Genomic DNA, 66,244 nt, shown 5'->3' on the forward strand with positions numbered 1-66,244 from the left:
GGATTCCAGACTTAGGATTTTTAAGCATCCGGGGCGACTTGACTGGTTTACCTCACTTTGACCGGGATTTTGCACAAGCTCGGGTCTGATTTGGATCTGGGTCAGTGTAACAAAGTTGGAACACTCTTGAGGTACTACAACTTCTATTAAGGCTCTGACTCGAGTTTAGATAGAAAAACGGGAGATGAAAGCTTGCAAAGATGGAGGAAAACTCGAATTTCAGGACTTAAGAGATTTTTAGGGTCCTTTAGGAAAGCCGGCTTTGGTTGTTCTTTTTGACTTCCTTTCACTCCGAAAGGGTCAAAGTGCCTTTAACAAAAGTTGTTGGAATTTAAAAGTTTTACAACTCTTATTTGGGCAGAAACTTAAGTTTGTATATAGAATTTCAAGCTTTAAACCAAACTCCAAAAGAGAGCTTCTTAGGTTTATAAAGGTCATTTCACTTCTTAACTTAGAGATTTGATTTGTCACTGGTTTAGAGTTAAAAGCACTTAATTTAGGTAGAGTTGTTACAGCCTACCCCCCTTAAAGGAATCTCGCCCCGAGATTCAAGTGCAGAAAGAACTAGTGTGGCTGGTGCAACGTACCTCCTTGACCGAAAAGAAAACCGCGGAAGTTAGCGTTGAGATATTCTTCCGTATCCCATGTCGCTTCGTCTTCCGTATGGTGACTCCATTGAATTTTGTACATCTTGACCATTTGCCGACGAGTGTGTCTTTCCTTCCGATCGAGGATCTTAACTGGATACTCCTTATACGATAAATCGGGTTCAATCTCCAATTCTTCCGGGGTAATGATCTCAGTTGGAATCCTGATGCACTTCTTGAGTTGCGAGACATGGAAAACATCGTGTATCGCTGCAATCTTCTCTGGAAGTTTTACTCGGTACGCTACGGGTCCACACTCCTCTACGATCTCGTAGGGACCAATATAGCGCGGGGCTAACTTTCCCTTTACTCCAAAACGTTGTACGCCTTTGGTTGGTGAAACCCGTAGGTATACAAAATCTCCAACCTTAAATTGGATGGGTCTTCTTCTTTGATCGGAATAGCTCTTCTGTCGAGATTGGGCGGCCTTGAGATTTTCGCGGATGACTCTCTCTTTTTCTTCGGCCTATATGACCAGGTCAGGTCCATACACCGTTCTCTCTCCGGATTGCGACCAGCTCAGAGGGGTTCGGCATCTACGTCCATACAAGGCCTCGAAAGGTGCCATTTTCAGGCTAGCTTGGTAACTGTTGTTGTAGGAGAATTCCGCTAATGGCAAAAACTTATCCCAGTTCTTGTCATAATGAATAGCACAGGCGCGCAACATATCTTCCAAAATTTGATTAACCCTTTCAGTTTGCCCATCGGTCTGAGGGTGATATGTGGAACTGCGGATCAATTTCGTGCCAAGTGAAAACTGCAACTGTTCCCAAAAGCGTGCTACAAACTGACTACCTCGATCAGAGATGATCGTTTTAGGTACACCATGCAAGGAAACAATCCGATCAAGGTACAGTTCTGCATATTTCTGTATGGTGTGGGTGGTGTGTACTAGAAGGAAATGTGCCGTTTTGGTTAGTCGGTCTACTATAACCCATATGGAGTCATGCTTGCGGGAGGTATTGGGTAGTCCAACTATAAAGTCCATGCTTATGTCTTCCCATTTCCACGAGGGAATAGGCAGCGGCTGCAAGGGGCCAGCTACCCTCAAGTGGCTTGCCTTAACTCGCTGACAGGTATCACACTCTGAAACATATCGAGCAATGTCGGGTTTCATCCCACTCCACCAGAAATTTTGTCGGAGATCGTGATACATCTTGGTACTGCCGGGGTGAATCGAGAACTTGGACAGGTGTGCTTCGTCCAGAATTTGTTTCTTAAGCTCGGGATCATTTGGAACTACAAGTCGAGTTTCATAAAGTACCACTCCTTTCCAATCCCATCAGAAACGTTTATATCCTTCGTCCTCTTGTGCAAGTTTCGCTTTGATAAGGTTTATCTCTTTTTCTTCTAGCTGTGCTAGAATTATTTGGTCAAGCAGGGTGGGCTCCAGAGAAATATGACTTAAGGTGCCGTGTGGAACAATTTCCAAGTTGAGCTTAGCCATTTCGTGACACAGGGTCTCAGCATAATTAACCGCCGATAAGCAGTTACAATGGACCTTGCGGCTGAGTGCATCTGCAACTACGTTGGCCTTTCCTGGGTGATAATGCACTTCTAGGTCATAATCCTTGATTAATTCTAACCATCTCCGTTGACGCATGTTGAGGTCTGCTTGAGTGAATATATATTTAAGACTCTTGTGGTCTGTATAGATGTTGCATCGGGTTCCCATGAGATAATGCCTCCACATTTTCAGAGCATGAACGATTGCCGCTAACTCAAGATCATGAGTAGGGTAGTTCAACTCATGTGGCCGTAACGCTCGCGAGGCATAGGCAATGACTTGGCTGTCTTGCATAAGAACACAACCAAGTCCAGTGCCAGAGGCATCGCAATACACATCAAATGGCCTAGTGGTGTCGGGCTGAGCTAAAACTGGCGCAGAAGTCAATAATTGCCTCAAGGTGTGGAACGCTTCTTCACATTTGTCACTCCACACAAACTTACTCCCTTTCCTTAGCAGTTCCGTCATTGGCTTAGCTATTTTTGAGAAGTTAGGGATGAAGCGACGGTAGTAACCGGCTAAACCAAGAAAACTTCGAATCTGAGGAACTGAAGTGGGCGGCTTCCAGTCCATTACTTCTTGCACCTTGCTTGGGTCTACTACTATACCGTCTCTGGATATCGTGTGTCCCAAGAATTTAACACTGTCCAGCCAAAAGTCACACTTAGAGAACTTGGCATAGAGTTGGTGGTCTCTTAAGCGTTGGAGTACAGTATGTAGGTGCTCTGCATGTTCTTGTTCATTCTTCGAGTACACCAAGATGTCGTCAATGAATACCACGACGAATTTGTCGAGTTCGGGCATAAACACCGAATTCATGAGGTACATGAAATAAGCTGGTGCATTAGTAAGCCCAAACGACATGACTAAGTACTCGTAGAGTCCATATCGTGTAGAGAAGGCAGTCTTTGGAATGTCGCATGGGCGGATCTTGATTTGATGGTAGCCAGAATGAAGGTCAATTTTGGAAAACACTCTAGCTCCAGCTAATTGGTCGAACAGAACATCAATGCGGGGTAGAGGGTACTTGTTCTTTATCGTCACCGCATTGAGAGGTCGGTAGTCCACACACATTCGCAGACTATCGTCCTTCTTTTTCACAAACAAGGCGGGGCAACCCCAAGGTGATGTACTTGGGCGAATAAAACCCTTTTCCAACAAATCATGCAACTGAGTTTTCATTTCTGCCAGTTCGGCTGGGGGCATCCGATATGGTCTCTTTGAGATTGGGGCAGTACCTGGTTGCAACTCAATGGCAAACTCGATGTCTCTCTCAGGCGGCATACCCGGCAAATCATCTGGAAACACATTCGGGTACTCGCACACTACTGGGATATCTTCCAAATGGGCTTCAGACACGGGATAGGCACAAGAAGTTTGGCACTCTCGGGGAGGTAAGTGTATAGTGGAGCTACCATACTTGGGTGAATTTATATGGATTGCCCTAGCAGGGATATCTAGGGTCACTCGGTGTCGGGTCATCCAATCCATACCCAAGATAACATCTATTCCTTCTATCCCAAGGGTAAGCAGGTCTTCCTTAAGGAGGGTTCTCCCTAACTGGATAGGTACTTTGCAGCTCACTTGGTGTGAAGCTACCTTTCCACCAGGGGTAGAGATTATGTAGGTACCTTTGGTGTGACAGAAATCTAACCCACACTTAGCACTGATTTTTGTCCCAATGAAACTATGGGATGCTCCTGAATCAAACAGAATAAGGACGGGTTGATCACAGATAGAAAAGGTACCCGTCATCACTGGTGCGCCCTCTGGAAGTTCAGCAAGGGTGGTGAAGTTCAGCCTGCCTTGTCGGACCTGCACCTTTGGCTTCTTCCCCTTGTTGCCCGATGTATTGTTCTAACCGGGTCGTTGATTCTGGTTGCGGGGGCAGTCCTTGGCGAAGTGACCTGAGTTCCCGCAAGTGAAACAGTGGTTTCCAGTGACCGGGCGCAGTGGCATCGGGAGAGCAGGGCGGGGCCCTTGCGGCTGGAACCCGGGGAAACGAGGTGCTGCCTGCGGTGGAGGTCGAGCAACCCATCTCCCAGGCTGTGCAGGCCTGCGAGGCGCTTGTGGGGGAACCATTCTGTACTTCTGGGCAAGCGGGCTAGGTGCCGGCATTGGGGCCTTCCTCTTCATGTCGGCCTTGAGAGCCTTCATGCAATCTTCCTGGGAAATTGCCAGGTTCACTAGTTCATTGTAGGAACCCACTTTGATGGGGTTCAGCCTTTCCTTGAGCTCCAAACTCAAGCCTCTACGGAAGCGGTCCCTCTTCTTTTCATCGGAGTCCGCATGATAGCCTGCATAGCGACACAGGTCGTTGAAAGCCTGCGCATAGTGCAGGACATCGCGGCCTCCCTGGGTGAGAGCCAGAAACTCGTTGAGCTTGCGCTCCAGAAGACCCTCAGGGATGTGATGGCCCCTGAACGCCGTCTTGAATTCCTCCCAGCCGACGACGTGGTCGGCCGGCTGCATGGCGTGGTGGTGTTCCCACCACAGGAGAGCAGAACCACGCAACTGCTGCGCGGCGAACCGAACCTTGTTCTCATCCGGGCAATATGCGGTGAGAAGGGAGAACTTGGACTTGATAGCGCGAATCCAGGCATCGGCATCAAGTGGGTCCTCCGTCTTGTGAAACAGAGGAGGCTGGGTCCCCAGAAAATCCTCATAGCGAGCAACATGTGGCTGATGATGGGCCCTTCCTCCTTGGGGCTGCTGCTGCTGCCCCTGAGCGATGTGCCTCAACAGCTCGGTCTGGGCTGCCAAGATCGACTCGAGGGTGGTTGGAGGCGGAGGTGGGGGAGGCACCTCGCTGCCACTAGGAACGGAGCCGGAGCGTGTGCGATGCGCCATCTGCAAGATTCACCTTTCCATTAGTTCCATAACCTCAGAAGTATCCCAAATAAAATGTGGGAATGTATGCGTTAATTCGGCAAATGCAACTTTTGCAGCACAACACATATCCTTATAAAGAGGTGCACATATCTTAGCTAGCAACTAGCCCGTTTCTGCAACGTCATTTTATCCTTGTTACCGATCGAAAAGGTATTTGGATCCACGTTTTGTAGGGTCCACAAGATCCGGTGTCTCCCTGGTTGGTCTGCACACACCCTTGGGCGAGCCAAAACCTTATCCTCGAGGTCCCACTAATTTCCAACCTCTGGTGCCGGGGTCGGGCGATACGGAGCTTCTCAACACGGGGTCGGACGAGGCGGAGACCTTCCAACATGGGATCGGACGAAACGGAGCCTCTCATCCCGGGGTTGGGCGGGGCGGAGACGTGCCGCGAGGGGTCGGGCGGGTCCGACCTCACGACTCGGGGTCGGTCAGCTTTGGACAGGCCCACAGGAGACGGGTGTGTGGTCACAGCACTAAAACCCACACAACTTGGCATCTACGGCGTGTCGCAAGGGTCAGAAATAGAGTCAAGAGTGAAAGAAAAACAGGAACTGCTTTCACCAAGATCATTTCACTGCTGGTCTTAACATACAGGAGGAGTACTCAACTCAAGGCTAACCTATTACATCACTGGCCAAAAATATAGGTCGCCGAGGAGTACAAACAAAAACAAAATAGAACCGCTCAACCTAGTTTGTCATATCTAGAAGTCGTCGAGGTTGCCCACGGAGGCAAAGCTAAGGACCGGTGAGTGAGCGTCACCAACTGGAGGCTGCGGTGAGGCATCCTCATAGTCCATGCTCAAAAAGCCTTCGATCTCCTCAGGCTCCTCCTCCTGGGCCATTTGCTCATCCATCTGTACCTCTAAGGCGTGGATGGCATTAAGCTCATCGTGATGCTCCTGCAACTGCTCATTGGCGTTCGCCAGCTCCATGTTCACATCATAGAACTGGTCAGCCAAGATCTCCATATCGTGCTCCATGTCCATGATCTCTTCCTCCAAACGAGTAATCTTGTCCTGCATCTCAGCAATCTGAACATCCTTCTGTACCAGCTCGAGCGACTGGTCCACCATGCCACTCTGCACGGTAGACAAAGCAACCTGGTTGGCCACTGCCATCCCAATCATCGTAGCCATCGCTCGGCTCTGCAGCTCAACCATCCTGTAGAACACATTCAGGCAACGAGCTGAAACGAAAATCGTGCGCTGAGGATCCATAAGCCCGAGCAAGTCCATATGCTCCATACGATCCAACCAGTCCGGGTCCCTCGTATCCCGGGCAGGGAACAACCCGATCGGGTCTAGCACGATCTCAAGAGGGTGTGCCCGGCAGAACTGGGTCAAGGTCTGCAATGCTGCGAACTCCCAGACGTCATGGAGCGTATGTCCCTCAGCCACTACCTCCAACAGCGGCCACTGTGGCTGATCCGGAGGTGGGGATACCCGTACGTGTACGCGGCTCCGCGAAATCCCGTGGTCCTGGTACGCACGGCCCGCATAAACCGGCGGCAACTGATACCCGAAAGAGCACAGAGTGTCCCACAACATAGCTGGAAAACCCTCGTAGTGAAGGCACCGTGAGTAGGTGATGCCATCCGTGCCGACTGCAACGTGCACGGGCTGCGCCATCTGTAACCAAAGGTCAAGTGAGAAACGGAGCTAACACTTGGAAATCAAATAGATTTCTGGCAGTTTAGAGAAAAGCTCATAACTCAGCAAGTATTCCTCCAAAACTTCTCAAATTTTACCCGCATGTTCTTTAGATAGTGTGTAACAAGTTTGGTATTCAAAGGTAGGGCTAGAACAGAACCTAACAAGGTGATAATCTCAGATTCCCATTAAGTGTACCCGTTGGAATTTTCCAGACCGAGTCAAGATAAACTGAACACAACTTCCAAACCAGAGACTTAACAAAGCTGAAACTCTACCAGTAAGTCCTTTACTAAGTTCTGAAAAACTTTGCTTAAAAGACTCCTCACAGAAAAGGTCCTTAAGGCAGTCGAAACAGCAAAAACTCCGCTGGTGTGCACTTTGGGCTAACAGCCAACAGGGGGTCACCAAACTGATCACAACTCTTAACCCAAATGGTAGTACCTTGTGGCAGTTTTACTTGGGAGTTTTAGCACAACTTTCTTATACAAATATTTTGGAGTTATCAGGGTGGAAAAAGGACAGCTAGACAATCCTTGACGCGGTGCATTACTTTTTACGACGTACTCGAGTTTGTTTTTATTTCTGAATGCATGCACGTCCTAGTCGTCCTCTCAACCAAAAATAATTGCCAAAAATCTTTGGAATTACGTGGTTAGTGCCAGTGGAAAGGCAACAATACGGCCCTCACTATAATAACTAGTCGAGTTACTAGGCATCGTTTCGAACGCAACGTTTGTTAGTGTACCTGCAGAAAAACACAACACAGCTTGAACCTTCCGTGCCAGCACTCACGAAAGCGTCCACAATCATTACCGTTCACTATAAAAACGGCACCCATGCGTTTAACGCTGCATGGACAGCGCAACAACCATGGAAATAGGTTCCTTTGAATAGAATCTTATAACCCTTCGCATTCTCGTGATGCGGAACCATGCACACGTGTAACAAACGTGGGCGAACAACCGTGACGATAGGCTCGTTGGAATCAAACCATACCATCCTTCGCATGTATTAACATACGGAACCTGCGCACGTATAATAGATGTGGGTGAAACAACCATGATGGTAGGCTCATTGGAATCGAATTCCCATCACCCTTCGCATACTCGCGATGCGGATTTCGGCACACGTATGATAGACGTGTCAAAAAGTGCTGGAAGTTAGAAGATAACCATTAACTATTAGCCACCTTAAAAACAACTCCAAAATCCCCTAGGGCTCCTCGAACTAAACTCATCCTTAGCGAACTTACGAACTTCTCGATTTTACTTCTTGCAAATTTTAGTTAGAAAAAAGAGTTTTAAGGTTTGTTGTTCTCCGTACTGTGCTTCGAGCTCTGATGCCAGCTGTGGCGGAACCGCCCAAATTAACCTGACTAAAATGCATTGAAGTCGCCTGACACGCGATTATGCACTTTAAGCAAGTCAACTTGGTCGACTGTCAGATTTCCTCCGATAAACCACATAACAGGATCGAGAAGCATCGCTCACGCGAAGGTGAGTAGCACAGAGATTACAACATTCCATCATGACAACATAGTTCAACAATTTATTACATCAGAGTTTTTGGAAATTCAAACCGAAATTTTGCATGGTTCTAAGTCAAAGGAAAACTAGCGGAAGCTAAATGTCGATACATGACATCATGATGGAGCCGATCATGACATCAAAAACTCCTTCCTTCGCCATCCGAGGAAGGATCCCACTCGACGGTCCAGCCTGGAGGAAGCTAGGTCGGCCAAGTGGTACCAACACCCAAGCTATTGGCATTACCTGAAAAAGATTAGCCACAACAAGGCTGAGCAACTAGTACTCAGCAAGACTGACCCGTCAGAAAGACACGACCGAGACCTAGACATGCAAGGCTTTCTGGCTCTGGGGTTTTCATGCCAAAAGCGTCTAAAGTCAGTCCTTACTTTCAACCTTTTAGCTCATGTTCTATGTTCTTTATTCATTCTAGATTAGCAACTTATACTAAACAAACATGGTTTCCAAGCAATTACTTAACAAACATCAAGACTAAAATCATCATCATGTTCCCTCTTTACTCAGTGCAGAATAGCGATCAAGTAGTCCCAATCTGTGAGAGGCAGACGAATCGATTCGAATTTTATTAACCACGCATGGCAAACCTAATCTCACGACATCCGCGCACCACGAAGGGTCGCTTCATTTGTCAGCCGTCCCCATCGATCCCTTAGGCACGTGTCAGGGCCAACTTCCTTTGGCATGCAATGCTCCACAGTCCCGGCCTATTGCTGCACTGTGACCGCACTTGCACCCACATGATGCACCATGGGAACGACGTTCCAAGGACAGCTGGAAGGTATGCCACGCCCCAGTTCAATCAGGTACTAGGCTTCCCCATCCCATACTAGGTATGAGATTAGTACTTTCAAACACTTGATCACGAACACCGACACGTTTCGACATTAGTTCAGTTTCATTTAGACAGACGGGGCAATCCACCAAGCATCGAACACTAGCCTGACCCCATCCGTCGTCCTTATAGTTGCGACACTCTGAAACATTCAACTCCTATAACTCGTGAGTGACAGGAGATCACTCGACTTTTACCGAAACCTATTAAGCAATGCAACTACTCGGTCTTAGCAACTAGTATTCAAAAACAAGGTACTAAGTTATGCATCTAAGGTTCCATTACAACTCCTCGAAACGTAAATGCGCAATCAAGTAATCAATAAGTGGCATGAAAGTAAAACAGGGAGTTCATGCACCGGGGCTTGCCTTCAGAAAAAGCTTGCGGGTCCTCTGGGTCTTGTGCTGGTTCAGGCTCTCCTTCGAAGGGGTGCAGTTCCTCGGCGGGGTCTTCTTCCGGTGCTGGATGAAGCTTGTACGTTCCGTCGGCGTGATTCAACTCTACACGGAAATGCAATGCAGGGGTTAAACATTTTAGATGGTTATTTCACACACTCATGCTTTAACACGGACACTGGTAGCAAGGCTACAGAAAAAGTGGGGGAGTTCGACTTCTGTTGGTGGAGAGCAGGATGAGAGGGTCGGAATTGGGAAAACTTAGGGTCTGACCCTCAGGTTTTAAGGAAAACCGTACCGAGGTCCTAACACTTAACACAGAGGAATCCCCGAAAACATTTCACCGATACCCTCGTGTCAAGGAAAAAGTTACAACCGAGCCCTCGGGCGAGGCGGAGAAAGGGTCAGCGAACTTGGCAGGGTCGGGCGAGGCGAACAGGAAAAGGTCGGGCGAGACAAAAAGAAAAGGGGTCGGGCAAACCGAAACAAAGGGTCGGGCGAAACGAAAAAGGACAGGGGTCGGGCAAAACGAAAAGGATAGGTATCAGACGAACCGAACAGAAAGGGGTCGAACGAACCGAACGGAAAGGGGTCGGACGAACCGAACAGAAAGGGGTCGGACTAAGTGAAAAAGGACAGGGGTCGGGCGAGACGGAAAAGACAGGGAGGTTAAGTAGCTTACCTCCAGGTCTACCGGCGAAGCCTTGGGGCCGAGCAGGAGCAGGCTGGGGCGGGAAGGTTGTACGCACGAAGGCTTGGGCGGCGGCAAGACTTCGATGGTGGTCCGGCGGCGGCGTGCTTCTGGTGGACACAAGCAAGCTCTAGTACCGCGCGGAGGACCGGGCGGCTGGTGTGTTGGAAGAAGCGGCTTGAGGGTGGCGGCGAAGTCGCCGGAGTGTGGGGTGGCGCAAGGGGGTGAGCTCCACGGAAGCTCAGCGGCGGCGCGGGAAGAAAGCGGTGGCTCAGAGGAGAAAGCAGGGCGCAGAGGAGAAAGCGGCGGCGCGGTGCGGGCGGTGGCAAAGGGGTGGCATTGCCAGTGAGGGGGTTCCCTTTTATAGGGCCGGGGTGGCGCGGAGGGTCGAGGCGAGGCTCCGGTGGGGAAAGGATAAGGCCGGGAGCGGCGAGTGCTCGGGCGAGGCAGCCATTGGCCGATGACGCCATTTGGCAGAGGAGGCGGAGCTCCGGGTGGTCTTCGGCGGCGATTGGCCTTGGGCGACGCGCGTTTGGGGCTTCCGGTCTGTCAGGCGGGCGAGGCGGAAGGCTACCATGGGGGTTGGGCGAGCGGGCGGAGAAGTGGGACGTCGGGGCATCTCAGCTTTCTCAGCGAACGGACGGAACAGGGTTGGCGGAGCAGAGCTGTGGCAGGCGGAAGGCGACCTGCGCGCGGCCGGCGATTGGCTCGCCCTGCGCTCGCTCTGTCCTGTCGCGGGTGCGGGTTGGGCGCCGTGGCTCTCGTCCTGTCGCTGTCGCGCTGGTGATAGGGCGCCGGCGAGCTGCCGGTGGCCGGCGGCCACACGGCGCGCGAGCGAACATGCTCGGGCGCGCGGGCGTCGAGGCTCCCTTCGGGCAGCAAGCCCGACCAGCTTTGGAGCGATCCTTCTCCAAATCTTTGAACACAACTCCCGAAACTCCCTTAAACAATCTTGCCCAACTCTGATCGTTCTTCAAACTTTGTTTAAGGTGTCGGTTTTGATTGTGAGAGGATTCAACAATATTTCCGGCCAAAGTTAGCCAAAAATCTGGGATTCCAGACTTAGGATTTTTAAGCATCCGGGGCGAGTTGACTGGTTTACCTCACTTTGACCGGGATTTTGCACAAGCTCGGGTCTGATTTGGATCTGGGTCAGTGTAACAAAGTTGGAACACTCTTGAGGTACTACAACTTCTATTAAGGCTCTGACTCGAGTTTAGATAGAAAAACGGGAGATGAAAGCTTGCAAAGATGGAGGAAAACTCGAATTTCAGGACTTAAGAGATTTTCAGGGTCCTTTAGGAAAGCCGGCTTTGGTTGTTCTTTTTGACTTCCTTTCACTCCGAAAGGGTCAAAGTGCCTTTAACAAAAGTTGTTGGAATTTAAATGTTTTACAACTCTTATTTGGGCAGAAACTTAAGTTTGTATATAGAATTTCAAGCTTTAAACCAAACTCCAAAAGAGAGCTTCTTAGGTTTATAAAGGTCATTTCACTTCTTAACTTAGGGATTTGATTTGTCACTCGTTTAGAGTTAAAAGCACTTAATTTAGGTAGAGTTGTTACAGGCTCGAAAAACGACAGGAGTACTACAATTACAACTTGGGGAAGCAAATCTGCAATGCAGTCGTGTCGGATCATCAATATTATTACTTTTTTCTCGTTTGCGAACCGTATCTAAACTGTGTGGCCGAAGCGTCTCGCTCCGACATGTACTGCTGGGAATCCGTAGCACCGGCTACGCAACTAAAACGGTTAAATAATCAGTACTAAAGGGAGCCTTTAGTACGGTTGTTTATATCAAGCAGTACTAAATTTGTTGTCATATTACGCATGGTGGAGGCTAATTTAGTACCAATTGGTATAAACAACTAGTACTAAAGGTCTTTTTTCTTTTCTTTTTTTTTCTTATTTTCTTTTCTATTTCTTTATTCTATATTAGTATTTACATATACTAGTTCTAATACACTAATATATATAAAGTTGTATTTATCTATAATATTACATTTGCGATAATATTATATATATATATATAGACATATTGTGCATACACATATATGAATAATATTATATTGCATCAACTTTTCAAGTTCAACATTTTGGATAACTATTCTGAACCCGAGTCCTGACGATGATACAGATTTGATCTATCATTATGGAACTCCCCCACTGGATTTACTACCTCATCAAGAAGAAATCCACTGAGTTATTCTTGAATTGCCCTGATTTTATCCATCTCGAGGAGTGCTTCCTTCATGTCTCTCATTTGTGTCATTGGCAAAGATTATTATATAGTAGATCAATGGGTCTACACAATTAGAATAAATTTATTGTTAAGAACTTGTATACGTACTCTGAATTCGTGGTCGGTTATATATGGCAAAATAAGTTATGAAATATTTGTTGTGTTCAAGAAAGTGTCACGAGATGTGGAAATTCAACACATACCGGGAATTCAGACTTGAAATCAAGTTCCTCCTTGAATTCACCTGCGTGATGTTGATGGAAGCGAGCCCATGCCTTGTTAAGAATGTCTATGAAGTTTTTGTATTGATCTCTTGATTTCCTCAAAGAGTCCATGATATAGACTACGCTTTGAATAACAAGGAGTATCCAGTGGAAGCTGTACATATATGCATAGCCAAAGTTAGTTAGTCATATGTTTAACTGCTAGTTCAAAAAATAAAATAGATCGGAAAAACGCTCACTTGAAGTTGTACGGTAGAAGTATGTACTTCTTGTAATGTTGGTTTTCTAGGAACTTATATATGTTCTTCAAGGTCCGATTTGGTCTATCTCTTACAGCTGACTCGTTTATAATATACGAGTCCATGAAGCCGATGTCATAGTATCTTTTCCTCTAGCAAGTTTGAATCTCTATCCTACATGATACAAAATCGAATAGGAGTTAAGACATCGCACAGTGACTAGAGCAGGGATTTTGAAGTTAGAGCAAATTAAAGACTCACAGAACCCAAGAACTGATGAGTGACTTATCAAGTGTGTCTTGATTGTAAAGGAAATAGAGTTCCTCTAGCGGCACATTTATAATGGCATCACCACGGAAATAATGTTGATCTCCAATCTAAACTTCGAGCATGAGTAAACCGTTCGCTAAAGCCTCCATGTATCATTGGTGCAATTTGTACATCTTCGTTGGAAGACAGTCCACCAACTACAACCACACAAGCGGTTTCCCGAACTCAAATTTCCATTTAGTAGCCCCAAGGTGCTTTGGGAGATCCTCCCCTCGAAGTTGAGCTGGGGTGACATTTGTATCTTTGGCAAACAGAAGCAGATTCTTATCAAACTCCCAAAGCACCTGGAGCGAGGCAATCGATTGGTTGGACTGGGTTCTGAGCTGTGGAATATACTTGATCCACTTTTCTTCTTCTTTTGAAAAGCCTTTGTTATTGAGTGGTCGTAGTCAGATAGTGGTAGTTTCTCTACCTTTTTCTCCATGCTTCTAATGAAAGCCCAAAATTTAACCTTATCAAGTGGTGGATCTTTTTTCACAGGAGGCTTTGGTGTGAAGTGAGCTTTAACCTGAGCATCCACTACTGCGTGGAGTTCCACATCAGTCATATCATAAGGTTTTTTGGGCTCTGGTTGCTTCTTCTTCAGCTTATTCTGCTTCTTCTTTGTAGTCGCAGTAGGCAGAACTGAAGGCATCTTTCACCGTGTAGCCTTGCTCATAACAGGGGGAGGTGCACTCATGCTAGGATCCCTATCAGCTGGTGAAGAGACTGGATTCATGCTTGGATCCCTGTCAGCTGGTGGACTCATGCTAGGATCCCTGTCTGGTAGTGGAGAGGATGCCTTGCCAGATGGCATAGGTGATCTTTCTTTTGGGCCTTAAGGAGATGATCCCAAGGTCGAGGGATTCGGCTGCGTAATTCCTATGTAGTGCTTGGACCATAGAATCCAACTGTGGATGGCTTCTCCTAGATTCTTTTCCCCATCACCTCCAAGGATCTCCAGTTCCAGGTCATCCCAACCATCAACCACTTGGTCCACCCCAACTTTGGCATAACTCCGAGCTGGAATCTCCACGCCATGAATTGTTTAGCCTTGTGTCGGTTGTTCAGCCACACCATAAGCCACCATGATGAGCTTGTTTTTCATGGGAGTAACAAGCTCACAAGGGGCCCTCCTAGTGATGTCGTCCACGGGGTGGCATTGGTTGTCCCCAAATATGTCAGAAGATCCTCCAGCTGGGGCTTCCGTGGAAGCGACACTGCTTCGACATTCAGAGAGGTTTATGTCGACATTAGCTCCTGATGATGCAGCTGTTTGTTCACTTGCTTGTTTTCTAAGATCTAGAGCCACATGCCAGTCGATTGCTTCCTCCATTCTTGCCTCTGTCAAAGCTACGTGTTCTTGCAACTCTCGCAGTAGTCGTGAGTGTTCAGTCTTACTTCTTTAGCGACTTCTGTAGGAATCAATGTGCTTACGAAAGGAAAATTTCCATAGAATTACTCCTTTGCCAAGGCAACGTCCAGGGTGTTCTGGATTACCTAGTGCCATAGTCAGCTCGTCCTTCTCTCAATCAGGCACGAAAGATCCTTTAGCCGTTGCCTTTATTAACTCAACAAGTCTGGTAGCCGCTTCTCTTAATTCTTGGCCGAGCACAAATGATCCATCTTCGGGATTGAGCATGGCACCATGAGTATAATACTAATGCTTTTCTTGCTTCAGCCATTCGAGAGTCTGCGGCATTATTCCCTTAGCAATTATGTCATCTTTCATCCTCAGCCATTTCATGATCCCCTTGTTGTAACCTCCTGGTCCAAGATGATGAAAGTATTTCTTCTTCTGAGCATTGTCGGTGTTGGTTTTAGTTGCCTTAGTGCTCTTTTCCGACTGCTTGAACTGCACAAACGAATCTCAGTGATCTCTTAATTTCGGGTGCTTCGTGAAATCTGGTGTAAGGCCCTTCTTTATGTAGTCTTTGTTCAGGTTCTTCTTGTACGTTTGAAAAGCAATTGCACCCTTTTGAAAGCTCTAATCTTTCACTTTTGGTTCATCTACACCTTCGAACGTGAAGTTTTCTTTTATCTATTCCCATATCATTTCCTTCTCTCACTAAGGGACCATGCTTATGGGGACCGTGCTTGTGGAAGCGATGCTCTCATTGATTTCAGTGCTTTTCTAATTTTGAAAGCTTATTGGGATGTCATATCTAACAAGAAATCCAATTTGATTCACCAATTTGGTCTTAGCATTGTGTGGAGCAATTGGTTCACCACCTTCATCAATTTTCGTGATGATGATATGGCCCTCTAACTTTTTCTTCTTGCCTCGTTTTCGTTTAAACTTGTTGCTTGATCCAGATGGCTAAAAAATGAAAGAACTATTAATCCCAATAATCTTGATAAGTAGAGAATTCAAATCATGTTTACATATAATAATTGCTATACCTCGCCTTGTTGCCCATCATTGCCTTCCTCAGCAATTGGTTCCTCCTCATTGCCATCACCAGACATGTTGAGGTAGATGTCATTCTTGATGTGATTGACCTCTTCGTTTCGTTGATCGTTCGTGCCACCTTGAGCAATCAAGTCCAATAGGTATTCCTCGTCCAATTGGGCCTGCTCGTCCTCTGGTCGTGCCATTGTAACCAATATAATATAAAAGGAATTATACTAAGAAATAGTAGGCATCAACAATAAAAAGAATGACTAAAATAAGAATTAAATACTTGTACAATTTGTTACGGTGAATTGCTCATCATTCACAACCATCATCAAATTTTTTGCAACTAATATAATATAAAAAGAATGACTACAAAAATGAATGACTAATAGTTATACATTTTGTAACAATAAATGACTAAAAAAAGAATGAAAGAATTATACAATTTGTTACAATAAATGACTAAAAAATAATGAAACAACTATACAATTTGTTACAAAATGGCTAAAAAAATATTTATAGTGAATTGCTAGTCATTCACAACCATCATAAAATTTCTTGTAACTAATATAATATCAAAAGAATTATTCTAAAAATTAGTAGGCTTCAACAAATTTCTAATATTTTATGCACATTTCTAGCACTACTTATGAACTGTGTAACAACAACTGACTAAGGCAATTTCTAGCAATAAAAAACAAATGACTAAGGCAATTTGACAAAAAATGACTAAGATCATTGTAACTAATATAATATAAAAAGAATTATTCTAAAAAGTAGTAGGAATTTTACAATTTCTAGCACTATTATATATATTTTCTAGTAATATTCCATTTCTTGCGCTAATAAAACAATGCATGGCAATAATGTACATTTCCTAGCACTATTTATAAATTTTCTAATTTTTACAACGAATTGCTAATCATTCACAACCATCATCAAATATCTAAGAAATAATGTAAAAAGAATTATTCAAAGAATTTATATTAGGCATCAACAAATTTCTAATATTCTAACATTTTTTCTATTAGTTCTAGCTATTTGAAACTTATTTATATAATTTCTAGCTATTTTAACATATTCCAAAAAGAAAAAAGAAAAATGCTGACGACATCCGACTGCGGGCTTATGTCAACATAGACGAAGTTCGCGGCCGACGTGGTGGGGGATGGGTGACAAAGGTCGGGGGAGCGCTGGGGGCAGGGAGGGGGAGGTGTCGATGTCGGGGAGGGCGACGGCGGTGACAAGGTGGATGTTGGTGGCGGCGGTGGAGGAGGAGCGGCAGAGTGGGGAAGGCGCCAGCGGCCGGGTCGGGGGTGGCGCCGGTGTCGGGCGGGAGGGGCGACAGCGGTCGACGGGGGTGATGGGGGTGACGGCAGCGACGGGGGCAACGTGGGCGATGGCGGCGACGAGGGCGACAGGGGGCGCGCGTCGTCGGAGAAGGCGCCAGGGGTGCGACACAATACAGTGAGAAGGACGACGATCATGGCTAAGTGTTGGGGAGGAAGGAAATGGGTTTTTATCCACCCTCTCCCCAGTACCGGGCCTCACCACTACCCGATACTAATGCCCTTTAGTACTGGGTGGTAGCTACACCCGGTGATGAGGACATCAATACCACCGATACCTCCATGCCGACACAAGTATCAATTGCTGGTCCTACACAAGTACTAATTTCTGGTCCTACACGTGCTCATCAACTTAATCATTAGGTGAGTTCATTCTTGAGTTCATGTCCATCATATTCAGACCGTGGAGACGTGTGCACTCTTGTTTTGCTTAGGAACCAGCGAGAAGGCCGAAAGGGAAAAGGATTCGCACAGGCTGGATTCAGACTGCAGAACAGCACCAACTTGTGACGGTTACCACAGTCACATACCGACTCGGATTGGGGCGTTCAATCCCTATGAAGTATGTTTTCATATGGATCTAGACTCATGTCCATATCTGTTCTGAGGCGGCCGCAATAATCAAATTACTACCGAGAGGTTTTTTTGTCAAAGGTGATGCGTCGCCTTATTTTGGCTCAATGGGCCGTGTATCAAGCTAGGTCCATCAGGGACACATCCTAGGGTTGGAGCACGACCCCAACACCCTTATGGTCATCCTTCCATATTCTTATACCCCTTAGCCGCCACTAGGAACACTCAAGTTTTGTTAGATGTAAGTTTAGCTTTTGCTACTTCCTTGTAAGTGCGTGTGCTGGATCAGCCACTTGTCTTCTTGTCTTCAGAACCCCACCATAATTGAGATTGATTTTGAAACCTTCATCTACATGTAGTAATTCGGTACTTGTTATACTTGTCCTTGCTAGTTCTTTGATTGCTTGCAGGACAAGTGCCCTGGTGGTTGGGTGACGCGCTCCACAAGATCACGGTAGCCATTGGAGGTGGTGTATCGGTTGCTAAGGCACAGCATCCTTGAAGGCTGTAGTCTGGCCGTGAATGTTGTCTCTATCCACCAATCGATTTATTCCCTCTCTCTCATCGAAAGATCGAGAATCAACCCAACGGTTCAAATCACCGGGTACTAAGGAGGTGCGCCGCGCGCGAAACAAAAATGCACCCCTTTAGTACCAAGTGTAGCTATCACCCGGTACTAAAGGGGTTGCAGCCCACTGCTTCAGTTCCTGCCAAGACAAATATTTTATTTCCTTTCTTTTAAAATTTGTATTATATTATTTATTGCGTAGTAAATCAAATGACATTCATAAAATAGCAAAAAAGAAGTTTGTTATCTTGATGTTGATTAGATCTACACAATAAAAATATTAGATGCAGTTAAATATCAAACATAGTATAATTAGTAATATTAAGTTAATAATAGGTTATAAATTGTCATATAATTTTGTTAACTTAAAAATTAGAAAAAATAAATATTTTGACCATGCAAAAATCGAGAAAAATAGTGTCTGTAGTGTTATTAACATGTTTACCATAACTTAGTCATGTACTTGTTAAATTGTATCTAAATTTGTTGTTTAATATTTTATGGTGCTAACAAATCAAAATAATTAATATTTTAACCATGCAAAAAATAGTTCTTGTTTAATAACTCCAAGAATGTTATTACATTACTTTGTCACTTAACCACAAAACCTTGTCACTTGGCCACAATACATTACATATCATTACAACACATTATCACATTAATTTGTCACTTGACCACAAAACATAGCATAATGGTTCTAATACATTACACATCATCACCTAATGTGACGTTAATAACCTTTCTCTTGACGAACGTCCCTTGGTTGTGATCGCGGTGTAACCGTGGAGCGTCCTCTTTAGCTAACAGGATGCTTGGGTCAACCTCGACTAAAAATGGAGGAAGATCATCGAACTGATTAGAATCTTCTAAATGTCAATTTTGTCCTTAACTCCAATGATTTTTCTTTTCCCTAGAAAAACTATGTAGCTCTTTGGCTAGTCATCTGACTTATTAGCACCCTTCTGTTTTAGTTTGCTAGACATGTCCTTTATATAGAAAACTTGAGTTACATCATTGGCTAAGACGAATGGTTCGTATCTGTATACAATCTTGTTGAGGTCCACTATTGTCATCCTATAGTTGTCTGTCATTACGCCTCCTCCAGTAAGTTTCACCCATTGGCACTAAAATAGAGGGATTTTCAAAGGTCCATAGTCGAGATCTCATATCTCCTCAATGACACCATAGTATCTGTCCTTTTTTCCATTGTTGCCTATGGCATCTATATGGACACCACTATTTTAGTTTGTGCTCTTTTAGTCTTGAGCTCTCGTGTAAAATGTGTACCCATTTATCTCGTATCCTTGGAATGTTGATACTGAGATAGATGCACCCCTAGCCAACCATGCTAGTTGCTCTTCAATCATGTCATCACCCATCGGTCGTCACCACAACCAAGAGACAAAAGTGTCAATGTGATGATGTGTAATCTAGGCCTCAGTCTTCCTCTCGTTTGAGAATCGTACAATGGTCTTGTGCTCCTCCAAGTATGGAGCCACCAGGGATGATTGTTACAGGACTGTGAAGTGTGCTTTACAAAAAGTAACAGAAAGTCAAATATAAAGCCAAAACATAAATAAAATGGAAGAAATCAAAGCACGCACCAGGATTGAGATTTCACTAATAAATCTCAATGTGTTATATCACTATATCATTGGAGAATAATGTTTCATTTTTCTAGCATGGGCAACATCTTGCTAGTTCTGATACAAATCTTTGAACCCCCAAGTAGGTAACCCTTTTGCGGACTGTTGCATTAATGTTGGTCGCAATCGTGCGCCGAAGCCGGGTTTGACTTCTGGACTTTTTGGTCACTTGGAGCGTTTGGAAGGAATGAAACAATAGGGTCTTCAACAGATTGGTACTCCAGCCTGTTGCACTTACACAACATATTTCGGAGGGTTTTTTGTCTATAGGACATCCTCAAATTGTGGTTTTGTGCCCAGCACACTCCACTCCTTGATTTAGGCCTGTGGACACCAGCAAAACTTGATTTCCTGTGTAACACACTACCTCCATTAAACTACTCTTTTCCATCTCACGAGTGACAGAATTGGCTGGTAAAAAGACTAAAATGTCCATGGATGAAATCCTTTAGCAGGGCCACTCGACGGCACCCTATCCGCTCAGGAGTTCAGCAGTTGGACGGGACTGCTCTGTCTTCGCATCTCGCCCGTGACCGCCCAGCACGGACCCCTCGCGATGAAGTAAAGTAGCGCCGCCCGGCACGGATCCCCCTCGCTCGCGACTGCCACATGGATCCTCTTCGCCCAAGACCGTCGCTGCTATCTCCTTCGCCCACAGGTATGGAACGGGCTTCTTCCCCAAATCCCCAGCCCCCTTTCCATTTATTTCTTGCTTTCTTTCTTGGCTACGCCGCCTCACCACACCTCGTCGGCCGCAGGTCACCGTTGTATTCCCGGTTGCCATCAATTCATCCTTCAGCATGCTACCACAAACATCCTGAACTGCAACGAGTCTCCACATTGTGTAGAGGACCTAATGCCATCAAATCGATCCCCAAACCCCTAACTTGGAGTGGGATGGCTACACAGCATAGGATCTCCGACAAAGGCGCTAGACCTATCATGGGTTCTTGACGGGTAAGATAAGGTTATCCTTGTTGTTTTCATTGTGGGCTAGCATTCTAGAAAGAAATAATTTGGGATATCTAGGGTTCCATATTTTGTCATTTCTGTTGTTTTAGTTTAGTCTGTCCACTTGTTGAATTCTCTATACTTCTTTTTCATTGGCCTTAGGATGGACCGCAACTCAGCGTGTAGGCTTGCCATTCACATCCCTAGCTATGAGAAGCATGGTATGCAAGATTATCATGCCACCTGTGATAAGAATTGGGTTTGTGATAAGGACACAATTTCGTGGATGGATTTCTATGCTGACTTTAGATGTTGAGATAAAGCGAGGTAGTAACCAATGTTTGTAAGTGAGCTTTTGGGACAAGGTCGCATGCGAGTATAGAGAGATTGATTTTGATTCCTCATTGGTTGCTGCAATCAATATGTACTGGGGTATCAGAAGGCTTCCTCTGGTAGTTTCAGTCACTAATAAGCCAAGACATGTTACCATTGTACCTACTGATGTTGCTATTATTGATATAAAATCAAGTCAAATGTTGATATGCAGCACTGAAATCAAGTCAAATCTTGTTGCTAGAGTCCTTACGGATGTTATTACCAGTGCACCTACCAATGATCCTACTTCTCATGTTGATGATCCTTGGGGTGAAAATGATGAAATAGCGTATGTTGGCATAGATGATGAGCCTGTTGAGCCTGCTTCTAACACCAGTTGTGATTACATTCCTGACACCGATGAAGAAGATAATGATGATTGTGTTGTTGATGATCAAAAAGGTTGTGAGCTTGTTGGTGTGACATTTGAAGATAGAGACACCTTCATGAGAGCTATTAGGCAGTATGCTATTCTGAATGAGATTGAAATTGCAGCCCCTTACAATGAAGCAAAGAGGTTTACAGGATATTATAAAAGCAGTAAGTGCAAGTGGAGAATACATGCATCACAATTGTAGGATGAAAGGACATGGATGGTAAATAATTTATGTTCCAATATTTATGTTTCCCTCTTTTCTAATTTTTTTTCCAATATTTATGTTTCCCTCTTTTCTAATTTTTATCTTACTTTCAGATTAAGAAGATGCCTAACAAGCACTATTGCAAGAGCACAAGTAAAGTACAGAACAATTGCATGGCTAATTAGTTTTGGGTTAGGGATAGGGTAATCCAATGGCTAAGGCAAGATCCTACAATTGGAGCTTCGCCTTTGAAGAACAAGTTGGAGGAGAAGTACTTGATCAAGCTATCATATTGGATTGTATACAATGGCAGGCAGTTAGCACTTGATGAGATTTTGGGCAAGCGGGAGGATATAGGTTTGACTATGCATTTGCATTCAAAGCAGAGATAGAGAGAAAGTCTCCTAGAAGTATAGTAGAAATAGACTATGAGAAGGTTGGGTCCAAGATGAGATTCAGCATGATGTTTATTGCTTTGAAGCCATGTATTGATGGATTCAAAAATGGGTCCAGGCCCTATTTGGGCATTGACTCCACTACTCTTACTGGAAGGTGGAAGGGGCAGCTAGCTTCAGTTATAGGCATTGATGGACATAACTGGATGTTCCTTGTGGCATATGGAGTATTTGGGTCCGAGACATGGGACAATTGCGGCTGGTTCATGAGCAAGCTTGCAATGGCAATTGGATCCCTACCTAGACTTGTCATTTCAACTGATGCTGGGAAAGGCATTGACATAGCTGTGACCAAAGTCATTACCAATGGAGTAGAGCATAGGGAATGCATGAGGCATCTATACGATAGAACTGATGGACAAAATTAGGCAAAAAATCATGGAGAAGTTGTTTCAAAGAAGAAGTCTAGCCATGAAGTTGAACTCTAAAGTACTGCCACACATAATTAGGGCTCTCAATGCAAAGAGTAGAGGACTAGTTGGTTGTTCAATCCACGAAGGTGTTGGCCACATGGCAGAGATTAGTGGTGTTTACAAGGACTTGACACCTTGGGGACATACTGTTAATCAGGAACATAGAACTTGCAGTTGCAAGAGATGGCAGCTCATTGGACTACCATGTAATCATGCTATCAGTTTGATATGCTCTTACAGAGGTCTAGAGTTGGAGGATTATGTTAACAGTTGTTACTTTGTGTCTAAGTTTAAATCAAGATACGAAGGTTGGATTGAACCAATACCAGATAAGACACAATGGCCTCAAGACACAGTGGCCTCAAGTACACTTAGGATTCAAGTTGTGGCCTCTAGTACTCAAGAGGGCAGCAAGTAGACCAAGGAGTAAACGAATAAAAGCATTTGATGAGGGTGGTAGCAAGAAAAGGAAGAGATGTAGGAGATGTGGTCAGTTAGAACACATGCAAAAAACTTGCAATGAGATGGTGTATGGCTCAGATGCTCCACCTCTAGCACCACCAAAACCTAAGAGAAATAGAACCAAGAAGAAGGAGGAAGTAGCAGCCAGCACAAGCACACTTAAAAGAAAGAGGACCGAGAAGAAGAAGGAAATTATCACAGAAGTAGCAGCCAGCCCAAGTACACCACTAAGGCTGCAACAGGCACCAGCAACACCATCAAGCCCATTTGACCTAAACTGTAGTCCTAGAGCACTAACTAGGAGGTAAACATCTATACTTTTTTTTTACTATGATCAACATCCACACATTTTCCCTAATTTTTGTTATCTTTCGCATCCGATCTAGGAAAATTGCAATGGAGGAGGCTGAGGTGCATGGTAGAGTGGCGCTGGAGCATCTCATGCACTTCTGATATATGTGGTTGCGTGTGTGGAAGTAAACTAGATGCTATCTTTTGACATGTCATTGATGTAAATCTGTGACATGCTAAGAATTGTGACGTGTCAGTTACTTATTCCACATATTTTGTCTCTCGCAAGTCAAGTGTGTGACAGCTATGTTACTGTTAAACATTGCACTTGTCAAATATGTTGAAAAATTGATGACATGTTGTGGCTGGAAGGCTGGCCGGTGGTGCGTGCTTTGGGTCTGTTACACAGCCAGGGGCAGTTTAGTCTTTTTACTATCTATTCTCTCACCTCTCAGTCTGCAAAAGAGTAGTTTAATGGGAGGGGAGTGCTACACACAAAAAACACATTTTGGCAGTGTCTATGGACCTAAATCAAGGAGTGGAGTGTGCGGAGTGGAGTGTGCTGCGCTCAAAACTTGGCTTTGAGGATATCCTACATACAAAAAACCCTACTTTGGATGTTGCTGCCTCAACATGGCCGTGGTAGCGGTTGTACTGTGGGGGCAGAGGGCATTGCCACACCCTGGTGCTCTTTGTTTGCTCTCTCCTTCTTCTCCTAGAGATATACATGCTAAAAACATTCTCTAAAAAAATAAAATCCACTTACTTGGTAATGTGACTGGCCAGTCATTAGATTGAGTGTGTTGAATTCTTTTCTTTGGCGAAATCCGGTAGGCAGATCAGTACTAGTAGTACACATTACACCAAACAGGCATGAACATGTGGAGATCGATACTAGTCCGATGCACATCATATACCGCATGCCCAAGCCACCATCTCCCTCTTTCGGAAATGTGAAAAGGGACCAGAAGAAAGGAGACTTTAGAAGTGAAAAACGTACGCATACAGACGCTAAGTACCTGTCACGACGGCCACATCACCTTTGTCACAATAATGCGCATCGTTTTGGTGTTGCACTTTCCCTTCACCTTGTGGTGTGGTTCGCCTCACAACGAAATGAGATTGGCCTAGCCTTGTTCTACGACTAGAATGCAAGACGCCAAAGCCTTACAGTGCAGTGGAGTAACCAGTTAAGCTATAAATAAGTGGAGTGGGGATGGCCAAAGCAGCTACATACACAAGCACACAAGCTTGTGGGCTGTGGCTGTGCACGGCAGCACGAGCGCATTGCACCTCCACCACAGCGAGCAGAGACAGAGGAGGCGGCCATGACCATGGAGGCGGAGACGAGGAAGACGACGGGCAGGAAGAAGGGTGGTCTCAGAACAATGCCCTTCATCTTCGGTAAGCCGTAAGCGAGTCTCCTAATCAGCAGCATCGAATGGAAATCGAATTTGTCTCGCTAGCTTAATCAGTTGGTTTTGTACGCGCGGCGCAGCTAACGAGGTGGCGGAGAAGCTCGCCGTGGTGGGGTTCTCGACGAACATGCTGACGTACCTCACCACGCAGCTGCACATGCCGCTGGCCAAGGCCGCCACGACGCTGACCAACTTCGGCGGCACCTCCGCCGCGACGCCGCTCATCGGCGCCTTCCTCGCCGACGCCTGCATCGGCCGGTTCTGGACCATCGCCGCCGCCTCCGTCGTCTACCAGGTCGGCATGGCGCTGCTGACGGTGTCGGCGGCGCTGCCGCTGTTCCGCCCGCCGCCTTGCAAGCCCGGTGGCGCGGCGGCGTGCCAGGAAGCGGCGCCGTGGCAACTGGCAGTGCTGTACGTTTCCCTGCTCCTCAACGCGGTGGGCGCCGGCGGGTACCGGCCGTGCATCGTGGCGTTCGGCGCCGACCAGTTCGACGAGTCGCGGGCGGCGGAGCGCGCCCGGAGCTGGGGCTTCTTCAACTGGTACTACTTCTGCAACGGCGCGTCGATGCTGCTCGCCGTCACGGCGGTGGTGTACGTTCAGGACAACGTCGGGTGGGGGTGGGGCCTCGGCGTGCCGGCCTTCTGCATGGGCGTCTCCGTCGCGGCCTTCGTCGCGGGGTACCCGATGTACCGGCGGCTCGAGCCGGCGGGCAGCCCGTTCACGCGGCTCGCGCAGGTGGTGGTCGCCGCCGTCAAGAAGCGGCGGCTGCCGGCGTGCGACGTCGTGGACGCCGCGAGGCTGTACGAGAACGACGAGCTCGACGCGCCCATCTCCATGTACGGCAAGCTCGTGCACACGGACCAGCTCAGGTAACTCCCCTGTTCTCTCACTCACTCACTACTGTGCATTACTAGGAGTACGTTTCCGGCGAAGTTTTTATCTCGGTTGGAGACGACGATTGGATTGAACTAGAATTCTTAGCCCACGATGAACATAAGAAATTGCCAAGAAAGGATCACGGTCACTGCCATGGTGGGAGACCTAATCCAATTGCATTGATGAAGAAGAGGCCGGAAGAAATCACAAGGCCACTTCGGATGGCGCCAAACATGGAAACGGCGGTGTCATGTCGCAACGGCACCGCACACATAGTACTATTATATAGCCGCAGCTGGATTTTTTCTCTTGGTGTGTCCGATCTTGGACTCTAACACTGAAAAGGTGGCAGCGCATGGGTCCATTTGGTTGCTCAAGGAACATGCGTGATTGCATCTCGGTTAGTTGTCAGAGGATATGTCTCCCCCACCTGAAATTCTTTATCGACGGAGAACTAAATCTCTCTGTTTCCCCTCCTTTCCAAGAAGGGAACTAGATACATGACGAGGTGGCAATCACCATGGGAACAACCATAGTGGTTTTTTCCCCTCTTTTTAAGAAAGGAGAACCATAGTATTAACAAGCCTAGTTCAGTTAAGGGAATCCAAAACGAATTCAGTGTCAACGTGGCGGAGCTTAGTGAAGTGTTTTAACCATTTCGACAAAGTATGTATTAGGGTCGTTCCAGTATACAATCGATCTGAAAATGCAAAATCCGATGAATGCAAGAAACATAAACGCACACGATTTGAGTGTTGTTTGAAGGTCGATTTTCCTTACTTAGAAGTCGACAGCCACTAGGTGCAAAGTCCGGTTTTTCTCAGCCATGATTCGATTTTTAGACACATTGGAGCTGCCATTATTATTTTATTCCTTATATTTTAAAATATAAGCATTTTAGTTTTTTCATAAGTTAAATTTCTCAAACTTTAGATGGAGTGTATGTTAGGTCCAATAAAAAATAGCAATATCCTCCTTATATAAGCAATGGCCCTTTGTTAACTTGTACAAGGAGTTCCCTTCCAGTATTGTCGAATTTATTCATGAGGTCAAGATATAAGTAGGTAACTAGGTGGTGGTAGGGGTGCACGACGAACAAGCAAAGAAGAATACTTGTGAGGAGGAAGATCACCCCACAATCTGATTGTCGAATGAAAAGATGAAAAAGGATGGGCATCTGAATTGTAGTATCACGAATTATGATTGGTTGAACGGTTGGAATTTGGAAAAGATTTGGAAATGGCCCCTGATAAAGTGGGTGATCATAGCTCCCTTATGTTAGAAACAAAAATCTGTTCTGGATTCAACAGAAATGAATCGATCGAGTCAAGTGATGTTGTCCATTTTTATACTGAACGTGAAGCCACAACGTCGAGTTTAACTGACACTGTTTCCGGACTTCCGGTGTGTGTTTGCCTCCGGCGTGCAGCTTCTTTGACCGCGCCGCGGTCGTCACCGACGGCGACCTGGTCACGCCGACCGATGCCGCCTCCTCCGGCAAGCCATCCCCACCCCCCGTCCCGAACCCGTGGCGCCTGAGCACGGTGCACCGCGTGGAGGAGCTCAAGTCGGTGATCCGCATGGGCCCCATCTGGGCGGCGGGCATCCTGGTGATAACGGCGTCGTCGACGCAGCACACCTTCTCCCTCCAGCAGGCCACCACCATGGACCGCCGCCTCGCACCGGGCCTCTCGTCGTTCCAGATCCCGGCGGGCTCCATGACCGTCTTCGCCCTCCTCGCCATGCTCCTCACCCTCTTCCTCTACGACCGCGCCCTCGTCCCGCTCGCGCGCCGCGCCACGGGGCTTGACCGGGGCATCTCCTTCCTCCACCGCATGGGCGTGGGCTTTGCCCTCAGCGCGCTCGCCACCCTGGTCGCCGGCGTCGTGGAGCGCCACCGCAGGGACGCCGCCTCCACGGCGCCCGGCGCCACGGATGCCGGCACGTCGCCGCTGTCGGCGTACTGGCTGGTGCCGCAGTACGCGCTGCACGGGATCGCCGAGGCGTTCAACTCCGTGGGGCACCTCGAGTTCATGTACGACCAGGCGCCCGAGAGCATGCGCAGCACGGCCACGGCGCTCTTCTGGCTCTCCATCTCGCTGGGGAGCTACGCGAGCACGATGCTCGTGGACGCGGTGCACCGGTGGAGCGCCGGGCCCGGCGGCGCAAACTGGCTGTCGGACAACATCAACCACGGCAGGCTCGACTACTTCTACTGGGTCGTCACCATGCTGCAGCTCATGAACCTGCTCTACTACGTCGTTTGCGCCAAGAAGTTCACGTTCAAGCCCGTGCAGCTCCACAAGGAAGTGGAGGAGGAAGAAGTGGGCATGGCACTGGTGGAGCTGCAGGATAAGGTTTGAGCAGCATCGCAGCAGCTATGTGCAGGTACAGGTCTAAGCTGCAAAGCAGGTAATACTAGTGCTAAGCAGATTATCTGCAACTCATAAGGTTAATGCATCTGTTGTTTTGCCCGTCGGGCTTTCCCCTTTATTAATACGCTGCAGCAGCTCTCCTGCTAGCTCTTTTCAAAAAAAAAAAAAAAAGAATTGTAGCCATGTAGATCAGGAACATTGAGTGATATTGTTCAGGCAAGCAACCTCAAAGTTGTCAATTGCAAAAGCTCAAAATTGCAATCCAACTGTCAACTGTAACTAAGCAGGTACTAGCCTAAGCCTACTAGGTAGTATGTTGTATGTACATGTCTGAACCTTGATGTTATTGTCTAAGCATCTGTTTGTACACTAGGGATAATCAGAGAGATTGTTCAGGCAAGCAATTTCTGAAAGTTTTCCAGCCAAATTATGCAACATATTTCCTAATTTCAGAAACAATTCGATCTTGAATCATGGCACATCTGACAGTTCATTAGAAGTCAATAGTTTAATGCATTATTCAAGAACAAGAAGCCACCTAGAAGTAGGAAACAGGTTTGCACACACAATATTTTGACATGAACTCCCCAAGCAGAGCTTTTGCAGAGCAGCTAGGGAGTACTAGGTGAACCTTCTGATCTTTACTAGGAGTACATACCGATCCAAGAACGCGCGGCGAGACGCGAACCGGCCGCGGGACGGGTGGATCACACGGTGAACTTGATCTCGAACCCGGCGGACGGATCGACGGGCTCGGCCGGGGATGGGACGACGGCGGTGACGGTGGAGGCGGGGGGCCCGACCGGGAAGCGGCGGGTTATCATGTCCTCGATCTTCGCGGGATCGCCGGACAGGAGGGCCTCCACGGAGCCGTCGCGGCGGTTGCGGACCCAGCCGGCGAGGCCGAGGGACTCGGCCGTGGAGGCGGTCCAGTCGCGGAACCCCACCCCCGTGACGTGGCCCTTCACCACCACGCGGACCGCCTTCCGTGCGGACTCGGGCTGCGGCTGAGGAGCGGGTGGAGACGGGGCGTCGGCGGGGGCGGAGGTTGCCATGTCGCCGGGCGAGGTGCGGTTTCGGACTTGGGGGGGGGGGGCGGAGTTTGCGGCGCGGCGGCGGCGACCGAATGAACGTTCTCGAAGGAATCTAGGGAGCGGACGGAGGTCGGAGAATTTAGGCTTTTGGGTTTGGGCCTTGTCTAACTTGTAACTCGGGCCGGCCCAAACGCTCTCATTTTCTGAACAGAATAATGCAGTTCTTGGCAAAACCTCCCGAACCGTTAATGCGAGGTTTTTACACCAGATTATTGTTGGGGGAGCAATCCTGTTATCAGTCCAAAAGAATTAGCGCATGGATTCAAATGTAAAACGATCGGCCATTTTTCTCCACAGCAGCTGAAACTAACAATCCAGGGCCGGAAGCGGTTGGGACGAAGAAAACTTCAGCACAATTTAGCACTTCCCCATGGCATATAGGCGCACACACCTGCGTGCCCGACATTCAAAACATGCTCCATGAACAACTGACTCTTTTTCTGAAAAACACATGAACAACTGACTCACCATGGACACGGACAAGGATTTCATGGCGGTAAGCATATAATTAAGGCGCCCCAGCTGGTAAGACACCAAAGAAATGCATAGCGGGGCCACTCCCTAGCGCTCGCGCGCCGATGATGCGTTGGCAGCGAATGAAGGGATATGCCTTTTACCCCTTCCTTTCTCTTTCTTCTTTCTTCTTCCGCTGCCGTCGTTCTTCTTCCTCGCGCGACCACACCGCTGCCCCCGCCCCCACGGCCCGCCTCCCTCGCGGCCGACGGCGCCGCCCACCGCGCTCCCGCCGGCCGCTCCCACCGCCCGCGGCCGGCGGCAAACTCGCCGCCGACCGAGCCGGCCACCAACCGCCCCCGCCCCCGCCACCTCCAACCCGTCGTTCCGAACAACTTCGGCGTCCTCCGCCCCCGCCACCTGCACAAGCCACCGGCTATCCTGCCCCGCCCCGGCCGGCGGCGCCCTCGCCGCCCGGCCCCACCGCCCGGTAACCCGCCACCACCGCCGGTCGACCACCGCCCCAAGCTCTTCTCAAAGTCCGGCGGTCACAGATCAACCCCGGCAACCCCCCACCCCGAAAACCCTAACCCCTATCTTCTTCTTCTTCTCCGACTGCGAGCGACATCTCTTCTTCTGCTCTTCCAGCTGCGAGCGGCGTGGTGTTTCCATTTTCTTCAGTCGCTGCTAAGCACGCGCGCTGTATAAGGTTTTCGAATGCATAGTCAAGCAAGCCATCATCACAGGAACAGAATGCACCAAGCAATCACCGTTCACCATTCTGGTCCTATCCCAACTCTTACACAAGCAAATATTAATACAGTCGTGGAGGTCATACATCCAAATACCAAAGCTTGGTTTTATAAACTTGTCAAAATACTGGTACTTCGATGCATTCAACCATTTTTCAAACAAGTTGGTGACTGACAAGCACACAGTTACAGAAAATGGAGAAAAGGAAAACAAAATTATTAAAGAGGGAAAATATCAGGTGAATCAATGTGTCAACGATGTGAGTATCAAATGTGCGAAACCCATTTTTGCAGTGTCAAATGTGCGAAGCCATGTGTCAAATGTGCGAAGGCATGTGTTGGGAGTGTCAAAAATCTAAATTTCTCCCGACTGACAAGCACACAGTTACAGAAAATGTAGTTGTCCGTCGACACCAAAAGGCAGGACTGTAATCACAAGCCATGAACACGGGTACAGAGTGTGCATCAAGTAACCAGAGTCCTCCTGCTCTCAACTCTTATAACTACTGTTCCTACATTCATCGACGTAGCACATCGCAATTCCAGCAATTTGATCCAAGATCACATATTATAGCACTGAAAATTCTGAAGAAGTGTTCTTCGGAGCAAAAATTACCATCAGCGACGACTGGCAGCGTTCGCCAGAACCACGCCGCACGAAATCGCGAACGAGCCAGCCACCAATCAGGTGGTGGGCTTGCGGTGGAACCCTTCGGCAGGGTCTACGGGATCGACGGGGGAGGGAACGACGGCGGTGACAGCGGCGGCGGGCGGGCCGACGGGGATTCGCCGGGACACCATCTCGTCGACCTTGTCCGGGTCCCCGGAGAGGAGCGCCTCCACGGTGCCATCGCGGCGGTTGCGGACCCACCCGGCGAGCCCCAGCGAGCGCGCCGTCTCCACGGTCCAGTCCCGGAAGAAGACCCCCTGCACGCGGCCCTTCACAACCACGCGCACCGCCTTAGGGGCCGGCGACGACGGCTGCTGCTGCGGCGGTGGGTCGGATGGGGAGCCCGCGGACGCCGCCATGGCGCGGCGGGGCGCGGCTGCGGTGGCGCTGAAGGGGCGGAGGAAGCGGGGCGCGGTGGCGGAGGTGGAGGGGAACATTCTGGAGGAGCGGAGAACGCGATTTTTTTGAGATGGTTGGTCGGAGTTGGAGCCTCTCGATCTCGAGTCCTCCATTCTGATTTCTGGAGTAGACCACTGGACCGAATTAACAGGTGGGCTTGGGGGCTTGGGCCGAACATGAATCAAATCAGCCTGTAGCAGTATTAAGGATCTATTTGGTAGAGCTCCACGCAGCTTCAGATTAAAAAACAGCTTCGCTCCTAATTTTTCCAGCCAAACGGTTTTAGCTCTAGCAACTCCACCGCAGATATGCTCCACGAAAACGGTGGATCTACCCCCAGATCCATGGATTTGGTGGAATTGGAGAAAATTACCCACCACTACCACTCATTAGTGGAAAATGACCGGTTCGTTCTATTTCTTTTTCTTCTTCTCCATGCAAAACGCTGTCATCCTTCTCTTCCTCTGCTACGCCGCCGTTTGCCCCTGCATGCCGGAGCGTCGCTCGCCCTTGCTCGCCCCTGCCAGCCGAAGCCCCACCCGCCCCTGCCCGCCCCTACTGCCGGAGCACCGCCCCTGCTCGCCTCTGCTCGCCCCGCCCGCCGGAGCCCCGTCGCGCCTGCCGCCGGAGTGCCGCCCTTGCTTGCCTCTGCTCGCCCCGCTCGCTCCGCCCGCCGGAGCCCCGTCTGCCCCTGCCGTCGGAGCACCACCCCTGCTCGCCTCTGCTCCCCCCGCCCGCCCCTGCTTGCCCTTGCCCGTGGGCGCCGCCCCGCCCGCCGGAGATCTTCTACGGGAGGCGTCGTGGTGGCCGTGGCGGGTGTCGTGGGCCGTGGTGGTGGCCGCAGGCAAGGAGGAGGACGGCGGGTCCGCCGGCGCGGCGACGCTTGGCAGGGAAGGTAGTGGCGGCATGGAGAGGGCGCGGAGCCTGACCGTCGATGACCTGGAGGAGCTGAAGGGTTGCGTGGATCTGGGCTTCGGCTTCAGCTACCACGAGATCCCCAAGCTCTGCGGCATGCTGCCTGCACTCGAGCTCTGCTACTCCGTGAGCAGACGCCAGCGCGCGCGAGGTCACACTCGCGGCGACGAGGAAGGAGATGTTTTTTTATTCTGATGCATGGGTCCAAATTGTCAGTGAGACAAAGATAAAAGTGGAGCTGTACCAAACGCTTTTTGAGATCATAGATCCACGGTGGAGCATCTCTATGGTGAAGCTAGCTGGATCTATGGATCTGGAGCTGTTTTTTCAGAGCTGGAGCTCTACCAAACAGGGCCTGGCTTGTTTGGGAGCACTTCACTTCACCAAAAATCACTCCACTCCACCAACTCCAAAAAAATCGCATCCAAACGTGTTCAGCTCCAGCAATTCCGGCTCCAGGAAAAACGTGGAGCAGGGGGGTAGATCCACGTTTTTGGTGGAGTACCTCAAGGGGTGCTCCAAAAACCTTGTTTACAGACCTCGTCATGGAGTTTATAGTTCTTTACCCACCATGCCATCCGTTACACAGTACCCCTTCGATTCCGGTCAAAAGAAAAAAAACACTAAGACCCATCCGCTACTCATTTGCCTGTCGCCCGACCTTGCGCCGAGGCATCCGCCAATCCGCCGATCCGCCGCCGGCGCTCTTCCGACGAGATGGACGGGGACAGAGGTGCCGGTCTGGGCGGCGCGGCGAGGGAGGCGCCCACCTGTCTGGGCGGCGCGACGAGGGAGCCCCCCGCCGGTCTGGGCGACGCAGCGCGGGAAGGGCCCGTCGGCCTGGGTAGCGCGCCGAGTGCGGCCCCCGCCGGTCTGGGCGCCACGCCGAAGGAAGGGCCCGCCGGTCTGGGCGGCGCGCCGAGGGTGGCCCCCGCCGATCTGGCCACCGCGCCGAGGGCGGCTGCCGCCGGTCTGGGCAGCGCGTCGAGGGCGGCCCCCGCCGGTCTGGGCGGCACGCCAAGGGGCGGCCCTGCCATTCTTGGCAATGCGATCGGCGTGACGAGGGAGGCACCCGCCAGTCTGGGCGGCGCGGCGAGGGGCGGTCTCGCGCAAGCGGGAGCTTGTGGGCTAAGCATTGCATCAGGCATGGAGCAAGATCCGTCCAGGGGTGATTTCGGGGGCCAGGATGATGGTGACCAAGGTCTGGATGTCGGCGGACGAGGTCGTGACTGTGTTGGCAATTTCAGGGGTGACGGCCAAGGCCGTGGCCGTGTTGGCCAGGGTGGCGGCCGTGGCCATGGCTGTGGCGCCGGGCATGGCAGCGAGAAGGCATCAAAGAGAAACGCTCCTGACACGGTAATGGTTTCATCTTTCGCTTTCTCTATGTATGGTCCACGGAAGGACTTCTGTTCTGGTAGGCATGAAAATATACTTTTTGCAAATTGCAATCAACCTGCTTTTTTATTTCAAATCAGAACTAATTTTAGGTTTATTCAATAGGAGCATCGTAGTCATAACTAGTTGCAATGAATGGACCAACAGCTGTGCGCCCAAAGTTTGTGTTCATAAACATGTCTGTAGTAGGATACAGTGGTGAATGTGTTCTTGTAGACCACCCATTTGATAACAGATAGTATGCTACCAACATAGCAGCACTAGAGTTTGTTTCTGGGGAAACAGATATTAGTATATCGCCTAGGAAATTTAGCAGTAATAGAGTTTGTTTCAATAAAGTCCGCTGAATGCAGAGCAAATTGAAGAGTTACAATTAACATGCAGCAGGATCATACACAAGAATTCCTTATATTTGTCCGGGTACCATAGTTTGGTTAATGAGATTTCAGACGGTGACCTTGCTGAAAAATACGCCGATCCCCTGGTCAATGGTCATGTCTATGCTCATGTGAGATGTCTGCACACTTATTTTTCTTAATGCCCATTAGATCAAACTACGTTAAACTTTTAAGGATGAGATCATAAGAAGCATGTGCCCATATCCACATTTATTTATTGTACAATGGCCCAATACCTTTACCAGTACATGTAAGGAAACAGATTAAATCCTAAGCAACTAGGCGAGAAAATAGATTAAATCCTAAGCAATTCAGAAGCCAAGAGGGCAAGAATCTGATGTGAACATATATAATAGAGAAAACGAGTAACAGGTATCAAACAGTACGAGGACACCAAACCGTTCAGCTGGTTTCTGTTTTCGCACTAAAACAAAACTTAGAAAAATCCCTTGGCAGTAGCACCCACTACAAGACTGGAATGTAACAAACAAGCTACTATATCCGGTCACTTCACTTCTTCTCTTCCTTCTCTGCCTCAGCAGCCTTCTTCTGGCGGGCACCAAGGTGCTTCTTGTTCATCCGCTCAAGGTGGAGCTTGCCATAGGTGCATATTTTGTTATATGGATTGCATGTTATATGGATTGTGACTGAATAACAATTGTGGTTTTATCAACGAGGTCAGATTACTTTGAATGCTTGTACTTGAATGGATTGTCATACGTTATTCAGGGTGATTCAATTGAATGGACTGATGCAAACACGACGATCATATGTTCGTTGTTTGCCAAACAAGTTAAGAAAGGGAATAGACCGAACACTCATTTGAACTCAGTAGGCTATGATGAGGTTAGTAATGAATTTTTCAACCTCACAGCAATTCGTTTGACCAAGCGGCAAATGAAGAACAAGTGGGATAAGTTGAAGATCGATTTAATGACTTGGAAGAAATTGATGAGGAAGCAAACGGGTGCGGGATGGGACAGAGCAAGAGGTGTGATTGATATGGATGATGAGTGGTGGAAGAAGGCAAGTGCAGTGAGTTCCGAAACTATTTTATTTCTGTTAAGTAATAGGTTCATGTCATTTCTTTTTGTAAATAATGATGATGTCCTTGCAGGATATTCCAGGTTGCGGCAAGTTTCGAAAAAATCCGTTGCAAAATGAGGAGGACTATCATGTTTGCTGACATAACTAATGATGAAAGCGATTATTGGAATACTATGAGCTCTAATCCTATCATACCACCAACACAAGAGGATGTTGACAACAGACATGTGAATGAGGTTCATGATGTCCCTGATGATTGTGACCATGACGGAGTTGCTTGGGATGAAACAGATGAGGTCCAAGAGGTTACTCCTTCTCCTACTATTTTGTTAGCAAACAAAAGAATTCCACCAGCAAAGAAACAAAGAACTGGAACAGCACAAGTTATTCAGGAACAAGTAACCAAGATTGCTGAGTCCACTTCCTCTTTTACATCTAAAAAATTAGGTGAAGTAACTGTGCAACAAGTCATGGACCTTGTGTTGGAATGTGGGGCAGGATATGATACAGATGAGCATTATATCGCCATTGAGTTGTTTGTGAAGAAGGACCAAAAGGACATGTTCATGACCCTGCCAACAAACGAGATTAGATTTAATTGGCTTCCCAGAAAGTACAATGTCAAGTATGGCAATTGAGGAATTGTGTCATTTTAATAATACTTTTTTTGTTCGTATGAACTATTGTTATTGAAACTGAAGTGTTATTTCAATTTTTACTTACTTGTTGGACTGAAGTATTGTCATTCAACCTTAAGTGTTATTTTAATGCCAAGTATTTATTTTATTTTATATGTCATATGATCTCTTATATGTAGGAAAGTAAGAGCGATAGTGATGACTCTAATGATGAAAGTGAGGTCTTTTGGAATCTTATGTTGGGTGCTGCAGAAATTGCACAAATATATGCTGGCCTCTACCTTGTTAAAAACCTACCAAGGACATCTGGTGTAAGTGGAACAGGATGGCTGCTAGAGATAATGAAAAGTCCTGGAGAATGTCATAGACAACTATGTATGAACAATGAAATCTTCTTGGATCTTCATGGTGTGTTGGTGGGAAGGTATGGGCTGCGACCTTCTATGCACATTAGCGCACAAGAGATGCTTGCTATGTTCCTATACACATGTGCTGGAAACGAGTCTAATAGGAGAGCTCAAAATAGATTTAAGCATTCTGGCGAAACTATTAGTAGGAAATTTGATGAGGTTCTAAATGCTTTGATGGCTATGGTGAAAGATTTCATTCGACCAAAGAATCCCAACTTCCCCATAGTCCATAAAAGGATAAGAGATGACAAACATGCATATCCATATTTCAAAGATTGCATTGGTGCACTTGATGGCACTCATATCCGTGTTGCTCTTTCACCTGATGAGCAAGTGAGATATATTGGAAAGATCGGGGTAGCCACTCAAAATGTACTAGCAGTATGTGACTTTGACATGCATTTCACTTATGTTTCCACGGGACAACCTAGAGCTATGCATGATACAAATGTGTTGTACAATGCACTCAGAGTGGATGAAGAATTTTTTTCCATATCCTCCACAAGGTAACATGTGTTCAATTTGATATATGAATGTGATTAACATGTAGCATTAATCCATAACTCATATTATTTTTATGTGAATATAGGCAAATACTACGTTGTGGATGCGGGATATCCTAATCATCCTGGCTACCTCGCTTCTTACAAGGGTGAAAGGTATCATTTACCGGAATGGCATAGAGGTATTGAACCTAAGACGCCTATGGAAAGGTTCAATCGGGTTCACTCATCTATCCGCAATGTGATTGAGCGATCTTTTGGACTATTAAAAATGAAGTGGGAAATTCTTTGGAAGATGCCACCGTATCCCATGTACAAGCAAAAGATGATTGTTGTGGCTACCATGGTCCTTCATAATTTCATTCGTGAGCATGGAGGTCAAGATGAAGACTTTGCTCAGTTTGATCGTGATCCTAATTTTGTTCCTACAATACCGGAAAGATATAACAAATATGCAGTTTCGCAAGCGACGTCAGATGGGTCAACTTCCGCACTCAATGTGCCAACTATGGATGTCTTTCGTGATGAGCTAGCCACCACACTCTCTCTTGCTTGGAACAAGTTTGTAATGGAAAGATTGATTTTGTACCGTATTTGTTGCGACCTTTCATTTTGCAAAACATTATCGAGTTGAACCTTCTGTTAAAAAAATATTGTAGCATCATGTACCGTAGCGCATGGTACTGTAGCACTGTGGTACTGTAGCACGGAAAAAATAAAAGAAGAACCCTTCTCAATGCTTAAAACAAAACCAACTATTCACCATGGGCAAAATAGAACTTTCCCACCAAATCCTTGTATTTTTGGAGCTGGAGCACTACAAACAGCCAAACGCGTATATCGGCTCCATAGTTTTCTGGAGTTGGTGGAGTGGAGCTGAGAAAGTGTGAAGCTGGTGGAGTGGAGCTAGTTTTTGGAAGGTGGAGTGCTGCCAAACACCCCAAATTGAGAAAAGGCACATAGAGAATTTGGGAGCCATTGCTTCTTTTTTTTGCAATTTCACAACAACAGCCTGATTCATCAACCAGCAGAAAGAAGTAATCGGCTCTAATTACGATTTAAATCCAATCGGATTGTCTGCACAATGTTGCTTTACTTGTAATTTTGGGGATCGGGCCTTCTGGATGTGATCAACATGTGCATAGTATTAGTTATCGACTCAATCTTGTTGGTGTTATCTGCAATAGGGGACTGGCTGTACAATGTGCTTAAGTTCGACAGGATTGTTTGCACTCTGTACGCTCCATTTGCATCACCCGTAGAGGCACAAGGAACTACAAACAGAACCTCATGCTCCACGGACTCGTTGCCTTTGTGAAGATAAACAACCAATGCAGAGTTCAGAAGCAGCAGTACTGAAGTCCAAAATTCATACAACAGCACATTCAAATCCTAAATCTCGACACCAGGAGGACTATAAATTTCAGACTAACCCGCGCCTCCATCCATCCAACACGAAATCAACCACAAGCCCACGGCCATAGCATCCCAAGCACACCCCAAGGCAAGAGATCAATGGCGTCCAGCAAGCTCGTCACCCTCTTCTTCGCCTTCGCCGTGGTGGCGGCGACGACGGTGCAGCCGTGCGAAGCGAGAATCAGGGAGACCAACTGCTCCACCCCTCGACGTTCCACAACACCCCGCCACCGTTGCCAAGTTCGTCCGGTGGCGCCGCCCCACCCCACCTTTCCACGGCAAGCGCCCCGTCCCCGCCGGCTCAGCTGATGGAGTGCATGACGCCGCTGATCAGCATGATGCCATGCATGGACTACCTGACCAACCTCACCGTGCTGGCGCCTCCCGCCCAGTGCTGCGACAGCCTCAAGTCGGTCATCCACAACGCCCCCATCTGCCTCTGCCATGGCATGACCGGCAACATGAATGACCTTATGCCCCTGCCCATCGACCCCGTCCGCATGATCGTCCTCCCGCTCGCCTACGGTGCCATGCTGTCGCTCCAAACGCTCTTCTCTTGCAACACTAAGTTTTTCGTAACCTTTTTCTTCATGCATATATCGTCCGTACGTTATTTTGATCTGTGGATCAGATATGCCTGCAAGGAGATTGACAACAGTATGGTGTGATGTGTTTTGACAGCGCAACAAGTGCCGCTAATAACTCCACCGATGGCGGCGCCGGCGCCTGCCAATCCTCCAGCGTCACCGTAATCAAGTGATTTATCCTCTTTGTGTCCGTACGTTATTTTGATATGTGGATCAGATATGCCTGCAAGGAGATTGACAACAGTATGGTGTGATGTGTTTTGACAGCGCAACAAGTGCCGCTGATAATTCCACCGATGGTGGCGCCGGCGCCGGCGCCTGCCAATCCTCCAACGTCACCGTAATCAAGTGATTTATCCTCTTTGACACACCTTATTCTGAATGATTTGTTGCAACTTGTGTTGTAATGGCCACCTACTATCCTTTTCTTTTTGTCTTCAGGTAATATATGTCATAGCATAGCAGTAGCGACCACCAAGAGGATCAGAGCATGGATGGTTTGCGTCAACGTTAGCACTAGGGGTAGTGGGGTACAGTCTTGTTAGTTTTAAGTTGTTCTTAGGATAATAGCATTGCTTAGGTAGAGGGGAATTGTACTTATTGGTACGATCATGTAATGATTCCGTCGATGGATGCAACCGTCAACTGCGGATATATATCAGTAGATGTTAAATAAATATAATGGTGGTCTATGTTATGACATCTTGGATCTGATGATCTGATATTTGCTTCTGAATTTATTTTTGACTTGTTGCTGCTTTGCATGGTCATAAAACTACATGCAATAAGTTGGGAATTCCTAGAGCAGTGGACCGAGACTAGAGTAAACCCAAGCTGATTGCACACTTTTTTTCTTTTTTAAAACTTAGATTAGATATTACTGCTATAAAAACTACTCTCCCGTTCCAAATTGTAGGTCGTTTTGATTTTTCTAGATGCATAAATTTTGCTATGCACCTAGTGTATGTCTAGATGCATAATAATATATGGATCTGGAAAAGTCAAAACAACATATAATATGGAATGGAGAGAGTATTTGGATACTTGTGCAATTCTGTTGCATAATCATAAGGCAGAGTTTTTTAAGTTCTCAAAGGGAACGCCAACAAGATCCATTGTCCCACTTCAACAAATCAAAATAACGTGTGCTAGAGCCATTCAAATACAATCACACATATTCTCCAACGTTGTGAATCGAGGTATCGAGTAGTCTTGAATATCTGTAGTCATTCTTAGCAATTTGATTGGTGTGTGATTGCTAGTATTGAAGTAGTTTAACATCCTAAATAGGGTGACATTTGCGTTAGAAAGAAGGTCGGACACCCAAGAGGAACAAATCAAAAGAACATTTACTTGTCTATAGAGAGACATTCGTATACAATCAAATATGTTCTCAGACTTTGTGAATAGAGAACTTGTGTATGTTGAAATTTGACAGCTCTGGACATCTAAATGATAACCCGGCAGAGCAGGCTTGCTCTACCTGAGCGTGACTACTGCCCACACCCTCTAACAATCTCATTTGAATCCTATCATCCTCTCCGTTGTTAAAAACTCACAGCTTGATAGCTCGCTCAACTCGTAATCAGCTAGCTAGGCTCCTTACATTATTTTCTAATGAGCTAAGCTTACGTTTCAGCTCGTTAGAGATAAGGAGTCGGCTTGAGCTAGCTCACATAACCATATTTCTCCACAAAGATAGTCTTCTTTGTGTTGAAATCTGATAGCCCTGGATATCTGAATGATAACCTGGTAGAGCAGGCTTGCTCTACCTAAGCGTGATTACTACCCACCCTCCAACAATATTATCTGAATCCTATCATCCTCTCTGTTGTTAAAAGCTCGCAGCTTGATAGCTTGCTCATCTCATAATCAGCTAGGCTCATTACATTTGTTTAATGAGCTGAGCGTTTCAGCTTGTTAGAGATAAGGAGTCAGCTTGAGCTAGCTCACGAGCCAGACGAGCAGATCCTCTCCCAGGTCGTATCCTTGTCTCCTCGGCTCCTCCGTCCTCATAGTCTCTCTATCATATCATGTATCATCCTATCATCACTTGGACTTGGCGTGGAGGGGCATCAACAGCCGTGGAGGTGAGGCCGCAGGAGTTTAGATGCTCTAGCTTTGATTTGATTCGTTTTCTTTAGTAATAGGTGAGGAAGCCCGAATCATTTTTGCTGAAAAAAATTCTTTTGTAAATCTGCTAGATTCTGATTTGAGATGCTCCATTCAGTTTTCTGTAGAGAGATCTCACGGCTCACGGACCGACGTGCCGCTAGGTCATGCAAGATTGCAGGCGGAGCCGTGGAGGACGAGGTGATCCAATTTCAACACCGACAACTCTGATGAGCTCGAGCCCCAATCCGACACGCCTAGCTCCTTCCTATCGTCTCGCGTCGCCGTGCTGTCGTTGAGGTGGCTTCGCACCCTCACCGTCGCTGACACTGTCCGTCACTAAGAGGTCTCCAGCTCGTGAGCCAAAACGAGGTGGCTCGTACTGATAACGAGCCGAAACGGTGCCGGAGCCGACATCCACCCCTACATGGGAAGAAAATTCGGTGCAGCCCGGATGCAAAGCGCATCCGGTGCACACCCGCCCGGACGACTGACGCGTGGAGGCGGAAGAAAATCCGACGGAAGCGCATCTGGGAAGGCTCCTCGTGGCTCGGCTGCCTGGCTCGACGTCGCGCGGCTGCATGGCTCTGATGTGAATTGGAATAGGTGCGGCAGGCTGAGGGTTTGGTCGTGATCTCCTGGCAATGCACTGCCGCCTCCTCCTCCTCCATCTGGCCCAGCGCGCCACCTCCTCCATCTGGCAATGCCGACCATCCCAGGAACAGCCTCCTGCCTCGAGAGCTTGACGAAGGTAAGTCTCTGTTATGGTTAAAAAAATATTCATCTTTGCAATCATCAGCGTTGTGCAATTCATTCTGAATTTCTGATTTACACGAGCTACTGAATCACCTGCAGAGTACACAAAGGACTGATCGCACCACTTGAGACAGTTCCATGACACACCATGGTAGAACTCTATCTGCCCGTCGTCGTATGAGGCTCTGAGCTCTTGGGAGCGGAAGGCTTCTTGTCAGATGGATTCTTCTGCGTCGACTCTACTCCCAGCCGATCCTTCTTGTACGTCTTGAAGAATTCCCTATTCTCCTTCTCCAGCTCCTTCCAAACTATCAATGCAAAGAAGAAATAAATCAACAAAGTGCATGATATAGGCTCACAGCAGGAAACCTTAGATGCGCATGAGGATGATGCAATCGCTGACGGTGGTCATGGAGTCAACAGAGAGCAGCCATCACAGGTAGGGTCATCGCATGTTACTCATCTATTTTGGTAGATCATGCATAATATGACCGAATAATTAATCATCATCTCATTTTACAACAGGTAGCAGATAAAGTTGGGATCACTCCTGAAGTTGGAATGAATTTTGAATTAGAGGAAGAAGCCTTTGATATGTATAACACATATGGCGGTAAGGTTGGGTTCAGTGTTAGAAAGAGCAATACAAAGCGTCGAGTGGATGGTAGTATATCTTAGAAATATATAGTTCGCAGTAGCCAAGGACATTGGCAAACCGAGTCATCAAAAGACACTACAAGGATGGGTTGTGATGCTCGTGTTTAGTTTAGTGTCAGTAGAGAGGGGATTTGGATAGTGCAAATAATTGTAATTGAACATAATCATTACCTTGCTAGTCCAGATAAGTCGCACAAGCTGAGATCCCAACGACGTGTCACAGAAGTAGACAGGATGCTAATTGGCCAGATATGAGATGCTAGGATGAAGCCAGCCCAGGTGTATGAGTTCATAAAGCAGTTTTACGGAGGAGCCGACAAAGTGCCATTTGCAAAAATGGATTGCAATAACGAGATTGGACGCGAGCGCAGAAAGTACTTAGAAGCTGTTGGCGCTAAAGATCAGCCGATTGAATTTCAGCGTCGTACACACGACCCGGGAGAATCTGCTTAACTCCTGTTCGGGTGATCGCCCTGGTACGGTTCGCGCGGCATGCCAGCCAATCTGACCTATTGATTGGCAAGGAAAGAAATGTGTCAGATCCCAGAGGTCATGATCGGCTAAGGTTCCGATCTCAAGGAAGCTTATCAGCGAATCGGCCGATTTGCTATAATAAGGAAATCGGCTATGGCGCAGCCGACTACTAGGTAATGTTTGTGAAGAAAATTACCAAAGTAAACTGGACAACGCTATAGTAGCAACACTTGAAACAGATCTAATCGGCTATGCAAAAGCGGTGGATGAGTGATAAAGATAAATAAGCCAAAAACTGTGATTCCAAGCTGGATAACTGATGATAAAACTAGAACAGAAGGTAAAAACCTAGAATTCTAGTAAATATCGATAACTGATGAATAAATCTAAACGAAACGACAGCGATGCGCTCGAAGTTAAAGCTTAGATATTACTCGATAAACGGAACTTATAGAATCGGCTAGAGATCAGGTCGATGCAGCCCTGCCAACCCGTACGAACTCGTGAAAAGAAGAAAAGTATTGGCGAAGTTGCCGACTTAAAAGTAAAGTACGAGGAAATAGTAGATTGTTGTATTGATTTGATGTTGTTGTTACAGATCTTTAAGGATGGCTATTTATAGCCTGTTACAACCAATCTCCTAAACGACTAGGATTCTATCTCTAATTTTAAACGAAAATGAATATTTACAAGTATAACTCGCATCGGAGTTGGTTGTTGCGCCCCTATGGGCCAATCCCCCTTTAATTTCTCTTCGTAATCCACTTTAAGCCCATATTGGCCCAATTGCCTTAGTCCCTCAATGGGCCGATCTCTACCACCTCCATCCGCCAAAACACTGCAGTGCCAATCGGCCGATCCCCAACTGTAGCACCAATCGGCCGATTCCCAATCGTGACCTTTTCATATCGCCGCATCGGCTAATCCTTCCCTTTCTTGACGCCGATTCCATACGTGTCAAAAATTCAGCTTTTACCCCTTCTCAGATCGTCCTTAAATATCAGCACATCCCGCACTTCTTTTTCACAAGCCCACGTCTTCCTTCTTTGGTGCACTGGTTTCCTTCTTCCCCCGGTGCCTCTTTAGCTTCCAATCTCCTTCTCCGGCAACCTTTTCCATCTGCATTCCATTCCACCTCCCCAATGGCGATCCCTTCAGGAACTTCATCAACACCCGAGGCCCTGGAGGCGGCTTCACTAGTGGCGGCTCCAGCGGTAGTGGCAGCAGCTCCATTGGCAGGAGCGAGAGCTTCATCAATGACGGAGGCCCCACCGACAGCTTCGGCGTCCGTAGTTCCGCCAGCAATCCCGCCAACCACGATGAGCTTCATACTGAAGGTTCTTACTGAAACTTTTCCTTTTCACTTTTTGATGCCAAGGCATTTACCTTAGATCCGTTCTTATTTTCCTCCCTTTTTACCTTTTTTAGGTGGTTAGGCACCGAATCACCATTCGCCTTACCAAAACCCTTGGCCTTATCTATCTTGGTCCTATGGGAAACCCAGATCCAACTGATCTAATCAACTTGGAAACCCATAGAATTCCATTTAAGCAGTCGACCATGGACCTAGATTACTGGTCAGGCACCTTCAGATCATGGCCGAATGAAACCCCCGGTTGGAAAGAGTGGTATCAAAGGATAGCCGCCTCTAAAAGGGTTCAATGGGATGAGCGGAAAATCGGCCAATGTATCGACTTGTCTTTGTCCTAGATGGAAAGGAATGAGCCTTTAGTGATAGCAGCTTCCTATTTCTGGTCCGACGTTCTCAACGCGTTTCTTTTCGGACATGGGCCTATGACTCCCACTCTGGCTGATGTAGTAATGTTGACCGGCCTTAACATCTCCTCTCTTGACACCCCTTTCCGCTACCTGGTCAAAACGTCCCATCAGCTGGAAACAAAAGGAATCGGCGGGTGGAAAAAGTTTATTAAGAGCAACAAAAGGACCAGGACAGTCGCAGAGAGGGAGCACGCGGCCTTCCTGATGATGTGGCTGGAGAAACACCTCTTTTGCGGGAGAGCAGCTGGCCCATCTTCTAACACACAGGCTCTGGCTGAGGCACTATCGATAGGAGCTTCTGTTCCTCGCGGAAAGCATCTACTAGGATCGGCCTATCATATGCTGCATCAGATCGGCGTCAAGTTATCCAAAGGAGAGCCGATTGGAAATCCAGATGGACCCTGGTAGTTCATCAACTTATGGCTCAATCTGTACATGATCAAGATCTCACAGTAGCGAGTGGAGCACATGACTTTTCCCAATATCGAATCGGCAGAAAATCCCACAGTACGGCATCGGTGAACTTCCTTTGGCGAAGCAACATCAGCTTTCTCTGGTTGTCAGTACTCTGCCACCAAGGTAGCCGAATATTTTAGATGTTTCTACAATGGCTTTAGTGAAGAGGCAACTAGCTGGTTCCCGTATCAGAGGTCAGAACCAATCTTCGAGCTCCCCTCTTGCTTTGACTCGACGACCAACACATTTGATGACGACCTTACGGATGAGCTGATGAAGCTAGGGATCTTGCCGGCGAATTTCTTCTCAGGGAAGGACGCCCCTACCTATGAATTTTATAATCCGTCTGTCGCAGCATGACAATCAGGTTTGGGCTGACTGCCGATTTATGCATACTTCGCCGGTCGGGCAAAATTCCGAGACGAGCTCACCAAAGGCCTTGATTACAACCGGCTGTACGATCGGGTCCCAGATTCTAGTACCATAGACTTGACCGATTGGGTAGTGGCCCCTTTCGCCGTTCAACAGTTCAAGCTATGGTGGGCAGAATGGAAACAACATCTCTTCTGCGCTTCTGCGGCGATATATTGCAACATCCTGGACCCCGACAACATTGATCCAAACGCAGAGGTATCGCCCCCTCTTTAGCCGATTTTTAATTCTTTTTTTTCTTCTATACCACTAACTCTTATTTTTTCTTTCAGTCTGAGAGCCGCGTCCCTCCAAAATGCAGTCGGAGTGGTCGGCCGATAGAGAATCGTTATCCGTACACGGAATTTCCCCTTATCGGCTATCACGCCCCCTCCGTTGACGACATCACTAGCCGATTGAAGCAGGTGCAGAGGAAAATTATAAAGAAAACAAGCCGCTGGGTGCGCGCCCGCACGGAATCAACCGATCCATCCGCGGCTGCATCGGCGGAATCTTTGTCTGCATCGACTCTCCCAGTCATTGAGGAGGTTGACCCCCAAGCTGCTACAGAAGCTGGAGTGGCCACCGCGTCGCTGTTGGTAGAAGCCATTCAGGTAAACTCACCATCTAATTCCTCCTAGTCGTTACTTCAATACTGACTTTTCCCTATACCAGGCCGCACAAACCACCCTAGTGGAGTCACAGCAATCGGCAACGCCCCAGGCAGACACTGAAGTACCAGTGCTCCCTCCCACTAAGGTACAGGGTCTCTTAACTCAATTCTTTAACATTTAAACAATGACCTGTCCACTTTTGATGTAGGTTATCGGCACGCTAACCGTACTTTCTGAACAGCTGTCTGAGAAGTTCCTCAAGAGGCCGGCTCAAGCAGGACGCCGATAATCGTCGAATCCTCCTCTTTCGATGAGCCAATCGCACCAGCCCCCGAACCGAGGGTAACAATTTCGCAGGCGTAGATAGAGGAAATCCACTTCAAAGAAGTAAGAATTTTTATTTACCCGAACTGGCCGATTCATTATCATCATCAGCTGACTTACTTTTCCTTTTATTTATTATTTTGCAGGAACAGGACACTCCCAATAATAGTCTCTTCTCATTTGTGGTTGCACTTTCTCCCCGATGATGTCCGCGCCAAACTTGAGACCATACGAACCCTTCTCCAAGAAGACATCGGCCGATTAGTGGAGGACGCCTCGCCGATTCGGCAGCTCTTTGGTGACGTCAGCGGTCGAGTCCCAGAAGAGGCGGAAGAAGCCTTGGCGCCCGCTGCATACATTGAATCGATGCGGATCCCAGTGTTTAGGGCTCTGCGCCATATGGCCGATCGTGCCAAGCTGGCCAAGACTCGTGAGGAGGAGGATTCATACAAACACAGGGCCCAAGAAGTACACCATCGGATCCACTTCCTCGAGAACTCCCGCTCCAGAATTGTCAGTACCATAGATCGCCTCAAGCGCCGAAGGACGGAGCTCGCCAAAGAAATGGAGCAGGTGGTCAAGGAGATAGCCATCGAAGAGAAGAAACTTCAAGATCTCCCCTCAGTCATCGCCGATTTGAAGCAGGACAGGCAGCACTTGGCCCACGAGACTCTCAGACTTCATCGCCACATGCCAGAGGTCCCGGGATCGGCGGAGGAGGACCAGCGGGTTTTAGACTCGGCCGATCAGATCAGGCGACGAGCGATTGTGGCTATTAATGCCCTTCTGGGATGATCTGTAAAAGTACTGGTCATTTTATAAGAACATTAATACCCTTTGACCGTTTGATGTCTGAACTCAATCTTGACCCGTCCTTCGTGGCGCCCCTTTATTTATTACCTTTTTATTCTGACGGGACGCGTCTTACCAAACCCTCGCCCTTTCTCTTCCTATAAATACCAGCCCTGGTATTGCTTTCAAGGGTACTTGCTCCACTCAATCCTCTTTTCCTCCGATTGCTTTTTCGTCGGAATACTCGCAGAAATGTCTTCTTCGTCTTCCTCCTTCTCCTCTTCTTCCGTCAACCAGGTACGAGATCCGTCTTCGCTTTTTTCCTTCCAGTTTGATCTTTTTAAATTGATCTAACTTTAGGCAGTTATGTGTTAATTCTTTCAGCCGAGGTGCCTTAGTCCTGAACTCAAACGGGTGATCGAACTCATGCACTCCAATGAGCCGTTGTTGCAGGAAGACAGGGACTTGATCAGGGCACACCGTGAAGAACTCAGAGACCACGTCCCTGCCTACGTTCAACGGATCTAGGATTTCATCGACGGCAACTGTTACAGGTGGCCGCGAGTCGACACGAGTCACCCACTCCCTCACCCGGTTGCCCTTGAAAATGCCGCAACGGGAACATCTTGCCCGGTGCTAGATTGGAGCCATTCTCTTCCTCGCCAGGTTGAGGCGGAGGCCGCGATGAAAGATGTGGAAGAGCGAAGTGCCCGCCTTCTGATGGAATTAGGTCGGATTGAGAAAGAGCTTGAGAAGAAGCATAGTTGAGTATTTTTTGTTCTAAGGGCGACTTGTACCGCATCGGCCGTGTAACTCATCTGCCGTACCGAATGATAAATCGGCCAACTTGAACGATTACTTTTCTCCTCTAGGCGATTCCTTTTTCTGCATCGGCTGCATGATTATCCAGGAAATAACCGCTCTGTCTTGCCATGCCCCATAATGATTCTTATGTGTCGACCCATATACTGGGGTAATATCTTTTCAAATAGCTCCCATTCAAGGCCCTAGTAAATTCTTCCCCTTCGATTGTTTCCAGGATGTATGCATTTCCCGGGGCGCATCGGCCGATTCTATACGGCCCTTCCCAAGTGGGAGACCATTTACCGAATTTAGGATCTTTAGATCCAATCGGCAGCACCAACTTCCATACCAGATCCCCTTGGGAGAACTGCTTGACTTTGACCTTCTTGTCATACCACCTGACTACCTTCTTTTTGTTTTCCTCAATGCAGATCAAGGCCCTCAAACGTTGACCCGTCAAATCGTCGAGTTCCCTTTTCATGAGTGAGGAGTAATCATCAGCCGTCAACTGATCCTGAAGCGATGTACGTCTTGAGCCCGTTCTCAACTCCCATGGCAACACCGCCTCGTGACCGTACACCAGTTGATAAGGAGATACCTTGGTAGCCCCGTGGCAAGCCATCCTGTACGCCCATAGAGCTTCGGTTAAACATAAGTGCCAGTTTTTGGGCTGATCCTCGATCTTCCTTTTGATTAACTTAATTATCCCTTTATTGGAAGATTCAGCCTGGCCGTTAGCTTGAGCATAATACGGGGAGGAGTATAGCAGCTTGATCCCCATATCGGTCGTGAATTCCTCGAATTCTCCCGATGTGAACATCGTATCGGTTGTGATAGTCTGAGGGATGCCGAAGCGATAGACAATGTCGTCTCTTACGAAATCGACCATGGCGGCCGATGTTACAGCCTTTAATGGAATCGCTTCCACCCATTTGGTGAAATAGTCCATGGCTACTAGAATGAATTTATGCCCCTTACTTGATGGAGGATAAATTTGTCCGATGAGGTCTATTCCCCAACCTCTAAATGGCCATGGCTTGATAATTGGATTCATGGCCGATGCGGGTGCACGCTGCACGTTTCCATATTTTTGACAGTCTTGACATCCTTTATAATATTTGAAACAGTCCTCAAGGATCGTCGGCCAATAATATCCATTATTCCTAATCATCCACTTCATTTTATGTGCCGATTGATGAGCTCCGCACACACCTTCGTGGATCTCTCCCATCAGGATTTTTGCCTCCTCTGTTCCCAGGCACTTGAGCAGAACGCCATCAATCGTTCGGTAGAACAAATCATCTTCTAGTAATACATACTTCGTGGCTTGAAAACGCACTCGCCGATCCACTTTCTTGGACGGATCTTTTAAATAATCGGCAATCTTTTTTCGCCAATCGTCGGTCGCGAGTTCCAGAGTCATGGCGCCTTGAATCGGCCAATACCTGGATGTGTGCTGGGCAAGCCTGTTGGCCTCTTCATTATAATCTCTGGGAATACGCTCAATAACCGCGGTCTTGAATTCTTTAAAAAGTTGGAGGCAATCCTCATAATAAATCCTTAAGACATCATCTTTGCACTCGGACCTTCCTGTTAATTGGTCCACGATGAGCATGGAATCTCCAAAAATTTCCACAGTGTCGGCCTTAATCTCTCTCAACAATTGTATGCCTTTTAGGACAGCTCGGTACTCCGCTTGGTTATTAGTAGTGGATGCCTCTATCGGTAGAGAGAAATCTTAGCTTGCCCCCCGAGGCGATATGAGAACGATGCCGATTCCTGATCCGGCCCCACATGACGAGCCATCAAAATATAGAGTCCACGGAGCTGGCTCCACAACAGCGACTTCTGGCCTACAGTGCTGGGCGACGAAATCGGCCATGACTTGACCTTTGATGGCTTTTGCCGGCTCATATCTTAGATCAAACTCCGATAAAGCCAAAATCCACTTTCCAATCCGCCCTTTCAAAATTGGCAATGACAGCATGTATTTTACTACGTCATCTTTGCATACGACTACGCACTCCGCCGATAACAGGTAGTGTCTGAGTTTGGTGCATGAGAAGTAAAGACACAGGCATAGTCGCTCTACCGGGGGGTATCTTGTTTCGGCGTCTAGAAGCCTTCTACTAACATAATATATCACCCGTTCCTTTCCTTCAAACTCCTGGACCAGTGCCGACCCGATAGCTCGCTCATCGGCCGATAAGTATAGTTTGAATGGCTTATCAGTTTGTGGTGGGACCAACACGGGTGGTGAGACCAAGTATTGTTTGATGTCTTCCAGTGCCCTGCGTTGTTCTTTTGCCCATACGAATTCTTGGTCGGGTTTCAATTTCAATAACGGTGTGAAGGCTTGGATGCGTCCGGACAGGATGGATATGAATCTCCTGATGAAATTGACCTTGCCGATCAAGGACTGCAACTCGGTTTTATTTTGCGGGGCCACGACTTTATTGATAGCCGCTATGGTTTTCCGGTTGATCTCTATCCCACGCTCATGTACCATGAATCCTAAAGACTGCCCGGCGGATACGCCGAAAGCGCATTTGTTTGGGTCCATTTTCAATCCATGCTTTCTCGTGCATTCCAATACCTGTCGCAAATCGGCCAGATGTTCCTGGTGTCCCTTCGACTTGACCACGACGTCGTCGATGTAAATCTCTACTAGTATGCCGATGAGTTTGTGAAATATGTAATTCATGGCTCGTTGATATGTAGCGCCGGCGTTCTTCAACCCAAAAGTCATTACTAGCCAGTCGAACAAACCGAGGTGGCCTGGGCACCTGAAAGCCGTTTTCAAAATGTCTTCTTCGGCCATTAGTATTTGATTGTATCCGGCGTTTTCGTCCATAAAACTAATGACTTTGTGACCTGCGGCGGCGTCTATTAACACATCGGCTGTCGACATCGGATATCCGTCCATCGATGTAGCCTGATTAAGGTTCCTGAAGTCGATGCACACGCGCAACTTCCCGTTCTTCTTGTATACGGGCACAATGTTGGAGATCCACTCGGCATAACGGCACTGCCGAATAAATTTTGCTTCAATCAGCCTTGTGATCTCAGCCTTTATATCGGGTAGAATTTTAGGATTACATTGCCGTGCGGGTTGCTGATATGGCTGATATCCCAGCTTTATGGGCAGCCGGTGCTCAACAATGGACCGGTCCAGACTAGGCATCTCATGATATTCCCAAGCAAAGCAATCTTTAAACTCTTTCAATAAATTTGTCAATTTACATTTGTATTCCGGATCCAAATTAGCACTAATGTACGTCGGCCTTGGCTTGGTGCCATCGCCTAAATCTATCATTTCTAACGAATCGGCCGACGTAAACCCGTGTCCCAACTTCCCGTCTTCCCAGACGAACTGATCCATTTAATCTGAATCTTCAGAGCCGACTGCTCGGATCGGCAGTAGGCCAAAATCGGATACCTTCAGGAAATCGGTGTCCCAAGTCCTCCCGGATATGCACTTGACGTGCTCGCAGCTCCATTGCTGTGCATTGGCCGCCGCAACGCTGTAGGCGGAATTGGCGGTGACTATTTCAATGTTGTTGCCGACCCATTGTACGAGGCATTGATGCATTGTAGACGGGACGCAGCAATTTGCGTGTATCCAGTCTCGACCGAGTAACATGTTGTAGGACCCTTTGCCATTAATAATAAAGAAAGTGGTAGGAAGAGTCTTACTGCCGATGGTGAGGTCGACGCAAAGCGCGCTGCGGGCGGGAGACACGTTGCCTTCAAAGTCTTTGAGCATCAAGTTCGTCTTGGTCAAATCATCATCGCTTTTTCCCAACTTCCAGAACATGGCATACGACATGATGTTGACTGCAGCGCCTCCATCTACTAGTAGCCTGGTGACAGGTTGGCCGTCGACATGTCCTTTGAGGAACAATGCCTTCAGGTGCTGCCGTTTTTCATCTTCGGGTTTCTCGAACGTGGCTGTCATTGGCTCCAAAGCCAATTGCGCCATCTGTTCTTCTATCTGCGACATGTTATGTTGGTCAGAGGGAGTCATGAATTCCATCGGCAGAATGAAAACCATACTGACATCGGCTGCCGATTCCTGGTTGTCGTTGCCTTCCCTGTCGTTTCTTTTGGGGCGCCAAACCCGAGGCCTGTCGTTCTTCTTGTCTATCATCTGTTGTTGTTCTTCTTCTTGTTGTTCCCATTGGCGGAGAAGCTGGATTCTTCATTTTTGGGATTTGGTCAATCCATCAGGGCACCACCTGGGGTTTACTGGTTTAGCCGACGGTTTGGCGTGTTCCCATTTTGGCTCCCGCCCCAAGGGATTTTCGTCTGATACCCGAGCATCGGCCATCTCTTCCAGCCGATCGTATGCGCTGACTCTACCCTCTGGTCGGTCGTGCCGATCGGTCCTGCCCCCCGGCCTATTGTATCGCTCGCGCCTGTCTCTTGGCCGATCATATCGGTCACTTCTGCCCCCCAACTGATCACGCACTGAAAGGCGCCGATCTTCATGCTTGCGCCAGTTTCTGCTGATTGGCTCTGGCCTTCCATCCCTGGAGCGAGACCTTCTGAATGGGCGATTGTTGCGATATGGACCGCTGCATTCTGGGCAATTGTCGGCCGACGGCAACCTAAGGTTATTTTCCCAGCAGTGGATGAAGAACGGGCATCGCCAGTGATCTTCATGTCGTCGCATCATCTCTTCACGAAACCTTGAACTTTCTTGTTGCCGCTGATACTTGTTGAGCAAAAATTGGGAAGTGATGGGACTGCGTGGCTCTCCCGATCCTTCGCCTTCATCATCCATCCGTCTCTTCCCTTTGACATCTTCGGGCGCAGCTTGATTCCTGGGGTCTACGACGCCGCTCTTTTTAGCCGATTCTGATGTCAGCACCTTGGTCTGGAGTGCGTTCCTTCCCGTATCAACCATGTTGTTGGGGAAAGGATGCTGATCGATCTTCATCGGCTTTATTGGCTTCGTCGGGACCTCAAATTTGAGCCTGCCTTGCTCAATGGCTGATTGTATTTGCTGTCGGAAGATTTTGCACTCGTTCATGTCATGGGAGGTGGCATTATGCCATTTGCAATATTTCATCTTCTTTAGTTGCTCGGCCGATGGGATCGTATGGTAGGGTGAGAGCTTTATCTGTCCTTCTTGGAGGAGTAGATTGAAAATTTTATCGGCCTTTGATGTGTCGAAACCGAACGCCTCTGGTTCCTTTTTCCCGAAAGGACACGATATCGGCTTTTTTTCCCTTAACCCACTCTGCCAGGCCGATTTCTACCTCTTCTTCGGATTCAGATCCTTCTAAGTATGCCACCTTCTTCTAAAAATTTCTCCGTTGATCAAAGGGGCGTACCTCTTGACCAGACAGTCGATGTACGATTTGACTCAGGCTCTCGAACTCCTGTGAGGCATATTTTTCTTTGATGTGAGGCAGGAGACCTTGGAAGGCTATATCGGCCAACTATGCATCGGTCAGGACTAGGGCGTAGCATTTGTTCCCCTGAACCTCTGCACATATGTGGATACTAGCTCGTCACTCCTTTGCCTGAGGCTGGTCAGATCTGAGAGTTTCATCTCATGCACTCCCGCGTAGAAGTACTTGTGGAACTGCTTCTCCAAGTCAGCCCAAGTAACTATGGAGTTGGGTGGTAGCGTAGTGAACCATTGGAAGGCTGATTCGGACAGAGACGATGAGAAGAGACACACCCGTAGAGCATCCTGTGTAGCCGCCTCCCCGCATTGGATGATGAATCTATTCACGTGCTCCTGTAACATCCGCAGAAATCACCAACTAAAATCATCCGTTAAAGAATCGTATTTAAAATCTTTTTACCGCTGAGCTCCCGAAAATCGGAAACCTCCCTGGCGATTCGCCGTCCTGGTACCCATGCCGACCCCTACCTTTTTATCTGTGCCCGTAAATCTCGCCGCGTGCCGTTGTCAGACGCCGCGCGCGTGCTCCGACCGCGTGCTGCAATCGCCGCCGGTCCCTCTCTTTTTCTTTCTCTTTTCCCTCCCCCTTTTTCCTTTTCTTTTTCCTTCTTCCTTCTTCCTCTTTCTTCTTCCTTCTTCCTCCTTCCTTCTTCTCTCTCCTTCTCTTCCTTCCTCCTGGCGCCCGAACCACCGGCCCCAGTACCATTACTCCGGCGCCCCCCCCTTCCTGGCGCCATACCGGCGGCCGACCCGGCCCTCCGCTCGCCTGGACCCGCCGCTCGGCGCGGTGCCGGCCACGCCACCGCCCCTCGTACCGCGCGCCCGGCCCGGCCCCGGTTCCCTGCCGCTGCGCCACGACCCCGGCGCCGGACGCCCCAGCCCCGCACGTCGCCCTCCCGTGCCGGCAGCCTCGGCCCCACGCCACATCGCCGCCCCGCCGGCCCCTACCTCCCGCCCGGCACGCCATCGGTGCCGTGGCCGCCGAGCTCACGCCGCCGGCCAGTAACCGGCCCCTACCGCCGGTCACCCCCCCCGGTGGCCTATAAATAGGGGCACGACCGGCCTTCCTCGCCGCCCCATCTTCCCCCAGCTCACCACCGCCACCCCTTGCGCCGCCCGTCGCCAAAACCGCCGCCGCCGCCTCCCTGCCGCCACCGCCGCCCCACGGGCGCCGGCACCCCACCCCCTCCTTCGACGCCACCTGCTCGAGGTGAGGCAAATGGGGTCCCCATTCCTCCCTCCATCTCCCCCGACCTTCGGCGCCGCCGGCAAGGCCCGGCCGGCCGGCCGCCGTCGGCCACCATCCACTCCCTCTCTCTTCCTCTGATTCCTGGAAGAAGAAGGAGTAAATTTCCTAAGAATCCCGATCTGACCCCCATCTTCCCCCAAATTACGAACAGGTCCTCCCACCACTCTTATAGCATTTCCACAGATAAGCCCCTCCACCTCCAAAAGTATTCACAAATAGGTCCCTGGTTTATTACAAATCAGTCCTAAACCTCCGGTTAAGCCCCTAATCCACGTTTAACCCATCATTTCATGCGCCAAACTTCCTCCAATTAATCCCAAATTTCACCATGTCATCCTCCGGAATACTTTTGCCGATCCATATCCAAATTTCCCAAAAATAATCCTTCTACCTATTTTCCATTCACGTTTCCTGTTCGGAGCTCACGGTTAAAAACCGTTTCCTCTTTTATTTATTTGTGCGTCTGTTTGTGTGTGCCGTAGATCGCGGATTGCCCGAGGAGGAGCCCGAGGAGGAGTTTGACCGCGAGCCCGAGCCCGAGGACCAGTACCGTGAGCCGGAACTCCCGGAAGGCTTTGAAGACGGCAAGTCCAATCTCACCCTTTGATGCATACTTAATACCTAGTTTTTCAAACACAACCTATTGGCCTGTTTTACAAAATGCATATTATTTCATCGCAAGACATGGTTGGATAGCCACCCCTTGATTGTTACGAACCTTCCTTGCTATCCTATGCTTATCTCTAAATACGACTTGCTCTGTTTAGATGATAACCACTGCTAGAACGCTTAGGAATTTGTTACTCAACTGCAATCATTATTACCATGGTGTTTTCGGAAAATAAACGTGTGTGTGTGTGCAAGTGAGAAAAATGGCTTTTCGGGTTCAAGGGAAAAGGATGTGTAGACAGGATAGATGGGTATTCCTTGTGTGGGATGCCATGTTGTTGTGCTCGTACCTTGGTGGTTGAGCAATGTCGGGAGATATCCATCTTGTCATATCTAAGGACCGAGTTGATGTGTCATCTTGCCTAATTCCACCATCGTGCAACCACTCGACTGTTGTATGGGCAACGGCTTAGCATAAATCCCACTAGCTGAACTGTTAGTCCTCAGGGGTGCTGGTGAGCAACGGGAGCCCATGGAAAAGGAGTAAGATCTTGGTGACTTAGGTCCCGGTTACGGTCTCGTGGACGAGCCGTGAACCCCTTGGGTGTTTCCGCGAGGGCTAGCCAGTCTTAGCTAAGGTGGGTAATGGCTTTGTTAGGATCCGTACCATCACTAAGGTGATCGCGATACGGTACCCTACTTGTGGGAAAAGTGTACACCCTCTGCAGAGTAAAAACCTATCCGGGTAGCCGTGTCCACGGCATTGGACGAGTTATGGCTTGGTCACATAACTAGTACTTGGGCAAGGATGTCTTGTGTGTGCGTGTGTGTGCTGGATTTTGGAAGAGTTCGGCAGATGTGTCGTGCGCTATGGCGGACGGGGAGTCTGATAGCGATAAAAACTTGGATCCTTTGTGTAGGATCAACCCCACTCAATGTTTCGGGTACTAAAGGAAAACTTTACAAAAACCCTTTTGAAAATGATCCCCTGCATGTGATAAAATTTAGCTTTACTGCAAATAAACTCTAGCCTATCCTTGTTGTACTTGTGCATAAACTTGCTTGTATCCCCCTCCGTGGATGGGGTTGGACTTGTTGAGTACGTTTGTACTCACCCTTGCTTCGTTGCTACAGAGGAAGACCCGGACTTCATCGCCGAGGACCTTGAGTAGAGGTTGTGTCCGCACCCAACGCTGCCTGTGGTGTTGGCCTACCCAAGATGCTGCTGCTGCCATGTAGTCCCGAGTGCTGTCTTTTGGCAGTCGCTTGGTTAGCCGCCATTATTTATTTACTGTTTATCGTTGCGTGGCTTTCACGCCCACTCCCTCGGGAGTTGTACAGTAACTGAATTATCTGTCGAATAAATGTGCTATCAGCCTCCTGGGACTGATATTTGTATCACATTTAGTCTCTACTTATGTGGGGACGCTTCAGCTCCACAGTTGAGGTATCATCAAGCCTCGAAAACTTGGTGAAATCGGGAACTTTGTACCAATGGGGAAACGGCAGTAGGTCGTAGGTAGGCGGGTACGGCATTCTATATGTGTCAGTTTGTACCTTCGGCTTTAAACCGAATTGATCTTGAATTACTTCTGCTATCCGTGCCATCTTGTCTGCTTGTTGTTGATGAACTACTGGCTGGGGAGCCAGCACGTGTTGGTAGATCGGCGGAGGGATGATCGGGTGATGGACGAAAGCGTGCGGCGGGTTCTGTGGTGACGTGACCGATTGTGTAGTCAGCATCTGGTGTCTCAGCGAATCGGCCGTTTCATCATATAGTATAATCGGCGCAGCGCCCTGAAGTGCTTCTGCAGTCTCTGCCCCCCTGCCCATCTCCAACGTGGCTGGTTGATACTGCGGAGCTGTCGGCCGCACGACCGATTGGAAGGGTGCCTGGGTCGGAGAGCCTCCATAGCCGGCCGATTGATCTTGCATGGCCGTCACCGATGGCGCCCCCCAAGGCACTGAAGTTAATGGAGACGATTGCACGGAGGACATCTGAATGGATTGAGGCGGCGCATGTGACTGGAGGTAGGGTGCGCCATTGTGCCCCAGATGCATTGACGGTGAAGGAGCGCTGGATCCTCCAGGCTGAGCTTGGATCGGCTGAGGAGCCGAGTAGGGTATGCTTGGAAAACTCCTGACCGGGGCTGTGATAGGTGGGGCGTACGCCGGCCCCTGGTATCCTTGAGACACGCCATTGGCTAGGGAGCTGATGACGACATTGTATACCGTATTGGTTATCACCGGGGATTGATCGATGAAAGCCTAGTAGACAGACTGTTGAACCATCTCGGACATCTTGCCCGAGTCCTCGGCGATTGTAATCTCGCGGGGAGTTGGAAAATGAGCTTTCTTGACAGTTTCCCCGCTCCTGGTATGACTGAAGGATTGCAGGCATGTCTTCCGGTACTGTGCTATTTGCTTCTCCAACTCCTCCTTCTGGTCGTCCTTGAGGTCTGCTTCCGTCACCTCGATGATGTTGTCTTCGGAGATTTCGGCAGCTTTCGACATGGTAGTGGTTGTACTCGTCCCACCAGGCGTGCCAAAAGTGTGTTGGCGCTAAAGATCAGCCGATTGAATCTTAGCGTCGGACACACGACCCAGGAGAATCTGCTTAACTCCTGTTCGGGTGATCACCCTGGTGCGGTTCGCGCGGCGTGCCAGCCAATCTGACCTGTTGATTGGCAAGGAAAGAAACGTGTCAGATCCCAGAGGTCACGATCGGCTAAGGTTCCGATCTCAAGGAAGCTTATCAGCGAATCGGCCGATTTGCTATAATAAGGAAATCGGCTATGGCGCAGCCGACTACTAGGTAATGTTTGTGAAGAAAATTACCAAAGTAAACTGGACAACACTACAGTAGCAACACTTGAAACAGATCTAATCGGCTATGCAAAAGCGGTGGATGAGCGATAAAGATAAATAAGCCGAAAACTCTGATTCCAAGCTAGATAACTGATGATAAAACTAGAACAGAAGGTAAAAATCTAGAATTCTAATAAATATCGATAACTGATGAATAAATCTAAACGAAACGACATCGATGCGCCTGAAGTTAAAACTTAGATATTACTCGATAAACGGAACTTACAGAATCGGCCGGAGATCAGGTCGATGCAGCCCTGCCAACCCGTACGAACTCATGAAAAGAAGAAAAGTATTGGCGAAGTCGCCGACTTAAAAGTAAAGTATGAGGAAATAGTAGATTGTTGTATTGATTTGATGTTGTTGTTACAGACCTCTAAGGATGGCTATTTATAGCATGTTACAACCAATCTCTTAACCGACTAGGATTCTATCTCTAATTTTAAATGAAAACGAATATTTACAAGTATAACTTGCATCGGAGTTGGTCGTTGCACCCCTATGGGCCAATCCCCCTTTAATTTGTCTTTGTAATCCCCTTTAAGCCCATATTGGCCCAATTGCCTCAGTCCCTCAATCGGCCGATCTAAACCACCTCCATCCGCCAAAACACTGCAGCGCCAATCGGCCGATCCCCAACTGTAGCACCAATCGGTCGATTCCCTATCGTGACCTTTTCATCTTGCCGCATCGGCTAATCCTTCCCTTTCTTGACGCCGATTCCATACGTGTCAAAATCTGGCGTCAACACAAGCCAATGATGAAAGGATACTGATAGAATACCTGAGAAACAAACAGTTACATGATCCTACATTTTTATGCCGTTTAGGTAGATAAGAAAGATGGTCGGATAGAAATTTTTTTCTAGGCAGATGATCAATCTATTATGGACTACAAATGCTTTGGTGATGCTGTGTCATTTGACACTCCGTTTTAGACTAATAAGTTTGAGATGCCTTTTGCTCCGATCCTTGGAACAAACCATCACAAGCAGATGATAATATTTGGAGCTGCATTGATATTTAATGAATCTATTGAATCATTTGTTTGGCTCTTTCAAACCTTCCTAACAGCAATGCCAAGCAAGCATCCAAGGATAATTTTCACTGATCAAGATGCGACCATGGCTAGAGCAATTGTTTATGTATTCTGAAATACAAGCCATCACCTCTGTTTGTGCCAATCACACCACGTAGGCAAGGCACGGCAGCACGCTGCATACATGTCCTCCGCGTCTGCTCCTGCATGCAAAGCACGTCCGTGTCGTGCAGCACGCGGTTTCCGGATTCCCCGCCGCGCCTATTCCAATTCACATCCGAGCCATGCAGCCGCGCGACATCGAGGCAGGCAGCCGAGCCGCGAGCAGCCTTCCCAGATGCGCTTCCGTCGGATTTTCTTCCACCTCCACGTGTCGGTCGTCCGGGCGGGTGCGCACTGGATGGGCTTTGCATCCGGGCTGCACCGAATTTTCTTCCCCCTACATGTGACCCCAACCGCCCAACGTGGCCACGCTGCCAGCCACGTACGTCTGAATCATCTCATCCTCTAAAACATGCTGATTCTTGCGGAGTCCTAGACCCAACGTCTCATCTAGAAGGAACGGCAAGAACAGAACACCGAAAGAACAATCCCGGCAGTGGCAGCAAGGTGCGCTCTTTCTTCCCCATCCTGCTTGGTTCGTCAACCCCTCTGCGGCAACAAACTCGGCAAGAAGCTCACTCCATGCCTGCCATCGCCAAGAGCCGTAAGGGTGAGAGTGAGCGCTGCAAAGCTTCCTCCGGGGGTGAGTGAAAGAAGCAAAAACTGCTCGTGGTAATCATTGCAAAAGGATAGTCTCCATTCTCCAAGGAAGTTTTCACAGGTTCCTGTTCAATTTCTGTTGCGTTCAGGTTGAGGTGCCCAGGGTGCAGCCCAAGCTGAGCGAGCCCTTCTTGGGGTTCACCCAGACCGTCGAGATCTGGAACTCCAGGGCCTGCATGATTGGCCTCATCGGCACCTTCATCGTGGAGCTGGTAATGAAAGAACTCATCACAGAGATGAAATGCCTCAAGTGTTTTGCGACATCTGTTTGAGTTTCTGAAGAACTTTGCTTCTTAATTTAATTCAGGTGCTAAACAAGGGGATTCTTCAGATAATCGGGGTGGAGGTGGGCAAGGGCCTCGACCTTCCTCTTTAATTGCCATTGCCAAGCTGATAGCAAGTTTTACTCCCTCTTTTCTGTCTTTCTGAAACCTAGCTATTATTGCTCTAAAAATATTCTGTCGAATGAAGATGCTCATGTAACTCGGTTATTGCGTAATCATATGGCGGAGTTCTTTTAAGTTCTTGAACTGATCCTCAACAAGATCTACTGAGGGTCGCACTTGAGCAACTCAAAACCAGTAGTAAATTTGCTGCAATTCTCAAATTGACGTTTGCCCTTGCGCCTTGTATACATACATATATACATGGGTACTGAAACCATGGCAATGGAGCGCTAGCTGCTTCTGCCTTTCCACTCCATCCATGGCAATGGTATTTCTTGGGGTTGCACTTTCACCTGATTCATGCACTGAACAAAACCTCAGGAGACTCGCTTCTGGGCTCTGGCGAGCTGAACACGCTAAAGCTTTGCATTCTGATGATGTGCTGTATCTATAATCAGAAGACTAGCAAGCAAGTCTTATCTTAGAGAGTAATTTAGAGAATGGTGCTCTGGAAAAAGCGGAAGGGCTCCCAATGCTTCTCTCCTTTTTCACTTGCAAAAAATTGTAACTAGTAACTGTGCTTTATATATAGCATATCATCTACACGCGATAAACCTGGCACTTTGTGTGTCAAACATAGCCAGCTTGGTGGTGTCACGCAGGTCAGGGTCGCAGCCATGTACATTTGAAAACATCTGGTTAGAAACGTAACAGCGTGTTTTCAAAAAGATGACATTTGGTAAAGATTATATATTTCGCAGAAGCTACAAATTTGAGTATATGGAGAAAGGGAAATCATGCTAGGACAGTTTGCGTGCAAAAGTCTTCTGCGCAAAAGTCTTAAGCAAACCTGCTATCAGCATAGATGAAGAAGAAGAAGAAGAAAAAATCTTCGTTTGCACATATTAAAGGACGAAAAATAAAACAATATTTGCTTTCAATGAACAAAATTAACAAAAACAATATTGCAATTGAGAATTCTGCAGCAGTGGATTGAAATACAAATGGCATGCTACGTGTACAAATAATTTTTTTTTGGGAGCATAACTCTTTATTCATCAACAGAGTTATAAGAGTAATAAACGCCTTGAGCAGATTTAACAGCCAAACTTGCCTACCAAACTCAACATAAATCGTACTTCTTGCAATGGTGTGAGCATCCACATTGGAGCGCCTTTTTTCATGAACAAAATTAGCAGTGCCAATCTGCGCTGTTGTAGCTTTTATCTCCCTGATGATATGGCCATGAGCGGCCATTTCTTCCTCCTTGATTCCTCTAATTATATTAACATTGTCCGAGGCTAGCCTGAAGTGTTGAACCATGAGGTCACTCGCCAACGCCAGGCCTTCCCTGCACGCAATAGCCTCGACGATCTCTGCATTTGAGAGTCCACGAATCACTAGCGCAGACGCTCCTAGAAAGTTTCCTGCAACATCCCTAGCAGCCGCCACTGCCTTGCTTGAATTCTTCGAAGTGGTTGCATCGACATTGATCTTAACAAGGCCCGGTGGTGGAGGGATCCACTGAGGTGGGACACCTTGGGTACGTCTCACCGATGCCGCCAGCACTGTTTTGATCATCTCCATGTCACCTATAAAATTGTTCACAAAACAGTGAGTAGATAAAGCACTCTGAAAAGAGCTCTCATGGATCGCCTTCCTGCGAGCATACCAGATGACCCAAAGAGTGACCACCATCCTCATGCTTTAGCAAGCTGATAATAGCCGCTAACCATCCCCTAGGCTCAGTCTCCTAAGTTTCACTCATCAACTGTGTAATTTCCTCACGTTCCAGAGCCCACACACATTTCGCCATATTGCACTCTATCAATAAGTGCTTCCAAGAATCAGGCATACCACAGATCGAACAGGTGCTTCGAGTAACCATGTTCCTATGGTGCAGTACATCACCTGACGGCAAGGAGTGATGAGTAAGCCTCCACAAGAACACATGTATCTTTGATGGTACCTTAACCTGCTATAGCGACTTCCATTCATTTTCCTCATACCTTAAATCTGATCTCTCAACAATATTCTCTAGATACGTTGTAGCTCATTCTTTGTTTACAACCAACATCCTGTAAGCTGAATGAACTGAGAAAATACCCTTCTTTTCATGGTTCCATGCCTAGAAATCCCCTTGTTTTTGAGTGTAGAGGGGTATATTCAGAATCACGTCAACATCAGATGGATAGAAACAACATGAAGCTTTTAGACGTCACATGAGGCCATCGTGTGATCTATCAGCTCGCTAACCATCTGCGAAGGATCTGTCAAGTCCATCCTAATGGGGCGAAGATAATTTGCTCCCGGAATCTAATTCATATTCCATATATGTGTTGATTGTCCGGTTCCGATCCTCCTAATTAATCCCCACTCCAAAACTTCCCTGCCATCAAGTATGGATCTCCATATCTAAGAGGGAGAAGACCCTAGATTAGCATATAAGAAATTCACATTTGGGAAGTAAACTTCTTTTAAAATTCGTGCACTTAATGAGCACTTATCCATGAGGATGTGCCATGCCTGTTTCGCCAGTAACGCAAGATTTAACAGCTTAATATCCCTGAAGCCCAGGCCGCTCATGAACTTTGGTTTGATCATCTCATCCCAAGCGACCCAACACGTTCTCCTTTTTCCATCCTTGCTACCCCACCAGAAGTGCCTTAATAAACCATTGATGTGATGGCATAAACCTCTAGGGAGCTTAAAGCAGCACATTGAATAAGTAGGTATAGCCTGCGCAACTGATTTAATCAGTACTTCTTTGCCTCCCGATGACAAGCACTGCTCTAGCCAGCCCTAGACCTTTTTCCACACACGATCTTTAATGTATTTGAAAGCCCCATTAGTGGAAATACCCACATCTGTCGGCATGCCCAGGTATTTTTCACTCAGAGATTCATTATGGACATCAAGTACTCCCTTGATCACCTCACGAAGAGACTGTCTGCAGCCCTTCGCAAAATGAATTGAGGACTTGTCCATATTAATCCTCTGTCCAGAAGCTTGACAGTTTATCTCCTCTGCACTTTCCCTACTAGCTCTGAAAAATAGCAGGCTGTCATCTGCGAAGAGTAAGTGAGACACCACCGGAGCCGACGGCGCCACTTTAATCCCATTGAGTACGGAGGACTGATTCCTAGCTTTTAGCAGGCACGAAAGGCCCTCTACTGCCAATAGAAATAGATAGGGAGAGATAGGATCTTCTTGTCGGATACCCCTCGAAGGTTTAAAATTGTCAAGTCTATCACCGTTAAAAAGAACTAAAAAATAGACAGTAATTACCAGACGCATCACTATCTCAACCCAACATTGGTGGAAGCCCAATCAGAGCATGATCGCTCGTAGATAGTCCCACTCAACTCGGTCATAAGCTTTCCTCATGTCCAACTTCAGAGCACATCTCGATTCACGAGGCTTTTTTAGCTTCATAAAATGCAGACATTCATATGCCGAGATTATATTGTCTGTAATAAGACGCCCATGTACAAATACAGACTGCTCTTCTGATATAACCTCAGGCAAGTTTGCAACAACTTTCAAGGCGATCTTATACATAACGTTACAAAGGCTTATAGGCCTAAATTGGCCCAGCTTCTTTGGATCTGCCACCTTGGGGATTAGAACAATAAAAGTATTATTTATTGATGTAGCGTCCTCCTCCCTGCTCAAAATCCTCAACACTATTGAGGTAACTTCAGTTCCACATAAGTCCCAATGCCGCTGGAAGAACTGTGCTGGAAAACCGTCAGGCCCTAGGGACTTTGTCAGAAACATCTAACGCAAAGCTTCTTTGACTTCCTTCTCTGAAAAGGCTGCAAGTAAGCTATTGTTCATTGCTGCAGTAACCTTCGTTGGGACTGTACTCAACATTGCCTCCATGTTATTGGTCCCCTCAATAGTATACAACTCCTTGTAGAAGCTAGTTGCTAGATCACTCATCTCGTGGATATTTTCTGTCACCTGTCCATTTGGTTTTTTCAACCTTGCGATTCTATTTGTCCTCCTCCTTCTACTAGCTCGGATATGAAAAAACTTAGAATTTCTATCACCTGCAGAAAGCCACATAATTCTGGAACGTTGCCTCCACATTATTTGTTCTTTATGGTTCAATTTCAAAATTTTCTCCTTGATCTTAATGTGACATCCTGGCCTAAGGCTTAATAGGATTGATAGAATACTCACACCAATAAGTTGCAACTTCTTTTCCGGAAGCTCATCCTCAAAGAACTCCGGGGTTAAGTGTGCTTGGCTCGGAACAATTTCGGGATGGGTGACCGACCGGGAAGTTCTTCCCGGGTGCGCACGAGTGAGGACAAAGTGCGTAGAAAAGACTTGTGTTGGTCTGTGAGGGAATCCATGATATCCTAGAGAGCTGCTAGGTGTATGCGGGCCCGACCCCCGGGGGGGGGGGGCGGGACGCCACAGTTGGTATCAGAGCCGACTCTCGCGGTTTCACGGGCGCGTGCGGTCGCAGTTGCGCAGGCATGGTGTGCATGGCTGGTGTGGGCCCAGAGTGGTCACACTGCATGGCACATGCGCTGGCACTGGACACACGGACGTGGCCAAGAGGGGACGTTCCTGGCTTGGGGTTGACCGACGAGGGTGTCGGTCTTCTAAGGGGGTGAGTATGTGACATCCTGGCCTAAGGCTTAATAGGATTGATAGAATATTCATACCAATAAGTTGCAACTTCTTTTCTGGAAGCTCATCCTCAAAAAACACCGGGGTTAAGCGTGCTTGGCCCGGAGCAATTTCGGGATGGGTGACCGACCAGGAAGTTCTTCCCGGGTGCGCACGAGTGAAGACAAAGTGCGTAGAAAAGACTTGTGTTGGTCTGTGAGGGAATCCATGATATCCTAGAGAGCTGCCAGGTGTATGCGAGCCCGGCCTCGGGGGGGCGGGACGCCACACTTAAGCTCCACATGAGTTGGACCCATCCTCTACGGGTCAGACTGTAGCCGCTCTAGCTCTTGTTTTAGCTTGTGCAACTCCCTGCGTACATGCCCAAATGTGTTCATGTCCCACCTCACAAGGTGTCTAGAAACTTTCTTCAGTTTGCTCTATAATTCCCCTAGGGTCGTTGCCTCATTCTCCTTTTGCCATGACTCAAGCAGAGAGTTAGAGAACTCAGCATAGGATTCCCACGTAACTTCATACCTGAATCGTTTCTTTCCTCGAGGCCGCAGCTCCTCCGACCTCCAGCTCAGCAAGATCAGCACATGATCCGAGGCGGCCGCCAACAGATGCTTGCACTTCGCCAAAGGGAAACGCACGCTCCAATCCGGGGTTGCCAGAGCACGATCTAGGCGCACCCGACAATAGGAGCCCCTAGCTACCTTCTTTTCATACGTCTAACTATGACCTTCATAACCTAAGTCATTTAGGCCACATACATCCACCATCTCACAGAATCCGACAATTTGAGCATGGCTTCTCTCTTTTACGCTCACGTGTTCCATTCGATGTAACACTTTATTGAAATCACCAATACACAACCATAGGAGGTGCGATGAGGACTTAATATGTTTCAACATAACCCACATCTTATGCCTCTCGTTTGTTTGTGCCTCCCCATAAACACAAGTCAAGCGACACGGGTCACCATCCCCTTCCTGGACTAATGCATTATATTATTATTCCAAAAAATACCTAATTCGCCACTATAGCCCAAACTACTGACAACAAAGGAATTATCAAAACCAAGACTCTACTTCAGTCCTTCCACCCGTGTCTTGTGCACCTGAGTGGGGCAACATCCTTCGCCCTTAATTGTGACGGCGTTGCCGAGTCCACAACAATTCCAATTGAGGCAACTCATTGGGACTTGCGGCGCTCCTCACTGAAGGAGTTCATTCACAACAAAAACACACCTTGCTACTGCCGCCATTGCAAACAGCTTGAGCCTGGGGAAGAAAACCAATCTGCATACACCCACGAGCTCCGAGAACTACTGTCCTGCCAAGGCCAAGTAGCTGAGCCGGTCAGCCCCTTGTTCAGCCAGAGCAGAAAGACAAGCAGGAGACACGGTGCAAGGACATGGATCAGAACCTTAGTCGGCGACGATCGCTGCCGAAGTTGCCAAACCCTAGGAGAAACCCAGGTCTCCACAAGTACAAATAAATGGTCAGTAAAATGG

General features: G+C 47.9%; 5 protein-coding genes and 1 long non-coding RNA gene across 7 annotated transcripts; 4 read left to right on the forward strand and 2 right to left on the reverse strand.

Annotated features, from left to right (window-relative positions):
• The first annotated feature begins 20,195 nt into the window (after positions 1-20,195).
• On the forward strand, positions 20,196-23,616 carry LOC101752695. Its single transcript, XR_215034.2, has 5 exons — positions 20,196-20,375; positions 20,476-20,674; positions 20,831-21,639; positions 21,738-23,258; positions 23,341-23,616. It is a non-coding gene; the product is annotated as an uncharacterized LOC101752695 (long non-coding RNA).
• Positions 23,617-24,276: 660 nt separating this feature from the next.
• On the forward strand, positions 24,277-35,007 carry LOC101753798 (protein NRT1/ PTR FAMILY 3.1). Of its 2 annotated transcripts, XM_022825846.1 has the most exons (4): positions 24,277-24,649; positions 24,744-25,533; positions 26,970-27,952; positions 34,866-35,007. In XM_022825846.1, exons 1-3 carry the CDS (start codon positions 24,574-24,576, stop codon positions 27,901-27,903), a joined length of 1,800 nt encoding a protein of 599 aa, XP_022681581.1. In that variant the 5' UTR covers positions 24,277-24,573; the 3' UTR covers positions 27,904-27,952; positions 34,866-35,007. The 2 variants fall into 2 exon arrangements, with proteins under 2 accessions (XP_022681581.1, XP_004965186.1); XM_004965129.3 differs by lacking the exon at positions 34,866-35,007 and having other exon boundaries at positions 24,278-24,649; positions 26,970-28,284.
• LOC101753386 (acylphosphatase) lies at positions 28,360-29,182 on the reverse strand. The gene has a single exon (XM_004965128.4). It carries the CDS (start codon positions 28,968-28,970, stop codon positions 28,623-28,625), a length of 348 nt encoding a protein of 115 aa, XP_004965185.1. The 5' UTR covers positions 28,971-29,182; the 3' UTR covers positions 28,360-28,622.
• On the reverse strand, positions 30,476-31,321 carry LOC101752986 (acylphosphatase). Its single transcript, XM_004965127.2, has one exon. It carries the CDS (start codon positions 31,319-31,321, stop codon positions 30,899-30,901), a length of 423 nt encoding a protein of 140 aa, XP_004965184.1. The 3' UTR covers positions 30,476-30,898.
• Positions 32,578-35,676, forward strand: LOC111257053 (L10-interacting MYB domain-containing protein-like). The gene is made up of 3 exons (XM_022826075.1): positions 32,578-33,554; positions 34,721-35,017; positions 35,119-35,676. The coding sequence occupies exons 1-3, from the start codon at positions 32,916-32,918 to the stop codon at positions 35,674-35,676; spliced, it is 1,494 nt and encodes a 497-aa protein (XP_022681810.1). The 5' UTR covers positions 32,578-32,915.
• A 2,646-nt stretch (positions 35,677-38,322) lies between these two features.
• On the forward strand, positions 38,323-60,242 carry LOC101766786. The gene is made up of 4 exons (XM_004966827.2): positions 38,323-38,580; positions 59,511-59,699; positions 59,806-59,928; positions 60,024-60,242. Exons 1-4 carry the CDS (start codon positions 38,323-38,325, stop codon positions 60,090-60,092), a joined length of 639 nt encoding a protein of 212 aa, XP_004966884.1. The 3' UTR covers positions 60,093-60,242.
• The last annotated feature ends 6,002 nt before the right edge of the window (positions 60,243-66,244 follow it).

Source organism: Setaria italica, chromosome IV (assembly GCF_000263155.2).
Source record: "Setaria italica strain Yugu1 chromosome IV, Setaria_italica_v2.0, whole genome shotgun sequence".
NCBI classification, from domain to species: domain Eukaryota; kingdom Viridiplantae; phylum Streptophyta; class Magnoliopsida; order Poales; family Poaceae; genus Setaria; species Setaria italica.

What these genes read in the sequence shown, in the direction of transcription:
- LOC101753798 (XM_022825846.1), top strand. Translation starts at nt 24,574, where the DNA reads ATGACCATGGAGGCGGAGACGAGGAAGACGACGGGCAGGAAGAAGGGT. An exon ending in AACAATGCCCTTCATCTTCG is followed by an intron (nt 24,650 to 24,743) that starts GTAAGCCGTAAG and finishes CGCGCGGCGCAG; the next exon opens with CTAACGAGGTGGCGGAGAAG. An exon ending in GTGCACACGGACCAGCTCAG is followed by an intron (nt 25,534 to 26,969) that starts GTAACTCCCCTG and finishes TCCGGCGTGCAG; the next exon opens with CTTCTTTGACCGCGCCGCGG.
- LOC101753386 (XM_004965128.4), bottom strand. Translation starts at nt 28,970, where the DNA reads ATGGCAACCTCCGCCCCCGCCGACGCCCCGTCTCCACCCGCTCCTCAG.
- LOC101752986 (XM_004965127.2), bottom strand. Translation starts at nt 31,321, where the DNA reads ATGTTCCCCTCCACCTCCGCCACCGCGCCCCGCTTCCTCCGCCCCTTC.
- LOC111257053 (XM_022826075.1), top strand. Translation starts at nt 32,916, where the DNA reads ATGGACGGGGACAGAGGTGCCGGTCTGGGCGGCGCGGCGAGGGAGGCG. An exon ending in AGAGAAACGCTCCTGACACG is followed by an intron (nt 33,555 to 34,720) that starts GTAATGGTTTCA and finishes TACGTTATTCAG; the next exon opens with GGTGATTCAATTGAATGGAC. An exon ending in ATGATGAGTGGTGGAAGAAG is followed by an intron (nt 35,018 to 35,118) that starts GCAAGTGCAGTG and finishes AGGATATTCCAG; the next exon opens with GTTGCGGCAAGTTTCGAAAA.
- LOC101766786 (XM_004966827.2), top strand. Translation starts at nt 38,323, where the DNA reads ATGACGCCGCTGATCAGCATGATGCCATGCATGGACTACCTGACCAAC. An exon ending in CTGCAAAGCTTCCTCCGGGG is followed by an intron (nt 59,700 to 59,805) that starts GTGAGTGAAAGA and finishes TGTTGCGTTCAG; the next exon opens with GTTGAGGTGCCCAGGGTGCA. An exon ending in GCACCTTCATCGTGGAGCTG is followed by an intron (nt 59,929 to 60,023) that starts GTAATGAAAGAA and finishes AATTTAATTCAG; the next exon opens with GTGCTAAACAAGGGGATTCT.